Genomic DNA, 69,795 nt, shown 5'->3' on the forward strand with positions numbered 1-69,795 from the left:
TCCAAGCCTTTGATCTTTTAAAAAAATCATTCTATTGGGGGCTCGTACAACTCTGATCACAATCCATCCATCCACCCATTGTGTCAAGCACATTTGTGTACGTTTGTTGCCCTCATCATTCTCAAAACATTTGCTTTCTACTTGAACCCTTGATATCAACTTCTCATTTCCCCCCCCTTTCTTCCCCCCCTCATGAACTCTTGATAATTCATAAATTATTATTATTTTGTCATGTCTTACACTGTCTGATGTCTCCCTTCACCCATGTTTCTGTTGTCCGTCCCCCAGGGAGGGGTGTTATATGTAGATTCTTGTAATCGGTTCCCCCTTTCTACCCCACCTTCCCTTTACCCTCCCTGGATCACCCCTCTCACCACTGGTCCTGAAGGGTTCATTTGTCCTGGATTCCCTGTGTTTCCAGTTCCTATCTTTATCAGTGTACATTCTCTGGTCTAGCGGGATTTGTAAGGTAGAATTGGGATCATTATAGTGTGTGTGTGTGGGGGGGGCAGGAAGCATTTAAGACCTAGAAGAAAGCTGTATGTTTCATCGTTGCTACCCTGCATCCTGAGTGGCTCATCTCCTTCCTTAGACCCTTCTGTAAGGGGATATCCAGTTGCCTACAGATGGTCTGTCGGTGCCCACTCTGCACTGCCCCTCATTCTCAATGATACGATTTTTTATTCTGATGATGCCTGATACCTGATCTCTTCGACACCTCATGATCACACAAGCTGGTGTGCTTCTTCCATGTGCGCTTTGTTACTTCTGAGCTAGATAGCCGCTTGTTTACCTTCAAGCCTTTAAGACCCCAGATGCTATATCTTTTGATAGCCGGGCACCATCAGCTTTCTTCACCACATTTGCTTATGCACCCATTTGTCCTCAGTGATCGTATTGGGAAGGTGAGCATCATGGAATGCCAGGTTAATAGAACAAAGTGTTCTTGCATTGAGGAGTAATTGAGTGGAGGCCCAATGTCCACCTGTGACCTTAATACTAAACCTGTAAATATATACACATAGATCTATTTCCCTATCCTTATATATAAATATATTTCATATGTATATGCCTGTATTTAGACCTCTATAAATGCCCTTTGCCTCCTACTTATTTCCTTTTACTTTCCTCTTGTCCCACTATCATGACCAGCCTTCATTTAGGTTTCAGTAATTCCTCTCGGTTACATTGCCCTTAATCAAGCCCTACCGGGCCTCTTACAGCCTCCTCGTCACTGATTTTGGATCACTTGTTGTTCCCTTGTCCCTGGGTTTGTTAACACCACTTCCTTTCTCCCACCTCCCCGTCTCCCATGCCCCCCAGAAACCACTGGTCCCATTGTTTTCTCCTCCAGATTATTTATCCAGCCTATTTTATCTAGATAGACCTGCAGAGATAATAATATGCACACACACAAAAAAAACATGACAGAGAAAAACAAAACAACAACAACAAAAAGTAATGACCCCAAAAAGAGAGAGAGAAAGGCCTGTAAATAGTTCAAGGTCTGCTTGTTGACCTTTAGGAGTGATTTCTGGTCGAGTCCGATGGGGTGCCACGCCCTGGCCCCAGTGTATTTTTCGTACTCCCCAGGGACTTCCTTGCTCTGATGCCTTTACTGCTCTGTTGCACACCCTGAATGTTTTGCCTCGGTGTGGTGGGGTCAGATCAGGTGCAATTCCCACATTGTGTCTCCAGTGTTGTCCCTCATAGGGCTATGAGTCAGTGAGGGATGTCATGTCTCATAGTGGGGCCGATCATATGGTCCTCTCTGTGCATTGGCTGCTCTGAGCAGGGATATCATCCTCAAGGCTTGGTGGGCCAGGGTGTGCTCCACTCTCTCTTCCTCCCCCTTCACTTGTGCCCATGTGCTTGGATCAGACCTGTCCCTCGCCCCCAGCTGCAGCTTCAGTGCTGTCCTCTGAAGTGAATTCTTCTGTGGGGAGGGGCGGCTATCCATGTAGTTGGGGTTGAGGCCAGCCCCTTAGACCTCTCCACTGGTTGCCAACTGCATGCCGGTAAGACTTCAGTCTTTAAGAGTAGCCAGGCTCATCTTTCTCTTACAGGAGTGGCTGGTGGGCTCGAACCTCAACCTTCAGATCAGCAGCTCAGTGTGTAAGTGACTATGCCACTAGGGCTCCCTGACTAGCCAACAGTGCATTTAAGTTGCCTTCTGCCACTGAGACCTTGTCTTACTGGTGCTGAGCCTGCAAGGCCTGGGGCTCACTGAATGCCACTTCCCCACTTGTCTTTCTCCTGCCCTCTCAGTTCACAGTTTAATTGCCTGCGGGGAGTCTGTTAGAGCACAGAGGTGGGAATGGAAAGATCTGGGTCGCTGCCTTGTGCTTCACACAACTCTGGTATGAGTTCATTTAATGATCCAGGAAATGACTGGATGTATTGTGAGGGTTGGTTAGTAACTGGAGTTGTATGCAAATCAGGCTCATTTATAACTCCGGGGCTGTCTGCATATTAAAAGTTTGAGGTACATCCTGGTGCTTCTTTGAGACACATAAGGAGATATTATTGTCATTGAAATACAAAAACAAAGCCTCCCTGTCATGGAGTCGATTCCAATTCATAGTGACCCTATAAGGCAGAGAACTGCCCTTGTGGGTTCTAAGACTCTATGTCTTTATGGGAGTAGAAAGTCTTATTCTTCTCTCTTATAATTAGCAGTACTAGATTATCATATTAAAGATGTTGAAATTGGGGGGTGGGGTGGGGAGAGAGGGGAAAAACGAGGACCTGATACCAAGGGCTCAAGTGGAAAGCAAATGTTTGAGAATGATGGCAACAAATGCACAGATGTGATTGACACCATGGGTGGATGTATGGATTGTGATAAGAGTTGTATGAGCCCCCGATAAAATGATTTTAAAAAGAAAAAAAGATGCTGTAATGTATATAGAAGTGTTTCTCTGATATTTTTTATGCACAGAAAGGTACCCTATATACTATATTTGGACAAATATTTGACTGTTGATGAGCCACACCTAAGTGTTACATACAAATTCCACTTAAAGACAGATTTAGGAGCAGATCTTTGGAATCTGGGAACTATCTGGAACACTGAATTTAACCTGGATTCTTTTCTTTCTTTTTGTTCTGATGATGCCTGATACCTGATCCCTTCGACACCTAGTGATTGCACAGGCTGGTGTGCTTCTTCCATGTGGGCTTTGTTGCTTCTGAGCTAGAAGGCCGCTTGTTTACCTCAAGTCTTTAAGACCCAAGACACTATATCTTTTGATAGCCAGGCACCATCAGCTTTCTTCACCACATTTGCTTTTACACCTATTTCTCTTCAGTGATGGTATCATGGAGGTGAACACACAATAATATGCATTTTTGTTCTTTGATGTCTGATAATTGATCCCTTTGGTACCTTGTGATCACACAGGCTGGTGTGCTTCTTCCATGTGGGCTTTGTTGCTTCTGAGCTAGATGGTCGCTTGTTTACCTTCAAGCCTTTAAGACCCCGATGCTATATCTTTTGATACTCGGGCACCATCAGCTTTCTTCACCACATTTGCTTATTCACCTGCTTTGTCTTCAGCGGTTGTGTCGGGAAGGTGAGCATCATAGAATGCCAATTTAATAGAAGAAAGTATTCTTGCATTGAGGGAGTACTTGAGTGGAGCTCCAATGTCCTTTTGCTACCTTAATACTAAACCTAGAAATATATGCACATAGATCTATTTCCCCATCCTTATATATAAATATATTTTCGTATGTATATGCCTTTATCTAGACCTCTATAAATTCCCTTTGCCTCCCAGCTCTTTCCTCTATTTCCCTTTACTTTCCTCCTGTCCTACTATCGTGCTCAGTCCCCACCAGGGTTTCAGCAATTCCTCTTGGTTACATTACCTTTGACCAAACCCTATCTAACCTGGATTTTTTTCAATTTTAATCCAAAGCTGCTGTAAAATGGAATATTTTTTTTTTCTTTTTTGAAGGGAGGGGCCCAGAAAGACAAAAATGCCTACAGTCTCCAAAAGTCTTTATGCAGACATTGAGAAGGATTCTGAGTCCCAGTTTAGATTCAGGAGGGAAACAGCACTGGGCTAGATGTTCTGAGTCTTCTTCAGGGGTGCAGAGGTCAAGCACCATCTGGATGAGAATGTTGTGAGTTCCAATCCCAGGACAGTGAGGAAGACCTGAAGCAGTCACTGATGATGATCAAGGATTGCAGCCTTCAATATTAACGCTCACGCAATTAAAAAATTTCTCACAACTAGGTCAGTAAGTAAATATCACGATAAACAAGAAACAGATTGAAGTTGTCAAGGGTTTCGTCTACTTGGCTCCACAAACAACGCTCATGAAAGAAACCATCAAATGATCAAAGCGTGCCCTTGGATCAATCAGCCGCCCCAGACCTCGTTAGCGTGTTGGAAAGCAAGGATGGTACTTTGAGAACTGAGGTACCCCTGCCCCAAAGCCATGGTATTTTCACTTGTGTCATATGCATGCGAAAGTTGGAAGAATCGATGCATTTGCCTTATGGTGCTGACAACGAATCTTGAAAGTACCATGGACTGCCAAAAGAACCAGCTAATCTGTCTTGGCAGAAGTACAGTGGCAATGCTCCTGAGAGGCAAAGATGGTGAGCCTTGGGCCACGGTATCAGGAGAGATCAGTCCCTGGAAAAGGACATAAGGACATCGTGCTTGGTAAAGTGGAGGGGACAGCGAAAAAGAGGATCTTTCTTTCTTTCTTTCTTTTTAAAAGAGGATCTTTTATGAGCTGGATTGACACAGTGGCCCCAGCAATGGGCTGGAACGTTAAGAACCTTTGGGAGGATGGTGCCTGACCGGCAGTGTTCTGAGACTCGTGGTGAGCGGGGAACAGACTCAATGGCACCTCCCAAGGACCGCCATGCCATTCCAGGTCCACCAGCTGAAGAACTTGTGTTTCCTAACACACAAAACAGAATGCAGGTGCCTTGTGAGCCAAGGAACGAAATGATGGTGCATTAACACTTTCAGGCACGGTTACGAAGAACTTTATGTCTACGAACCCTTCCGTCGGGAGAAAGACTGGGTTTTCTACTCGGTTAAGAGTTCCCGTCTCAGACACTCACAGGGGCAGCTCTACTCGGTCTTATAGGGTTGCTTTGAGTCATTGTCACCTCGGTGGCAGTGGCAGTGAGTTTTGTGCTTGGGTTTAGATCCTACCGAAATCAACTGGCTAGATAATATATTTTTTATCAGCGCAATTGGGAATGCAAACCCGAATCGGAATCTCTTCCTAGGAAGTACAAAATTCAAACGAGGTTCCCCCCAGGCCTCCGTTTCCCCGGCCTGCAGATCCGGAGTCTGGCCTGGGAAATGCCGCATCCGTCCCCGGCCGCGTCAGGTGGCGCTAGCCAGTCGCCTCTGGTGCGAAGGTCCGTCCACTCTTTGGCTGGGCGGAGGGAACGCGAATGCTCTCCGAATGTGCAAAATGAGGGACACCGGCCAGATGGAGGCCGACCCTGCGGGGCCCCCCACTTCCCGGGAGTCCGGGGGGGCGGGGGCAGGGGCCTGGAGGCGTGGAGTCCGGGGCGGAGCCTCAGCAGGGGTTGGGCCAGTCCGGCAGGACCGACGTGGCGCAGTGGCCCGGCGGCTGGCCTCCATCCGCGATTTGTCTCCAGCGGGACACGGAGCTCGGCCCGATGCGCCTTCCACCGCTATTGCTCCTTCTCGTGGCCTCCGCGAGCCTCGTCGCCGCCGCCGCCACCGCCACCTTTCAGCCGGACTGGAACCGTCTGCGCGGCCTGGCCCGGGCCCGGGTAGAGGTGAGAACGCTGGCTCCGAGCTGCCCGGACCACCGCCCACAACCCTGCGGCCCTTTAGCCCTGGGAGCCCCGCCTGCCCCAACCCCAGGACAGTAGTACCCCAGCACAGTACCCAGGACTACCTGGACCCCATCGCCCCATCGCCCCTGACTTGGACCATCGCTCGGTCCCCCTGGCTTCAGGACACTCCAGCACCCCGGCTTTGCGGCCTGGAGCCCCACTATCTCACTAACCCCATATCCGATCCGACCGCCAGCCCCAAGACACCAAGACTCAACAGTCAGATTGTGAAAAAGATTCCCTTGCTGGGCCCACTGCCTAACCTCAGCCTTTCCACCCCTTTCCGGAATCCCTCCCCCACTTCTGTTCTGAGACTTGGGGCCCTGGAGGGTCTCCCTCTTCTGGCCAAGAGGAGGCAAGCCTGGGTGGGGCGCCTCCCCTTCCGCGCTGCAGCCAGAAAGGGGGTGGGGACTTCATTGCCAGCTTTTACCCGGCAGCGACCCTCCCCTTTCTGGAGGAGCCCGGCTTCCTCTGTGACTTGAACCATCCCAGGCCCTCAGGGCCCTAGCTTTGTTGTCTGACAAGGGGTGAGGGTGTGGGAGAATTGGAGTGGGTGGGCCCCTGGGGTCTGATTCTGTTGCGGGGGCGGGGAGTGTAGGGAGGGACCTTCCCACCTCCCACGTTGAGGGAAGGAAGCAGATGGTGTGTAGGCGGCCAGGATAGGCCAACTCTGTGGGGTAGGGACCAGATGGCCGGTGTCACTAAGAAGGCCCCTTGGGGCAGCTCTGAGCTGTTCCTCTCTGCTCTGCTCCTACCCTGTGCCAAAGGCCTGGCCCAAGCTCCCTACTGCCCAAGGGGAAGGGCAAGCTTCCTGAGAAGACTCCAGTGAGTCAGTAGTCTGTAGGGAATGCAGCCAAGGCCCCTTTGGGCCTCTGGTCTTGGTCCTCTTTTCCCCTGGATGGCCTCAGGCCTCAGTTTACCATCTGCCACACTATGCCCCATGGACCCTCAAATGATCCCCGGTTTCTTCAACCCTGGGAATGTCTGCTCTAAGGGTAATTCAGCCCAGTTTGGGGATGAGGACACGATAGCCTGGAGATGCGGTTGGAGCCATGTGGCAACTCCTGACCTGGTCCATTTTGTCCCCTTCAGACCTGCGGAGGATGACAGCTGAACCGAATGAAGGAGGTGAGTTTGGAGGGAGGTTATGTCTGAGCTCTGAACTTCGCGCGGGGTGGTCAACACGGCCCCTGTGGTCAGAAGTGGGGAGACCGGTGGGGCGGGCGCCAGGACCTGCCCCTGTGTGTCTGCGGGGCCTCACTGGGCTTCAGTTCCTCATGCATCCTTGGAGGCGGCTGGGGTCATGCCGTCTGATGCTCTGCTTTCTCAACAGGTGAAAGCCTTTGTCACCGAGGACATTCCATTGTAGTATCCTGCCTCACTCGCCCGGGAGCACAGAGAGTGGGAGCCGGGCTGGAGGAATCTCTTCTCCTTTGATTTCAGGAGGCTGGATGGCAGACAGTTTTCATCTGTCAGTGGGATTGATTCACAGCGACTGCCAAAGGAATCGGTGGGGTGGCCAGGCAAGGGAGACCGACTCGTGATGTCTGCCACAGGCGCAGAAATGGAGACCAAGGGAACAAACTCCCCGCCAGAGTCAGTTCTGACTCCCCGTGACCCTAGAAGGGCAGGGTAGAACTGCTCCTGTGGGAATGGAAACTGTAATTTCCTTATGTGTCAATGGTGACTGAGCAGAGTAGGCACTCGTCCAAGGTGGCTTTTGGGTTTACATCAGCAAAACACCAGGAGCTTCCACCGCCCCTGCCCAGCCAAGTGGACCCCTTGTGATGCCGGCGATTCCGACGCGTAGCACAGCCTCTAGGGTTTCCCAGACTACCCGTTTGTACTGAGGAAGCTGAATGCCTCATTTATTTTCTGGGGGAGCTGCTGGGGGTGTGGGGGGGGTGGAGTTCCAATTGCAGCCGAGTTTACCCAGGGCACCTCCTCTGCCCACCACTATCCACCTTAACACCCCCTCCAGCCACAACCTGGTGATGAAACACCTCCCAGGGGCCGACCCTGAACTGGTCCTGCTGGACCAACGCTATGAGGAGCTAGAGGTAGGTGCCAGGGAGCTGGTGGGGGCGTGGCGAGGGGCGTGGCCGGCGCACTGACCCGCCCCTCCGTTGCAGCGCATCCCTCTCAGCGACATGACCCGCGAGCAGATTAACGCGCTGGTGCAGGAGCTCGGTTTCTACCGCAAAGCGGCGCCCGACGCGCCCGTGCCCCCCGAGTACCTGCAGGCGCCCGCGAGGCCGGCAGAGAGCGACAGTGACCGCGCCGACCTGTAGGTCCGGAGTCGCGGCGGAGCTGGGACGTGCCTGCCCACGCCCTGGGGACAGAATGAAGCCCTCAGTGTCCCGGGAGCATCTTCCTCGCTGAGGGCCGACGCCCCGTTCCCGGGGCCGGCAGGGGTGATGATGGGGTACCTTAACTCCATTAAATTCCCTTCCGCCTAAATCTCCAGTCCTGTTTTTTTTTTTTTTTTTGCTGCGTATGGGTCAGATGGGAGGTCCCGAGGCACCCTTGGGATACCTCCCCATCCTGTTAGGGCCTGGGCAACGGAAGTGGGTACATGGAGGACACGTTGCCTACTCGCCCCCTACTCAATTGCCCACACCCCCACCCCCTCCAAAAGAGAGGCAGAGCTGATCCAGGGTCTTCGTAAACCAATAATTTATCAAAACGCTGCGTGAATTGGCGGGCAGGGGTGTCACCACAGACGGGGCAGCAGTGGGCAGGCGCGCGCAGGGCTGGGGCTGTGCCCGGAAAGTGGGGGCAGCGATCGGCCACTGGCTGGAGGCCTAGACGTTCTTGCCGCGCAGGCGCAGCTCGTGGCGCCTCAGGTGGTTGTAGAGCGACTGTACATAGGTGAAGACGCACTTGGGGTCGGGCTTCTTGCCCATGATCATCATGTCCTCCACTTCCACCAGGGGCACGCAGTCCACCAGCATCCTGCAGGAAGGGGGCGCGGTGGGAGGATGGGGTCAGTGAGGGCCCTCTGTCATAGCGATCCTCCACCCTCTGTCACTGCTCTTGATTGCTTGTCTGCAAGCCGCTCCTGACTTATCCGTGGGGCGCAATAAAGTCTCCCCAGAAGGTGGGAAGCCCCAGCCAGTGGCGGCAGAAATTAGGTTCGAGGGGCAACAACTCCATGCAGAGGTGGGTCTAGCCTGTAAACTCCCTGGTGGAGGTTCAGGTTCTAAATCCCCCCTTGCCTCCCCTCCCCAGCTTTCCCTCCCTGGCACATGCCAGCCTGCAGAGGCCCCTCTCTTGTGGCAGTCATTGCACTGGTAGATCTTCCTCTGGGGCCAGGGCAGCTCCAGTGATGCGCTGCCCACCTGCTCCCTCCTTTGAACCAGAGTCCCAGGAACCCAAAGCTCTGCCCCTGCAGCTTCCTTGTTCCATGAGATGGAGGACAGGGACAGGGAGAGCATACGTGTCTGGGGAGAGCTGTTCTGTCTCGCTTAACACCACCCTGGAGTAGAACAGGGGTGGCCGATGAGGGTACCAACCAATGTGGACCAGACCATCTACACTTCATTTTGTGTGTGGTGTGGTCCATTCTCCAGAGTGCTGGCTGAGCATTGAAGATCAAGAATCTGAGTCACAGAGCTTAGCTTTGCTTCCAGGAAGCCCTCCAGCTCAGTAGGTGCAGGGCTGGGCTGAATGAGACCCCATCCTGGAGCCCTCTCCCCAGTCTGTGGATGGCAGCTGCTGAGAAACAGAGCCACCGAGCTCGGAGGCCAGGGTTTGCATCCGGGCTGCAGTGTCCTGTCCTCTCCCAGAGCAAGAACATGTCTGTTTTCTGCCTTGCTTCCGGCTGCATCTGCCCCACTGGGCTCAAGGTTGTTGCCCTTGGAAAGGCTGGAGGGGCAGGCACCGTGCCTATTTCAAGGATAGTCCTGGCCTCGGCACCTCTTCTCACCTTTGTCTTCCTGATTGAGCCTGGCATTGTGGCTAGACTAGGGCCTACCCCTAGCTTATCTGGATACCTCCATGAATAATTCCGTGAAACAGAAGATCTCTGTTCCAGGCCAGCTCTCTCTCTGTCAGTGCTAGATATGCCTTGTTCTGACTCAGTTTCCCCATCTTTTTAACACTACACTTGTTTCCAGCCTCGCTTGAGCCTTTGGGAGCCTGCCCTCAGGACTGAGGAAAGGGTTCGAGGTTCTGCCGCTGATGGGCTGGGTGTCCAGGCTAGTCTGCTTCTCAGCTGCACCGTGGTTGCGACAGCCTTTGCCCGTCCTCTCCCGCTGTGACTCTCTCTCCCCCCACATGATCCCTGCTGCCCTCTCCTAACCTGGAGCTCCCTACCATCCCGGGTGTCTTCCCTGGAGACCTTATAAAGCCATTGTTTACACTGGGACTCAGGGCTCAGGGCTCAGGCTGCCCCAGCGACAGGCCAAACACCAGGCAACTCGCAACAGCACAGCTGAGTCACACTTTCCAACTGGATCAGCGCCTGGCTGGGCCCCTCTCCCTCCAAGCTGTCCTGCTGGGCTGCGACTCTGAAGTCCATATATGACCTGGCGACAACACCAGGCCCATCCTCCTCTCACCTGCGTCGCTCCTCTGAGCGACAAGTGGTCTGCACCAGTGGCCTGGCACGGAATGGCTCCCAGCCCCAAGGGGCGTCTGCGTGCATCCCTAGGTCTCCCTGGCTCAAGCTGCCTGGAGCAACCCCCTTGCTTCCTTTGGGCTTTTTTCTCCTTTACAAAAGGGATGATCGGAAAGCAAGGCTAAAAAGAGTGGGGCGACTACAGCCCCAGTTTCTGGACCCAGCGCAGTCCTAAAATGCCACCGCCACCCGGCTCTCAGCTCTGTGCTGTAAAGTGGCAGTTGGTTGTTCAGGATCTACGTGAGGGGACCGGGGAGAAAAGGCCACATCGGACGTGGGGATCCAGGGCCACCTCCGCCTCTCCGGCCACAAATTTTATCTTGCTGAGTCAGCCCTGCTTCTCAGCTGCCCTGTGAGTGTGACCACACTGCCGCCTCCCTTGACCCCTTCCTGCCCTGAATGGACACTGCTCAGCCAGGCCCTTGGACCTCATCCCTTATCCAGGTCTCATCCAAGAATTGTTCTAGGACGCCGACGTGATGACGTCTCCTCTCTGTGTGGAAACCTTTTATGGCCCCCGCGACTCTCCGAAGGATGTCCAGACTCTGGCCTCTTCTCCTGCCCTCATCCCCAGACTCCCTCCACTCTCCTCCACTTCCTGGGTCCTCTCCCTCCGCCCTCTCCTTCCTGGAGCCGGAACTCGCTCACGCTCAGGTCAGGGGGTCCTTTTTGGAGAGCGCCATCTGGGCCAGTAGGCTGAGACAGGGGTCTCCGCTGGACTCCCATCAGGAGAACGGACTCACCTGCCAGGTCCGGAGCGATGGGGACACAGGGTTCCCTCTTCCCACCCTTCACCTCTGTAGCCCCTCCCTATGCTCCACCGAGCAGATGCTGGCCTAACTGGGCAGAGGGAGCGAGGGAGTGTTTCTCACCGTGGAGCCCCGAACGGGAGTTAGGACTTTTTGGTTTTTACCAGCCCCTTCTGGACCAGACAGCGGTAGAACTCCTGGATGTACGTGTACACGCACTTCCAGTCAGGCTCTCGAAGCCGCACCATGTCCTCTGTGTCCAGGAGCTGCGGGCAGTCTGCATAGGTCCTGGGGAGGGCGGGGGGCCGGGTGGGGGCGGAGGGGGTGTCCCAGGCAGGAGGAGGGGAAGAGGCAGAGAAGAGAAAGGGGAGGACAGACAGACAGGCACAAACACACACACACACACACACACACACACACGCACACACACACACACACACAGACATGGATTCAGTTACGTTCTTGGTGGTGCAGCTGGCCAGTCCCCCGCATGCCCCCCCATGGTGGACGTGCCGCTCACTACCCGTCACTAATGGTGTGCGATGCAGACAGGGGTGGGGGCCAGACCAGTCATAGGTGCAGAACTCTTGGGGCAAGCAGGAACGCAGGGAGGGAGGTCGGGGGACGATGGTATTGGTGCCAGGGTTGGAGAGGAGGGCTGTGCCCCTGGGAGGGGGGTGAGGGAGGCGTGAGAGGAGGTGGGGGCAGGGACAGAAAGAGGAAGAAACCAGGGGAAGGGGAGGGGGGGCCAGAAAGAGAGAAAGGGAGAAGGAAAGATAGGCAGAGGAAGGTGCGGAAGGTGAGGTGAGCAGACAGGGCACCGATTCCAAAGTGGAGGGCTTGGGGTGTCCTATATAAGCCACTGGCAGCACCTATATAGGCTGGGCGGGCACAATGCCCAGGCCAGGAGCCTCCTTTTGGAATCTCCAGCCAGGATCCCGTGGGAGCAGGAAGCTCAGGTGACAGTCAGAGAGCAGGACAGAGGAAAGGAGAGGGAGGGCGAAGGGGCAGAGGACAGGAGGGAGGACTGGAGGGGCCACCTGGTCAGCCTTAGCACGGGCTGGTGGGCGGGCCTGCGGCTCCTTCAGAATTCCAGCAGGCATCTGGCACCCTCTGTAGTAAGGTGGGCAGGGCAAAGGAGGTCGGGGGCTCCCTGGGGGAGGGGATCTGGGCTGCTCACTGACAGTATGGTGGGCTGGCTTCAGGGGCTTTGGGAGAGGCTGGACCTGGCCCCCCCCACTGAGGCCCAGCACCAGACGCACAGCTGAAACTAGCAGGGCTGGGACCCACACTTACTCCGCGGATGAGAAGGCCACCTCGAAGTTCTGGCGCCGGTTCTGCGGGCTGAGCTGCCCGTAGTCAAAGGCCTCGGGGAAGAAGTTGTGCACGAGGGCGCAGAAGGCCATGCCATCGCTCCAGCTCGAGGAGAAGTTCTGGATGTCCACGTGCTTAGCGGGGCAGGGGTGGTGGTGGTCAGGGCTGGACTGACACCCAATGCCCCCTCCTCCCGGGCACTGCAGCCTGCCCAAGGCTGCACATCGGGGCAGCATTGGAACCTGAGCGGTCTGCCGGCTATTGGGGCCGGAGCAGCCAAGACCCGGCAGCACCTCTGTGCTCCGTTCTGTTCCCTTACATAGGTCAAGTCCTCTACCACCAGCCCTCCTCCAGAGCCATGGCGAGGTGTCTCAAGGTGGAGCCTGGCCCTGTGCTGTGCCCACCACCCATGGTTGGCACTACCACTTCGCCCATACTGGGTGCTGGAGCATGCCCCGTGCCCTCTCCGAACCCCGCGCTCCTCATCCCTGCAGAGGACTTCCCGTCTTCTCTGCCTTGTGGTGACCGCTGGGGGCTGGCCTCTCGGGCTCACCTCATACCCACGTGTCTTGGCTCGGCACCAGTCCAGCAACATCTGCTTGATGCTGTTGGCGTTGGGGACCCCAAAGCTGGTGGCGCGCTGGACGGACGGACGAGGGGCACCAGGGCTGCTGCAAGGTTTCCGGGAGCAGAGTCAGTACAGTCCACTCTGCGGACCCTGGAGACCAGCCTCCGTGACTGCAGACCACGCCCACCCAGTCCACGGACCCCTCCCTCACACGTGCCTGCATCGGTGGTGATGGTGGCGGCCCTGCCCCCAATTGTGCTCACCCTGAGCCTCCCTCCTTCTCCAGCTTCTCAATCATGGCCTTGCGCGCCTGGGAGGCTGACGTTTTGGGCAAACTCTGCGCCTTCATCAGCTCCTTTTTCTTCTCTGCCTGGCGTTTTTCAAGCGCCGCCAGGCTCCCGGGTCTTGGGCTGGTCTCATCCTCGCGGTCGAAGATACTAAGGGTGAAGGGTGCGATGGTTAGGCAGGCAAAGAAGTGGGGGTCTAACTGTGCACCAAGCTCTCCTAGCCTGAGGCACCTCAATGAGCAGCCACTGGGGCCTCATCACACCCATTTCACAGAGAGGTACACGGAGGCTCGGACGACTAGGGAGCAGGCGCTACATCTTCACCGTCTGGCCAGAGCTTCCTGGTATCCACCAACCAGGCCCCAGGTTCCCTTTATTCCTTAAGACCCTGAGACAGTTCACTGTATATGTGGTCAAGTTCCGGGGGTGGGAAGTTCGGATCTGAAACACCTCAAAGAATTCTGGCAATGACCAGCACAATTGAGTAATGAATGTCCTTATTGCTAGTACTCTGGGGTGGACTCCGACTCACAGGGGCCTCATGTGACAAGGCAGGAATGAGCCGTAGGGTTTGCTGGACGGCAGCCCTGGTAGAGCTGCGGGCTAGGCATCGGGCTGCGCATAGAAAGGCTGGCAGTTCACTAGCCGCTCGGCGGGAGAAAGGAGAGGCCGTCTGCTTCCCGAGAGACTTACAGCCTTGGAAACCCTAAGAGCAGTTTGCCGTGGTCCTGTAGGGTCACTGTGAGTCAGAGTCGCCTTGAGGGCGGCAGGCTCAATGTGGGGTTTGGCATCTCTGCGGGTGCAGATCGCCAGGTCTGCCATGGTTCGGGCAGTTGAGCGCTCACCCTCCGTGTTGCCCGGGCCAGGCGAGCTCAGGTCTGGGTGTCATTTCAAACCTTGTGTTCAGTACGGGCAGGGAAACCGAAGCCCCTGGCAAGAGGTTGCCTAAGCTTTCAGAGGACCCAGGGGCAGAGCTGGTACTTGAACTCAGGACTCTCTAATTTAGCTTCCCTGGACCCCCGTTTTGTGCCCCTGCCCTCTGCCCCCACCCCACCCATGATTGTCAGCCTGGATTTGGAGCCCCCTGCAACTTGGGGTAGAGCCCTCCCTTATGGGGCCAAGGGGCAAGGTGCTCTGTGCACTGGGCCGTGGTCTGTAGCCAGCGGGAGGTCTGTGCCGCTGGGTACCTCAGGGTGGGAAATGACCACCTCTAAGGGGGTCAGTGTTTCTGCTCCACCCTCTGAGCCATAAGACTCTGAGCAGGGCCTCGCCTGGCACCGAGGGATGGAGATGACCAAGTGAGCAGGAGTCGTCTGGGTACCAGTCACTCCATCTAGGCCTCTGTGGAATGGGGGCAGAGTGGGGGCGGGGAGGGCAGGCACCTCTGCTCACCTGCCCATCCTCTTGGAGGAGGAGGAGGAGGAGAAGGTCTTCGTTTGCACCATGGTGCTGCCACTGCCATCTGCAGAGAGGAGGCAGGGGAGCGGGTGAGGTCCTGGGCTGCGCATGTGCAGGCTGGTTGGGGGGTGGGGGGGGATAAGTGGTCGCCGTGGGAAAAGAGAAAGTGATGGCTGGAGAGAGAGGCAGATGGATGGACGGAGACGAGCGAGTGCCGGCAGAAGAGAGACAGCAGACGAAGGCTCAGAGTGAGCTTGGGAGGGCCCCGAGGAGGCAGGCAGACAGGTGGACGGGCAGCGCAGGGCAACGTCAGGCGGCCTTACTCTCGGAGCGCCTCACAAAACTCGACTCCACCGTGGTGGTGCGGGCCATCCGGGTGCCATCATCTGGAGGGGCGGAGGTGAGAAGGAGTGGGTGAGAAGCAGTATGTGTGTGTGTGTGTGGGAAAAGGGGGGGGGTAACTCCCCACCAGCCCTGAGCCTCGCATCCAGGCTGGGGTTCTTACTGGAGTGGATGAGCCGCTCCGTCTTGGTGACGGTGCTGACAGCTGAGCCATCGGCGGCCCGCTGACTGTGTCGGGTGGTCGTCTCGGTGGCTGTGTTGCCTCGGCTCTCCCCGGGCCGGGCCCGGGCCTCCTGGAGCCGCTGTTCCCGCTCCTTGTCCCTCTGGTCTGTGCCGGGAAGGCCCAGGCGTGTCCAGAAGGGCCGCCCGATGCCATACAGCGCACACGCACAGGCACACGGGTACATGAATGGGTCAGAGGGCAGCTGGTTAGGAACACCAAGGACATAAGGGATATGGGCCCTTCTGGGATGATGGGGGGTGGGGGTGGTTAGGGGAGTAGGGGCTAGGGAATGATGATGGAGGTGGTAGAAACCAGGGAATCGGCGGAGCTGGACTCAAGGGCGTAGGGTTTGCATCTGCGACGGGACTTTGTGGGAATGAGTAGCAGAGTCAAGAGGAGGCCAAAGAAGTGGGGGCGCTAGGTGAGGGCTGGAGCTCAGGGGGGCACCCAGGGGGAGAAGAGCAGCAGGAGGAAGGGATAGCTACGTCCAGGGAGGGAGAGAGGAATCGGAGATGCCTGGGAAGCAATCCAACCAGGATAAAAACTGCTGGGAGAGAAACTGAAGGAAGTAGCTGGGCTGACAGACAGACAGTAGGGTGCGGATAGTGGTCACTAGGATCCCGAGGAAGCAGCTGGGGTCAGAGAACAGAAACAAGAGAGTTGGAGAGCTCAGAGTGTCTGAAGAAACAAAGGAAGAAAGGTATCTAGACTGCAGCAGCAGGAAGAGTGGAATCCAGAGAGGGAGGTTCTGGGGGAAGCAGCGGGGTCCCTGGTCGCAGCGGCTGGTTGGGGACAGAGGTGAGGGTGGCCAGCTCTGGGCCTGGACTCAGGGAAGATGTAGTTGAGCACGCGGAAAGCAACTGGATCCAAAGACAGAGTGGTTGCAGGAGGCGGGGAGGAACTGGGTTTAGGGAGAAGCGAAGTGGGGGTTAGGGGCAGTAATGGGCAGTTCCGGAACAATGGGCGCAGCAGGAAAGAAACAGTTGGGAAAGGGAGCAACTGGCTCCCCGGCGAAGGCGTAGCTATGTACTGGGTCCATCGAGAATGGAGACCAGCGCGGGGGGTGGGGGGCAATGGGGAGTTGGCAGCAATGAGGACAAGAAGAAAAGCTCCAGAAACAGTTTATGGGGATGACTGCTCAACTCTTCTGAGTAAGAGTGAAGGGTTAAATTGTGTGACGTGTGAAGGATAAACCCCAAGCCAAACTGGCTGCCATTAAGCCAATGCCGACCTACGGTGACCCTAAAGGACAGGGTAGCACTGGTCCCAGGGGTTTCTGAGACTGTTACTCTTTATGGGAGTAGAAAGCCCTGTTCTTTCTCCCATGGAGTGGCTGGTGGTTTCGAACTGTTGACCTTGTGGACGGCAGCCCGATGCGTAACCACTAAGTATATGCTGCTAACACTATTGGAAAAAAAACGAAAAGTAGAGTTGGGCAGCTGCTGAGCTGGAGTAGCCCTGAGTGGACCCAGGGGGTTGGAGGGCAGCTGGGGTACGGAGTGGCTGGGTCTAGGGTGGCACAGCTGGTATCCTACCTCTTTTCCTCTGTCGGAGCTCGCGCAGGGCAGCCCGGATGAGCTTGCGCTCCTCAAAGTCCGTGGTCTGATCCAGCTGCCAACAGAGCTCTCGTCAGCGCTCCCTGGATCCTTGTGGGTCCCTGCCCCTGCCAAACCCTCAGCCCACCTGGTCGGCCCATACCATCTTATCCAGGACCCCCTCGTCCTCGATGCCTGCCAGTTCCTCAGCACTCAGGGGACTCCGCTGCTCTGGAGCTTTGTGCCCCTGGGTCTGCTCAGTGCCATTGGCTGCTTCCACGGCGACAGGAGGGGACTCTGCTGGCTCTGGCTCCATCTGTGGGGTGGGAGTGGGTGTGGGCTTGCAGTAGGAGTATGGGTGAATTTAACCAGTCCAGGGGACCAGGTGCTGGGGCTGCTGGCACAGCCTTGGAGATACCACTCTCCTGCCAAACTGTACTGCCGGCAAAGCTGCTTAAAGAACAAACCAGACTGTCTCAGAAGAAGTATGGCTAGCAGGCTCCTCAGAGGCCAGGATCACGAGGCCTTGTCTGGCATACCTGGGGCAGGCCACGAGAGGAGCCCAGGCCCCAGAGAAGGCCATCATGCTTGGTCAAGCAGAGGGGCAACGGAAAGAGAGGAAGGTCCTCAGATGGCCACGGCGGCTGCAACCGTGGGCTCAGGCACAGAAACGGGAGTGTGGAGGAAGCAGGGCCGGGCAGGGTTTATTGTGCATCTGGTTGCTAAGGGCCGGGCCGGGCTCGAGGGCACCTAACAACCACGGGAAGCCAGCCTGTCTGCTCAGGGACAGCGCATGGGCAGCAGACCCAAGGAGGGGACACCGACAACCTTGTTGTGGGGCTTTGCCCAGACCGAGAATCATGTGGGTGAGCAGCAGCTACAATGGGGAACCCCTTGGCTGTGCAGCGGTGAAGCACTTGCTGAAACTGAGGAGGACCGTCTTCACTGGGGAATGACTCACGGTTGCTCCCAACCGCACCGCGGAGCAGCCTGGTGCACGGAGAAGCAACAGAGAGCAGGTTGAAGTTGTCAAGGATTTCAGTTTAGTTAGTTGGGTCTACAACCAACGCCCATGGAAACCTGGTTACAAAATAAAGCCATACCTCACCCTGGGGGTGGGGATGGGGTGGGGTGGGGTGGGGAATCTACTTCACAAGAATTCTTCAACATCTTAAAGAGCCAGAAAGTCACTTTGAGGACTAAGGTGCGCCTGACCCAAGCCATCGTATTTTCAATTGCTTCGAATGCATTGGAAAGCTGGGCACGGAGGACCCAAGGAAACCGGGTGCTGTGGAAGTGGGGAAGGTGACTGAATGCATCGGGGAGTGCCAGGAGAAGGAACAGAGCGGTCTTGGAAAAAGCACGGCTGAGATGTTCCATAGAAGTGAAGATGGTGACGCTTGGTTTCTTGTACTTTCGGTCCCTGCAGAGGGATGTCATGCTGGGTAAAGCAGAGGGTCAGCGAGAAAGAGGGAGGTGGCTCAACCAGCTGATTGACAGGCGGCCGTGACAATGGGCTGGGGCAGCAGTGATTGTGAGGACCAGGCAGGACCAGGCAGTGCTGCGCAAGGGGTCACGATGAGTCAGAAGTGCCTGGAGGACACCTGACCAGAGCACTGAACAGAAGGGCCAGCTGAATGACTCGGCCAGGGTCTCTCTGTAAGCATCAAGTAACCCAAGGTCGGAGCTGCGGATGGCCTGACTCCGGAGCCGGACTTCTTCCCATGGTTTCATCCCCCACCCCCACCCCTCCCAAGCAGGCTCTCTCCTGCCCTGCCAGTTCTGGAGTCTGGGTCCTCCTGGGCCACTGCCCAGCCAGCACATGTTCCCTATTCCCAGCCCTGCCACCTCCAAGTGGGCTGGAACAGGGCCCGCAGGCTCCTGACCAGGTGTCTGATGAGGGCTGTCCTAGAGCCAGCTTCTCTCAGAAGGAGCCCCATTGGGAACCTCCAGCCCCAGCCTTGCCCCTGACCCCACCCAGGGCACGCCTCAGCCAGCCCCTGGTAGACAAGCCCTTGGCCAAACGCTCAAAGGCCTGCCCCGCCTGGCAGGACCTCTCCTCCACCCCCCCCCGCCCACCTTCTGTAACGGGAGCCGGCATGGCAGCTGTCTGAGAGGCTTGGCCTGACTGAGAGGGGTGGTGGTGAGTGGGGTGGGGCTGGGGGCTGGGCCGAGGCCAGGGTGTCCAGGGCAGCCACCTGTGTGCACAAGGGCCAGGAGCTCCACTCTCTAGCCCTGGTCCCGAACCAAACCCCCTTGCATCCAACCCCCCTGTACAGATAAGTAAACTGAGGCTCAGCAAAGATGCTAGCACACAGAGTCACTCAGGAGAGGCGTATCCTGGCCCCAGAACACCCTTCCCGAGTCTGCAGGGACTTACGAGGCCACCGCCAGAGGGGCTGGCAGAGGAGCGGCGGCGGCAGGAGCTGAAGGCAGGCGGGTGGGCCACAGGCGTCCCGGCATCCTCGGCCGCCTGGAAGAGGGCCTCGGGGTTGGCGGCTGCCAGGAACAGCTCACTGGGCTCCAGCTCAGGGGTGAGGTCGGGCACCAGTGGCACCCCCAGCCTCAGGCTCAGCACTTCCACCTGCCTGACCAGCGCATCCAGCCGCCGGCCCAGTGCTGCCGTCTCTGCCCGCAGGTCTTCGGCTGCCCGAGCCACTGGCTCCACAGCGGTGGCAGCTGCCTCAGCTGCCTGGGCCACTGCTGCCCGGCCTGCCTGAGCCACTGCCTGCAGCTCCTCCAGCGCCCGGCCCAACCGTTCCTCCAGGGCTGCAGCCAGCTCAGGCGCGGGCCCCGGGACCCCCGGCATGGTGGCGGTGGAGGATCGTCTGGGGGTGATGGTAGGGACAGTGGCAGGGGTTGCTGCCTCTAGCTGGCAGGGTAGGAGCCTTTGCAGCTGGCCGGAGGGCGAAGGCAAGGGCAGTGCAGCCTGCTCCGCCCCTGCTGGCCTCCCAGTCAAACGCCCACCAGCCAACCAGCTGGGGCTTCTGCCCAAATAGAAACCTATTCTCGGCTCCCTGTGGAGGGGCAGCGGGGGAGGGGTGGCCAGCCTAAGTGGGCGGGAGGCCAGGCCTGGCCCTGCAGAGACCATAGACCTGTGGCACGGAGAGGCTTCAACGGGCTCATAGGGACGGGGCCAACCTGTGCCAGCATGGGCATAAGCTGCAAGGACCAGGTCTGCCACATTCCTATGCCCCGGTGCCCCACGCTGTGGAAAGCACAGACTGCGGGGAGTGGGGGAGGGGGGCGGAAGAGAGGTGCTGAAGGCAGGTCTTAGAGCAATCAATCCGCTGTCCAAGATCAATGTCCTCTGACCTGCCGGTGGTACGCACAGCCACTAGAGACTCGGAGCAAGGGTCTTAATGGCATGCCTTCTTGGCTCCCAGAGAGGGAAACCGAGACAAGTTGGTGTCAGACCCAGGGCTTACGGTGACACTTCCCCGTTCTCTTGGCGAAGGCAGTTGGGGCCTGCTCTTTAGGGCAAAGGGTGCCTTCTGGCTCCCAGCCTCTGCCTGTCCCCCCTGAGAAAGCCCAAACCTTGAGCCATCTCACCACGGCCAAAGTCCTATTCTGTACCCGACGATGCAGTGCCGAGGGCAACAGAAGGTACTTACTAACCAGGTTGCCGCTGGGATCCCTCCCTGGCTGAGCTCCTGACCGGCTGATCCGGGGCTCGGGGATGAATAATGGAAAGGTGCTTCATATTCCTTTCCCGTGGCACCTGCTAAGCTGCTGCCTCACCTGACTGGCACCTCCCTGCCTGGCTGTACCCCTCCTCCCCCACCACCCGGTGCTTCTGATGCCACAGGGAGGTTGATGCAGATGCTAATCTCCCATCTCCTGCAGCGACGGGTTGATCTCAGGTGAGCAGGTGAGCTGCTCTGAGCCTCAGGCTGATGGTCATGGTAGCTAGGGGCAGGGGCCAGCGAGGGCAAGCGCCTACTGCTCCCAGAGCCTGAGTTTTCCTATCTGTTTGGTAGGAAGGACCCAATCGATTCTGGAGTACAGACCAGACATCAGGGCAGACAATTACAGAATGAGCTCCTGACACTGCCCAGAGGCTCATCCATTTGAGGTTATGGCCTGTGGGCTTGAGGGGCGCCAGGGACGCCTGCCAGCCCTGCATCCCCGAGCAGTGTGGGCAAGTGGATCGGTAGAGAAGCTAGACTTTAGTGGTTCTCAACCTGTGGGTCGTGACCCCTTTGGGGGGTCGAACGACCCTTTCGCAGGCGTCACCCGATTCATAACAGTAGCAAAAGGACCGTGACGAGGTAGCAATGAGAATACTTTTACGGTTGGGAGGAACTGTATGAAAGGGTCGAAGCGTGAGAAAGGTTGAGAACTACTGGGCTAGAGAGTGGAGAGGACTCACCTTAAGTCTGCAGCCTTCTCGGCCACCAGGGGAGGCATGGCTGAAGCTGGTGACATGAGTGATGCTGCCCAGCTGCGCCAGGGTCCCAGGGCCTCGGACATGGGTGACCGTGCTGGTGCCCCCGCTGCTGCTGCTGAGGAGGGAGGGTGTTGCTCGCAGTCTCACCTCTGGGGGAGAGAGGGTGCTGTCAGGAGCATACCAGGGCCAGCTCACGTTGATGTTGCCCTCGGCCCAGAGCACCCCTGGAGACACTCTGAACTCCTGCCATAGCCCCTGGCTCTTCTGCAGGGTGGGGCGGCTGCAGCCACCCTTCCCGCCCTGGCCAGCAGTGGGAAGGCCTACCTGCCCTCTGACCGCTGGTGGGCAGCAGCACCCTGCCTGTGGTGGCCTGGCCACGGCCATCCTTGATCTCGATGGTGAATGTGGTCTTCATGCTGCCCCCTGGCTCAGCAGTGCCGGTGGCCGGAGTCAGTGGGGCGCTGGGCTCCTCTGAGCGGTTGGCAGGCCCCCCTGCTCTGTTTTCAAGGGGCCTGGCAGCCAGGCTCCGCCCCCTGGGGCCCTCCTCCTGGGAGCAGCTCCGGAGCAAGGTCGGGGGCTGGGCAACTCCTGGCCGCTCCTTGATGAGCGGGGAGGAGGTGTCTCTGGCCCCCCTTGAAGAGGAGTTGCTGGAGGAGGAGGCAGGGGTGGTGCTCATGAGGGAGGGGCCCACGATCCTTGCGGGGCTCTGGGTGCTGAGAGCTGCCCGGGGTGGCCCATCCTGGAGCCCGGCAGCCATGGGAGAATCGGATGTGAACTTGCGGACGCGGTCCCGAACCGAGCCAGCCCGCTGGAATGGGGAAGGTCCGCTGGCTAGGGGGATGAGCTCTAGAAAGGACAGGTGGGCTGTCAGTGGTTGGGTGGGACAGGGACTGGTCAGGGTGTGGGGGAGGGGAGTGGGACCAGGCAGTACCTCGGTTCTGGACTGGCTGGCGGGGGCTGAGCACGGACAGGGAGCGTTGGCAGAGACGGGGTCCAGCTAGGTCTGGCAGGTTGGGGAGAGGGTAATGGCCATGTGAGGGAAGAAAAAGGGGAGTAAAGGGAGAGTTCACCTGGGGGAACGCTATGTCCTCACTCCTCACCTCCCTAGCTTCTTGACCCTCCCTACATCCCCCACAGCCTTGCAAGCCTCTCCAGGCTCTTGCCCTCACACTCCCTAGCCTCCCCACCCAGCTACATCTCTTGTAGGCACAAAATTCCTCCCCACACTGCCCCTGCCCCAGGGTGATATGGACACTCTCTGAGGCCAGGGTGAGAGTTGGGCTGAAGGGAGAGTACCCAGAGCCTCCCTCCAGAGGGATATGGGGGACACCCCCCTGGGCAGTGCTGCCCACAGCTCCAGCCTGGAGATGGGTGCACTCCCTTATTGGGGAGAAGAATGTGCCTGAGGCCCGTTGCCTTTCAAGGCGGTGGGGAGGCCTCTGGCCGTGGGGGGTAGGGGGAGCTGGCCAGGGATACCTCAGGGGCAGTGGGGGTGTGAGGAGTGTTGGAGCCTGCCTGGACCTGAGGGGGCTGGAGCTGCCCAGGTGCAAGTGTCCATTCTCCAGGTAGGGACCTGGAAGGCAGGTGCCTGGAGCACACCTGGCAGTACCCTCACCTGCTTTCTTTGCGTCAGAGGAGCTTCTGTTGGGGCCCTGGGCAGCGGGGGGCTCGGAAGGGCCAGGGGGGAGCTGCAGGGAAGACATGACATTGGCAGGGCCTTGCCTCCCAGTCCAAGAAGCCCCCTCCCCTAGTATCCCTGGCCCCTGGCCAGACTCACCTCAGGGGTTATCTGTCTCTCAGAGCTGGGTGAAGCTGGTGGCTCCTGGGGTTCCGGACTGGTGTTCCCAGGTGGGCTAGGGGGCTCAGGGCTGCCCAGAGCCTCAGCAGCAGGACACAGGGCCTCAGCAGGCTCCAGGGCAGGTTCAGGGGAGGCAGCGGTCGGCGAGCTGGGTAAGGTCGGCGAGCTGGGTGTATCCTCGGAGGGGACCCGTAGCAGAAGTGTCACTGTGGTCACATCCTGACTGGTAGTACCCTCAGGGGTGGGGGCTGGCTCTGGGGTCCCCGCCTGCTGCTCCTGCTCTTCTTGCTTTGGCACCTGTGTGGCGTCCAAAGGATGTAACCGAAGCTCCCCAGGCCTTGAGGCCACCAAGGGCCAGGCCAGAAGGCACCCGGGGCAGGGCATGCAAAGTAGGGCTGGGCATGGCTTCCTGGGTGCACCTGCACGGGCATGGCCAATGGTGTGTGACAGGTATCCCTGCGTCCATTTCCCGCGCTCCTGGCATCACCTAACTGAGCGGCTCAGAAAGGACTCTGTCTTGTGGGCCCAAGAATTGGGAAAGGCAGGAAACCTGCTGGGGGCTCCCCGCCTGAATAGAGCCCTGGGGCCAAGACCTCTGGCCTCCGCCTGGTCCAAGAGGAACTCCAGAAAAGATCTTGCCAGGACCAAGGGCCTAGCAGCCTCTGCTGGCCACTTAGGGAATGGCCTGGACCACTCAAGCCTTAGACTGCACAGCACCCTACCCGACAGACACCTTGCTCAGACCAGGCTCTCCCTGGAGATCGGAGAGCTTTCTGTGAACAGGTGCTCTAAAGGTCAGCGAGGGCCTGCCACCCCCCTCAAAACCTCACTGCCATTAAGTCGATTCCAACTCATCACAGCCCTACAGGGGCGGGGTACAACTACCCTGCGAGTTTTGGAGACTGTAATTCTTTACGTGAAGAGAAAGATTCCTCGTTCTCCCAAGGAGCAGCTGGTGGCTTTTAACCGATGATCTTTCTTTTGGCTGGCAGCCCAGTGCCACTAGGGCTCCTTTGGGGGTTGCCACACAGATTCCCCGAGAAGTCAAAGTGGGAACCTGGGTTGTGTACCTGGAAGGTGCGGGCTGCCTCCCAGTGGGGCGAAGCAGGAGGGCACCAGGGACAGATGTGCATTTCAGAGAGCCCTCTGGCTGATGAATGGAGGAGAGAGGCTGGGGTGGGTGGCCGAGGCAGGGGTCAGCAGGGAGCCTGCTACATGACAAGGGTGGTCGCACTGGGCAGGAGCTCAGGCACTGTGCAGACAGCCTGGTGTGGAGGAGAAAGTCTCCGTAGAGACCGAGAGTCTGGAGCAAGCGAGTGTGGTTAGGGGTGGCCCAGGGAGCTGGCAGAGAGAGGTCTGAGATGATAGGGTCCTGGAGGTTCCCAGCACAGGCTGGGGGTCCCTCTCTGTCAAACAGCAACCCAGGAAAGACACACAGGTGCTGGGCTGCTGGCACCCTGGCCTCCCGTGTTCCTTACCTCACACCGGTCCAGCCTGTGTGCTGCCCGCCCCTTGGTGTCCTCTCTGGTGCCCCCACTGGAGCGCCCGCTACACAGCCTCCCAGCTAAGGTGGCAGCTAGAGGGAAGGAGCATGTTTCAGGCAAGTGGCCGGGAGGGTGCTGTGGGCAGCGGGGCTGGGGTGGGGCCAGGACACGTACCCTCAATCTCCTGGGCCCGAACACGGCGGATGGCGGCTCGGATCAGCTTACGCTCCTCATACTCGCCGGCACCCCGCAGCTGTGGGCAAGAAGCCGGCCATGGGCTTGGGACGAGGGAGTCCAGGGGCTTTACCGGCCCCTGATCCCCATGCCTCGCCAGGCCCTGGGCCTCACCAGCACGGTCAACTCCTCCACATCACTGATGGACTCCAGCTGCCCTGCCAGCCGTGCCAGGGCTGCCTGCTGCTCGGCTTCCTGCTGCTTCGAGCTGCAGGGACAGAACGCCTGTAACCATCACTGCCAGGATAGGGCATGGAGGCCAGGGGCAGAGGCTAGGGCCAGGGCAAGGCCCCAGCCTCTTGGCAGAGGGGTGTGTAGCTGTGCACACCTGGCGGAGCACGCAGTGCTGTGCGCACACAGAGGTGGGCAGCAGATGCACGAGCAGGGGCTGAGCCCTGGCACACCACCGCCGCCCACCCGGCGGCACGTCCAGCACCCCACCACTCACTGCAGCCAGTTCTCTTTGTTTTCCTGCCGCTCAGCACGGAAGCGCTTCGATGCCAGGGCCTCCTCCTCACGCTCCAGCTCCTGCCGCTGCAGCTCCCGAATGGCTGAGCGGATGCGTCGTCGCTCTGCCAGGTCCACCGTGACCTCCAGCTGCGGGCAGGCGGGGACGAGGGGCAGGTCATTTGGGCTGCCAGGGGCGGAGGGCTGGGACCAACTGCCCACGGCTTTGCCTGGGGCACAATGGGTGGTCTGTCTCTATGCCCTCTGCCCTACGCCCTTCACATGCCTGCCTGCCCACCAGTCTCCGGGAGACCCAGTTCCCTGTGCCAGGCATTTCGCAGAGAGCTCACAACACTCCCACCTGCTCCGGCCCCCTCAACCTTTCAAATCCCCTCAAATCCCAAGAGCCAGGGAGGGAGCTGGAGGGGTCTCACCCTGTCCCTGGGGAGGGGAGGATGGTGTTGGTATCAGGAGTCCACCCTGCGAACAAGAGAGACCCTCATGGCCTGGTCCCAAAGCACCATTTCTGCATTCCCTTACATTGGACAGATGGGGAAACGGAGGCCTGGCGAGCCCTAGTTGAGGGCTGAAGGTGCAGCTCACCCACTGTCGAGTCCATTTTGACTCAAAGGGACCCTGGATAGGGTTTCCAAGGCTGTAGCGGGAAAGGTAGCCTCTTCTTTCTCCTGCAGAGCGGCTGGTGGGTTTGAATCACCAGACTTGCCTTTGGCCAAGCCAATGCTTATTCAACGGCACCACCTCTGGGCTCTTTTTCTGGCCACTCGTCCAGACCTAAACCCATGCCCATCGCCATTCCAACTCACCTCCCTGCCACTGCGTCAGTTCTGACTCACGGCAACCCTATAAGGCAGAGTAGAACTGCCTAGAGGTTTTCAAGGCTGTAAATCTTCAGGGACACAGAAAGCCTCATCTTTTTCCCACGGAGCAGCCGGAGGATTTGAAGTTCTGACCTTGCAGCTAGGCCACCTGGGCTCCAGCTCACAGTAATCCCAGATAAGGTTTCGGAGGCTATAAATCTCTGAGAACAGACAACTTTTATCTTCACCGCAGGAGCAGCGGATGGGTTTGAACCCCGCCTTGCAGTTGTCAGCCCAATGCTTATAGGGCCGCCCCACCAGGGCTCCAGACCGAGGCATCATCAGAGGGCCTGGGCCCCCAGAACAAAGGATGTAGCTGGTATCTGAGCCACTCACCGGCCCCGCACCCGGGCCCTGGAAAGGGTGTACATGGGAGGACAAGTGTTCTAACCATCTTCTCAGCCCCTCCGCCCCTGGGAAACTGGGCGTGGCTGATCCAACCAAGCTCATGCTCGAAGCGACCCTCCAGGGCGCAGCAGAACTGCCTCTGTGGGTTTTGCAGACTAACTCTTTACAGGAGTAGAAAGCCTGGTGTTTTCCATGGAGCCGCAGGTGGGGCAGCAGCTCGACCTAACCAGGGCCGTAGGAGTCAGAACTCACAGTGGCAGTGTTTGCGTTGTTGTTTTGGTCCAACAGGGTCTGGGAAAAGGCATTTTTCAGCTAATCCTGTTGCTTCCTCCATACCTTCACCTGGCAGGACTGCCCCCCAGCCCCCAGAGAGGAAAGCCTCAGGAAGGTAGTGACAGAGATAAGCCTCCAGTGTGGGTCGGAGAAAAGGTATCCATTCAGTAGCTAGTACTTAGTTCTCTGGATACCCAGCACCCACCGCTAAATTCCTTCCTGTTCAGCAGGGGGCTGGGGAGGGGACAGGAGAGATGGGTTTCGGCTGAAAGCTTGGGTTGGGTTGCCCAGTCTGGGAATGAGGAATAGAGCCCTCCCTGGGTCCTTTCTGGCTGTCTCTGCATCACTGAGGGGCCAAGGGTGGTGGTGGTGGTGGGGTGCTGACAGGCATACCCTGAGATTCAGTCCAGGAGGGATGCTTGGGGGGTGGGGCTGGGACCTGCATGCCTCAGTTTTCTCATTTGCCTGATGGAACCATGAGCCCCCCCCTCGGTGCAGTGGGGGGCAGGGGCAGCGACTCGGGGTCCTTGGCACAGCTGGGGTACAGCAGGCAGCACCACCCAACTTGGTTCCAGACATTCATCAGAAGAGGGCAACTAGGAAGGGCAGGATGTCCAGGGCCAGGGGGAGGGGGAAAGCTAGGGCCGAAGAAGGCAAACCTCACAGAACCACCGCCCCCTCTATTTGACAGATGAGGAAACTGAGGCTTAGGGAGGGAAGTGATATGCCTAGACTCTCCTGACTGGGAAACAGGGAGCCAGGACAAGCACCTGCTTCAAGCGTCAGTGTTTCCTATTGTACACAGGGTCACTATGAGCTGGAACCAATTCAAAGGCAGCTAACCCCCACCCCCACCACCCCGTGGGCTGAAGACCCCTTTGCCACTGTTGGAACCTGGGACCCAAGGGGCTACTGTAAGGATAACAGAGGGGGGGGAGACTGGGCTCAGGAGATTGGCCCGGGAGTAGGAGGCTCATCTATCCCTCAGTCCCAGCCTTGCTCAGAATCAGAGCCTCCTGGGGTGCAGAGGGGGCCGCCTGGCCTAGCTCTTCCAGGGCTGAGGGTAAACTGAGGGCCAGAAGCCCAATGACTAGCCCTTTGCCTCCTGGGCCCCTCTGCCTCTGAAGAAGACTGATACGGGAACCTAGCCACCTCTAGGACCCCCTGGAAGGCTCTGTGTCCTCTAGGAATGTTGAAGCTCCTAGCTGATCCCCAGCTCAGTGGATGGGGTGAGGCAGGGGCGAGGGCGGCGGTGGACAATCGCTTTCCACAGACCAAGCTCTCACGTGACTCTTCCTTGTGGGCCTGGAGGCAAAGGTCCACCCAGTGTCCCCCGCGGCGTCCCTCCACCCACCCTCTGGGCCTCACCGCCGTGTGTGCAGAGGGGGGGCCGGGGAGCACAAAGCGCTATTGTCCACCGGGGGCGGGGGCGGGGGCGGGGGGGAGGGGAAGGGGAAGGAAAGGGACGGGCGGTTTCCGAAGCGGCTCAGTGCAATTCTCCCGGGAGGCAGGAAGGTGCTTCCGCCCTCCGGGGAGCCGGGCCTCCGCTAGGACGCGCCGAGTCCCGGGGGTGGGCGTCCCGCAGGCTCCCGGCTCCGCGCCCGCACCGGGAGGGGTGCCGGCGCGGGCTTGCCCTCCGCCGGGCGTCCCCGGACCAGCCGCCGGGGGGCGCCGCCGGCCCGCGGGTCCCCGCACGTCCGCTCCCCGGGCGCCGCCCAGCTGCGCCGCCGCCCGCTCGGGGCGCGGAGGCCCGGAGACCGCGCTGCAGAGGAGCGGGGCGCGGCGCGGCGCGCGGGCTCCGAGCGCCCCCAGCCCAGTCTTGCAGCCGGGGCGGGAGCCGGAGCCGGAAGCGGCGGCCGGAACGGGCCCGACGGGGCGGCGGCGCCGGCGGAACCGGCCCAGGCTTCCCTAATAAGGCTCGGTCCCGTGGGGAGCAGCCCGGCTCGGGACGCCCTGGTCCCTGCCGCGGGGGCCCGGCCGGGGCTCGCGGCCGCTCAGGGGCGCAGTCAATGGCGGGCGCCCGGCAGGTGGGCGGTCTGGAGACTGGCGGGGTGGGGGGCACCGGCGACACCAGCGCCCAAACCCTGAGCCCCAGCCTGGTTCCTGTTTGTTGGGGTGAGTCGGTCAGGCGTTTCGCTGCTAAACCCTCTGCCTTAATTCCCCCCACTACCCCGGGAACGCCTGACTCCCCGAGGGGAGTCTCCTTCACCTCCACCTCCTGCCATCAGGAGGTGCGAGCAGCAGCTGGGCAGGGCATAGCCCTTTCTGCCAAACTAACCAAATTCACTACCATCGATAGATTCTGACTCATAGAGACCCTATAGGACAGGGTAAAACTGCCCTTGTACCGCTGTGGGTTTCCAAGACTGTACATCTTCATGGGAGGAGAAAGCCTCCCTTTTTCTCCAGCAGAAGGGCTGGTGGTTTTGAACTGCCAACATTGCCATAGCAACCCAACACATTACCCACTATGCCACCAGACCGCCTTGTCCTAGGAAGGTAAATATTTCATTTCTCCCTGAACCAGGGACTGGGACTGGGACTGGAGCCGGGGCCGGGTGGGTTTGCCTGTTAAGTGTGTGTCCAGGCGCACGCTTGCTCTCTCTGGATCAGCTGCCACCAGGCCTTGCTGACCTTGTAGGGCCTTGTAGACAGGGCATCCACTGTGACCAGCCACAAGGGACCAGGCTGGGGCTCCATGCTTGGGAGAGTGTCCACCCACGGAGGCACTGGGTTTCCTGAACTATAGCAGGGAAAACAGACCTGCTGCCCACCCTTTTGTTTGGTCCACCCAGAGAGGAAGAAGCTAGGGAAAGGGTGGACCCATCCTTCCTCCTCTGAAGAACCTGGACTCAGCCCTCCAAAGCTCCACACTCATTGTCATCGGAGTGGATCCTGACTTTAAAGGACAGGGTGCAACTGCCCCTCGGGGTTTCTGAGACCGACTCTATGGGAGTAAAGAGCCTCGTCTCTCTCCCAAGGAGTGGCTGGTGGTTTTGTAAAACCCACCAAGACACCAAGGTTTCTAGAGCCTCACTATTGTGCCCAAACCCATTATATAGGTAAATAAACTGAGGACCAGCGTGGGGGAAATTACAAGCTTGAGGTCACAGAGCTCTGAAGGGTCCCCAAGGCTTATCTCTAGCTCCCTGTCCCTCCCCCAGCATGGCTCTGTTCTGGCTAGCTTGGGAGCTGCACAAGCCCAGCTGGCCTAGTCACAGCACATCCTGCCACTGTATTTATGACCTAGGCTTTATTGCTCAAAGCGTAATGCTCCTGGGGCTGGATCCTGCTGCAGTCTCTTCCTAGTGCTGCCCTAGAGCAGGTGGTTTCCCTGCCCTGTGCTCCGCTCGCCATTCTCCCTGGCTTTCTCATTGTATGGATCACTGCTCAGAGACAACTCCAGCCTCCCGATGTGTGCTACACATGGGCTCATGTGGGATCCCAGGCACAGGCTGGTCCCTAGCAGTTACTGTTTAAACAGGTAGTGGCTGCAGGGGGCCAGGAGGCGCCGGGGCTCAGCACCTGGCACAGGCAGGCACATACCATGGGGGCCTCTGCATCACCCAAGCAGAACCGACTCCCTTCCCCCTTTCCTAGCCCTGTCACCTCCTCCTATCAACTGAGGTCACCTGAACAGGTTTTGCCTCGCTGGCTTGGCATGACTTTCCCCACAGTGGGCAAGACGGCCACTTACCAGCTTCCGAAGGGCTCCCTCATCCAGCCCAGCCAATGCATCGTCCGCCATGTCTCACTGGCTCTTGTCTCCGTCTGTCCCTTCTGGTGAGACCACCAGTGCCTGCAGCAGGTGTGGCCGACTTAGTGGGTTCTGTAGAGACAGGCATGGGTCAGGCCTACTGGGGCCTCGAGACGTCACACACATTTGTGTCCCATGCCTCAGTTTCCCTTTCTGACCTATGGGCACCCACATTCATTGCCATCTCATCTTTGCTACCATGGTATGGCTTCTGGCTGGCTGTTGCTTTCTGCCCTAGTGTGATTTTCCAGAAAACCCACCAAACCAATAGTGTGGGGAGGCGGTGGGGGGGGGCAGCTTTTCTTGACACCAGTCTGTGTGGCCCGACAGGCCCTTCACCCAAAGCATCAAATAAGGCCAAGGACTGAGAAGTTGGGGCACTAGAAGACCCACCCAAGCCAAGCTCACCAGCAGGGGGTGCCTGCCAATCTTTACCGTTTTCTTGTCCCACCACCCATTCTTTGGGCCTTCCCCCCACCCTCCACCCATCCTGAAAGCAGAGTCCATTCCCAATTCTCTGCTGCAGCTGCCACTCCCATGTCCCCAGGTGGCCTAAGCCATTTCTAATTCTTGGCACAAGCCCTCTGCTCACAATCCCCCTCCCCCGTGCCCACCCACCCCCACTCCGCCCTGTAAGCATGCCCCAGCCATCCTGCCCATAAAGCCAGGTGTCCAGGCACCTGGCACCTGACAGTTCACTCATTTAGAATCCAATCCAAGCTGACTTGTCTAATCCCCAGACTTCAGACAAGCAGAGCAAGAGGCTTAGAGAGAGTCAGGGATTTGTAACAGTGAAGAGAGAAAAAACACTCAGCCGCGAAATGCTTTAATTGAAACCTTGGACACTTCTGGTTTCTGAAGGCCCCATGCCAAAGAGCACCCAGGGCCCAGGACACCCCCTTGTGCCTGCCTCATCCCTACCCTCAAAATGGACCCCTGGATCCTGGCCAGTTCCCAGCACGTTTCTCTCCTCCTTCCCACAGCCTTCATGTCTTTCCAGAATTGGGGCGAGGGGGGGGGGCATAAGCTAGTACACTGCTCATATCTGGTGACGGAAATATCCCCGGGATGGCCCCCATTCTTGTTGACTCATCCCTCAGTCACCCCCATTGAGAAGGATCACTTGGCAAGTCATTCCATTGGGTGAATGGGACTCCTGACCCACACAGCTCCACGGACTCTGCCTGCTCAAGTCACTGATTAATCCTTCAACTTCCATCAGGTATCGGCCACCTTGTCTCCTGGGGTCCTTGTCTCTTATCTACCCACTTGATCGGGGAGGGGGCGGGCAAGCTTGTTGCTCAGTGGTCCTGGAAACCTGAATCTTTCACATCTTCTGAAGGGCAGGCACCTCCAAATGGTGTATCTAGGGGACTGTAGTAAGTCTCTTCTTAATCAGAGATTCCCAGGGCTGCCCCCTTCCTGTTCCGTGGCTCCCTGTCCCTGCCTCTGGAGTCCTTGGACACCTTAGGGGTCTGTGGGAACTTGGTCAAGGCATCTGTCCCAGACGTGCGCCCGGAGGAATTGCGGAGTCTCGTGGGCGTCCTCCCCCGCGGTCTCAGAACTTTATCCCGTGGCTTAGAGCCCAGGGAGCTCCCAGGTCTGGGAGTCCCAGAAGACCTGTCCAGAAATCCAGGTTCCACCCCCTGACTCGTCGGGGGTCCCGTTGCTGCCCCGAGGCCCTCACACCCACCTCTCTGTCCGGCGCGGTCTTGGTTGAGTTAGCTCGCTTGGGATCGGACAAATGCACGCGGGCGGCGGACAGGCGGGAGCCCAGGCCCGCTCAGCAACGTCCCCGGGACTCTGCGAGCGCCGCCCGTCCAGCCGCGTTAGCCGCCTCACCGGCTCCGCCCCGCGCCGCCACTCCGGCCAATCCTGGGGAGGGTCCCGCCCACTCCCCCGCTCTATTGGAGGAATTCAATTTGATGCCCCCGCCCCCGAATGAAGGTCCCGCCCCCTTGCGGGTCGTTGGGGAAGGTTCTGTCTCGGGACCGCTGCTGCTGTGCTCCCGGCGCGTTCAGTGCGCCCAGAACTGGGGGCACAGGGTTTGTCTCGAAGTTGAGGGCGGGACCCGGACCCGGGACGGGCGACCCGGGGTGGTCCGAGCCGCGGAGCCTTCAGGACAACCCTCCCATGCCCTCGCCTTTGTTCCAGAGACCACGTCCCCTCCCTCCCTCGGCTCCGCCCCTCTCACGTCAGCGCCGGTGTTCGAACGCCGCAGGCCGCTGGCCGGACACCTGGTCCAGGGCCACCTCCGAGCAGGGACAGGGTATGGCAGCATCTCGACCGGGTGCTGGCGTGCCAGGGCCATCGAGGTGCAGGAGGACTGGCCACACAGCGCCCTCTCCAGCGCACACACCTTTGCACAGATACTGTGTTCGCGCGGAGGGCATCTCTCTTCCCAGCCCTTCAGGGTTTGCTGCTTGGAGCATATGGACTCTGGAGAGAAGAAGAAGAAGAAACTATCCCCCAGAGAGAGCGGACCTGCCCCCGATCCCCGACTCTCTGCCCCACAGGGGAGAGCTACTCCGTCTCCCGTTCTCTAGGGCATGGGGTCGCCTGTAGTATCCATGGAGACAAGATGCGGTGCTCTGGGAGGATGGCGTCTGGAGTCCTGTCTATCAAATAAAAACAACAAAAATATCAACTCATTTAATTTGTATTTGCCCTGGTGGCCTCGTGCGTTATGAAGTGGGTTGGAAACTGAAAGGTCAGCAGTTCGAAGCCACCACCCACCCTGCTGAAGACAGACGAAAAGATTTAACCCTCAGAACCCCACCAGAGACAATCCTTCCCTATGCTATTGGGTCACTATGAGCTGGAATCGACTTGGAGGCTGTGAGGTTGTTTTTGTTTTTAATGTACCAGAAGAAGGGTTGTGGTACAGCGGTTAAACACATGGTGCCCAACCAAAGGCCATTCAAACTTCACTGTTCCGCAGGAGAAAGATGTAGCAGTCTGCTTATGGAAAGACCATGGACTTGGAAACTCAGGTGGCAGTCCGATTCTCTCCTACAGGGTCTCTTAAAGTCAGACGCTACTGGAAGGCAGTGAGTTTTATGTACCAGAATTATAATCATAACAACCACATAGATGCTTGGTGGAGCTGTCCAGTAAGTGCTGACCTGCTAAAGGCAAGGTTGCCAGTTCAAACCCACCAGCTGGCTCTCTACTCACAGACTCAGAAACCCAATCTATTCAGGACACTATGAGTCAAAATCAACTCCATGGCAGTAGTCCTGGTTTTGGTTTGACCAAAGGACGGAAACCAGAATTGTCCCATTTTCCCGATAAGGGCAACAGCTGACAGTGCAGCTGCGATTCAGCCTTCTGAGTCCTGTGCATTTAACCCGTGCCTTTAACTGCCCCACCATGATGTGGCGGTGTCCATGTGTCTCCACTCCGCTGTCCAGATCCTCCGTGAGTCCCTGTCTAGAAAGAAGCTCAGGGTCCACTCTGAGCCAGACCCTATTCCACGTCTCTCCTCATTTCATACTCCATCCACCCTGACAAAAAAAAAAAAAAAATCAAACTCACTGCCATTGACTCATTGCTGATCCATAGTGACCCACTGTGGGTTTCGAAGGCTGTAACTGTTGACGGCAGTAGAAAACTCAGTCTTTCTCCCTTGGTGTTGCTGCTGGTTTTGAACCGCTGATCATGCGGATTACAGACCAACTCATAATCACTACACCCTGGGGGCTCCTAGTCCACACCTGGCAAATGGTCCTGTTTTACACAAGGGAAAACCAGGGTGGGTGTGGAGAGGGATGTACTGCCAAGGTCATGGGAGAGGCGGGGTGAGGCAGTCCAATTTGGAGGCTATAACTCGAGGCCCCTTTTCTCTGGGCAAGCCCAGTTGGGGCCTCTCCTCCTCTCTCATGCTCCAGCACAAGGGCCTGTGCTCTTCAAAAGTTTGTCTTCAAAATCTCCATCCTGCTTCAAACCTTGAGGATTCCTTGGGCGGGTCTCAGTCGGGCTGCCTCAGGTTCTCAGGGCCTGCCCGAGTAGATCCTGTTGGCCCCAAGGGAGTGGCTTGTCTGCTACGTGCTTCCTGATTTGCACAGGTTGGGTGTAATCACACAAGTGAATTTCTGCATGCTGGGACTTAATGTCCTGAGAGGATACCGCCGTCTCATCCCTCCTCCAAACCCTTGTGGGGAGGCCATTTTCCCAGGCCTACTAGCCTACTTCATTCCTTCCTTCCTGGCAAGAGGCGGGGCCAGCAGTGGTGGTGGTGGTAGCAGCTAAGGTAGTAGTGGTGCAGAGATCAAAGGGCAGCCTGGTGCTGGGGAGGTGACAGCCAGCTGACAGAGTCAACATCCTGTGAGGAGGGCCTGGTTGAGACTGCTTTAGTGAGAGCAGACCACTGCACAAGATAGGTATGACCCAGACTGGACAGGGGTGACGCAGAGGCCCTGAAACTTGAGTGGACTTCTGCCAGATGTTGAAGCCCCTTCCCTCCACCTTGCTGCCTCTTTGGTGGGGGAAACCTGAACAGCTGCTCAGAGGAGAAGTTCCTTGGAGAGCGATGAAGAGACGAAATTCATCCCACAGAGCAGACAGGGGGAGGCCTGGAAGGGCAGTGGAGGCAGGGGAACAGTGCAAACGAAACGCGGGAGGCTTCAAATGTGAAAAGGAGAGGGCTGCTGTGGGCAGGACCGGAAATGGAGAGGAAGTGGGCAGTGTCATCTCTGAAGGACGCCAAATGCCAGGTGAGCAGTAGGCACTGTGGAGACCTGGGCCTCAGCTTGCCCACCTGTGAAATTAGGAGATTAGCCTGGCCCGCTTCTGGCCTTTCCAGGGAAAGGTGCTGCCAGGTCCCTCCAGGCCCAACCTTGGACGAGCAGAGCCACAAGACTCAGAACAATGTGAGTTCAAGAGTGAACAGTTCACCCAACACGTGGTACCGATCCGATCCGTATGTTACCTCCCCGTTGCCAGAGACCTGTAGTGAAAAGCCCAGATCTGTGGTTGGGAGACTAGAAGGAAGGGGGTGGGATGGTCTTAGTCCTGGCTCACCCCCACCTCAGGTCAGCCTTGGTCCTCCCAGAACCCCGATTTCCTCATCTGCACAGTGCCGGAGTTGTACTCAAGCCCTGAGGCTCCCTCACCCCCCCACCCCCAACCCCCAGTGAACAACATGAAATCCCAAGACTTCCATGAGTCATGTGTCCGCAAGTAGCTCTGGGGTCCTTGTGTCCTTAGGACTTGTTACCAGGGTCTCCTAGCTGAGTAGGAAGAGGGGGCGTGTAAGATGGAATTGTGGCTCCCCCACCCAAAAAGGAGATGTGTTGAACTCCTAGTGCCTGGTGACACAATGGTGGCGCACTCGGCTGCTCCCTGAAAGGCCGGTGGCTGGAACCAACCAGCTGCTCTGTGGTCAGGAAGACCTGGTGCTCTTCACGAAGATTCATCCAATCAAACCCAGTGCTGCCCAGTCCACTCCCCTGCATAGCCACTGGCCAGAAGAGGGTGGGACAGTCCCACCCCCACCCCCGGCCTCCAAGGCTGTAATCTGTACAGAAGCAGACTGCCATATCTTTCTCCCATGGGGCAGCTGGTGGGTTTGAGTTGCTGACCTTTAGGCCCTTTGCCACTGCACCACCATGAAGGTGACAGCTTAGCCATCCCCGTGGAACCGCGGCACTTGTCATAGAGGAACACGCGGAGCCAGACACGATACAACAACAACATTCCTGTGGATGCAATTGCATTTGGGAAGAAGGTGTGTCTTCCAAACCTACTCATGTGGCATTTTCTTTTTTTTGAGGTATTTTCAAAAGAGCCGATTAGGCAGCGGGGTCAAGACAGACCATGTGGAGTTTGTCAAGGAATCCAGGAATGCCAGGTCTACAGAGACGGAGATCTTCCAGAGACAGCAGAGAAAGGGCTTTCTCCTAGACTTGGCACCCGGAATTCCTCCTTCTAGCCTCCTAAACTGTGAAGAAATCAACTTCTGTCACTTAAAATCCCCCTTTTGTGGTGTTGCAGTTACAGCCGCACTAGACCGCTAAGACCAAGGTCAAGGAAGATGTACATAGATGCTTCACTGCGGATCTTTTAAAGACCCAACCAACCCCTCACTAGTTGTGTGGGGATGCTTCCTGTCTTGTGGGGGGGAAGGGAGGGGGAGAAAGTGTGTGAGGAAGAGGGGGTGGGGCGGGGACTCACACCCTGGGGCTGGCCAGACTGAGAGGACCGGAAAAGGCAAATTGGAAAAGGAAACAGCAGAAGCGCAGGAAGGGAAGCCAGCCTGAGGAGCAGTCAAGATCCTTATAGGAGAACTGGTTCTTGGTAGAGTTTCTGGCTCCAGAAGCTTCAACTTCTCCAGGTTGTGTGAGGCAACAATTCCCAGCAGGACTGGAGGCCCCCCAGGGCATGACCTGTGGCCTCCTGAGTGGGGATGGCCACCTGTTTGCCAAACCAGTTTGGCAAGGCTGCCTTCTCCATGATGTCATCCAGGCACTGTGCGCTCTGGCCTTGGAGGAGGAGAAGGGAGCCTGCCTCCAGGTGTTGAGAGACAGAATCAGAGTGTGAGTCTCTCCCGTGTAGGTCCTCAGCGGCCCTGGGACCCTCACTGGCACTAGTGAACCCCAGGAAACCAGCCCCATAGACCAGTGAGAGGATTCTAGGTGGGTCAACCTGGACCTCTTTCCACTCGTCAAAAGCATGGTGCTCTAGGCTTATGTCAGGTCATTGTCAGTACGACTCAGTGGGTTGGCCGTGGCTACAGGTCATCCTTGTAGTAGGTGTGTTGTCATTATCACCACGAGGCTTGCTCAGCCCTGTGAGGTAGGACCACCAGCCTACGGATGAAGAAACAGACTCAGAGATGGCCAAGGCACATCAACACCCCGCATGGGATTCAAACCCAGAACCCTTGACCTTTTATCATTTATTATGTGTTTTAAATTGACACGCAGACCGCATCCGACTCACGGGGATCTTGTGTGTGACTACGTAGAACTGCCCCCATAGGGTTTTCTTGGCTGTGGCATAGAGGGCTGCTAACTACAAGGTCAGTAGTTCAAAGCCACTAGCCGCTCCATAGGAGAAAGATGAGACTTTTTGCTCTCCTAATGACTTACAGCCTCAGAAATCTACCCAGGCAGTTCTGCTCTGCGCATGGGGCCACTGTGAGTCAGAGTTGACTTGAGGGCAGTGAGTTTGGGTTAAGCTTCAGTCTCTGTCTGAAGCAGCTCGTAGGCCCTCTCTTCAGTGGGGCTGTTGGGTGGGGTCCAATGGCCAACTTTGAAGTGAGTGGCAGATCAAAATCTGCTTGTATACCAAAGCCTGCACATTCTGAAAATGTAAGCAAGAATGTCAAAACCATCTTATTGGGAGCTAATACAGATATTAAGTCCCCTTGACAGGCCCCTCCCACCCCATCCCCTACGATACCCCCCAGGAACCCTTGTTCTCCCTGTTGTCTCGATAGGCTGGCTCATCAATCCCAGATTTCAGATGCCAAAAACCAGAAAAACACATCACAAGGTTCAAGAGGGCTACCCACAATGACAGAGGCGGGAATCGAGTGACAAGGTTTTAACCTTTCAAGGCAGGTCCATCATGAAACGTGAAGTTTTGGACACGTGGCAAGACGATGAAATGATCTCCACAGTCAGGAGAGTCAATATCTCCATCATGCCTAAACTTTTCGCTTGCCTCTCTGTTCCTTCAGTCCCTTCCCACCCAAACCCCGACCTCGCGGAGCTGCTTTCTGTCCCTGTAGATTAGTATGCATTTCCTAGAATTGTAAGGACAGGGGATCCGATATTTTCAGTTATCAACAATGCATTCCTTTTTATGACGGGGGAGGACACCGTTATATGACTGCACTTTATACATTGCCATTTATTTTGTCGTTCTTTCAGTTTGGAGTTATTACAAATAAAGCTAGACTGCATATTCAAATGACAGCCTTTATGTGCACATGTGGGATCGTTTCTTTTGGGTACATTTCTAGCAGTAGAATGGGTGAGTCAGGTGGTTGGTGTTCAGCCCTTGCTCTTAGCCACCGTGCCCTGCTGTCCATCCTATCTAGAGCTACAAGGCCCATGGGGGACCGTGTCCTATTGCCAAATGTTCCCGTCTCTCTACTTGAGAGAGAACCATGGCATCTTCTCCCTGCCAGCCAGTCAATATTCACTCCTAGTGACCTGCGATCTACATGGTCAGCAGTTTGGAACCACCTGCAGCTTGTCAGGAGAGAGACCGGCCTTTCTACTCCTGTGGACAGTTACAATGCCAGAAACGCACAGGGCGTCGCTATGAGTTGGCATCTTGGAGTCTTGGAATCTTACCTCGTGGTCCAAATTGGTATGCCAAGTCCCAGCGTGGGCAAGGGACAGGCAGAAAGAAAGATCCACTCTACACCCTCTAGTGTCGCAGGGCCCTGCTCCCCATCAGTGGCTGGCAGGACCCAGCAGCAAGTCACACTGATAATTGGGCAGGAGGGAGTACATCCTATGGGCCCTTCACTTCTTCAATCCCCACCCAGCCAGTCAGCACAGGACTCGGCTTACAAATAAGGAAGCTGAGCCTCAGAAAGGTCAAGGCACTGCTCTGAGTTTATACAGCAGGCTGGCAGGAGGGCTGGGGTTCGAACCCTCATGTGTGGGATCTTCCTGCAGGCAGACCCATCGCAGGCATGCTGACCTGCGCAGAGGAGGCTGGAGAGTCCGAAACTGCACGCTGGGAAGGCGATTGGTGTCAAAATTTCCATGCAGGCCTGGCCTCCCTGGGGCTGTGGAGAGGAGCTAAGGCTGTGGAAATGCTCCGGAGCTCTCCCAGAGGAGCGGCCTTGCGGCAGCGGCGGCAACGGGAGGGAGCGCTCAGCACCGACCTCTTCCTAGCCAAGTGTAGACGTGGCGGCTGGACCAGCTGCAGGCGAAGGAGGGCAGGCGGGTGGGGCCCGAAGTCTGATCCAGCCTCCCGGCCTTGTTCCCAGCTGTCCCACCCGCCAGGCCTGGCCCTGCCGGCCTCTTTCTCCCCATCTGGATTTGAGATGAAGGAGCTGGACCTAATAATAGCTGAATGGCAGCAGAGGCAGTGCCAGGGGCCGCAGCAGCTAGTCAGTGGGGGCTGGAGTCCCAGAGGGTCTCTTGCTGGCCTGGGCTAGGCTTCTGAACCTTAAAAATACTAGCAAACGCTGATCAAGTGCCTATTACACCCCAGGCACCATGGTGAGGCTTAACACGGGGTAATTTATGTGTCCCTTGCTCTCACCGGAATCAGCCTTATTTGAGGGGTGGGGGAAACTGAGGCGCAGGACATGGGACATGAATCCAGTGTCCCTCCTGGCTGAGGGCGTGGCATTGTCCCATGCAGTCGCCACCGCGTATGGAAGCAGATGCTCTTTCATGCAGAGGAGGAAAATGAGGCACAGCGAGAGAGATGCCTTGCACAGCGAGAGAGATACCTTGCCATGGTCACGCAGCGATGGGAGGGGGAGACCAGACAGACTTGGGTGTAGGGCTGACATCCCTGCTCCTTAGCTGTGTGGCTTCTGCCTGTCGTGTCACCTGTCTGAGGCTCTGTTTTCCACTCTGTGAAAAGGGGTGGGCGTGGGGCTGCCTGAGCCGATCATCTTGTGGGTGATTGACATCGCTGGTAGGCATTCGGAGTGAATTCTCACCAGGTGGGGACACCTCTTACCTTGTTTTGTAGAAGAGATGAAGACTCAGTGCCTCTGAGATCCAGGGACTTGCCCAGGAACAATAGTGGGTCAGGATTTGAATCTAAGGCTGCATTTCCAGATCCTGAGCTCTTGGCTTTCTCTTGCACACTGTAGCCTGGTACTGAGACACAGCGTGGGTGTGAGATGCTCCTGGTTGATAGAGCCTCGCAGGTCTCTGGGGCCACCTGCAGTGAAAAGACAGAGGGGGCAGCCCTGGGCTTTGCAGTCACAGCCTCTTTGGGTCAGGAGTCCCAAGATGTCCCTTAAATCTCGACTTGTCCATTCACTAGTCGCTGTGACTATGGGGGAAGGCATTTCATCTCCCCAGACACCAGTGGGGGCATTAAGGCCTTCTTTATAGGGTAGCTGTGCTAGAATCCCGGTCTTCCATGTGACAAACCCGGGTTCCGTTCCCAGTCAAGCCCTCGCAAGCCTAGTTATCACCTGTCTGTCCCTGGAGGTTTGCACGTTGCTCTGATGTGGAGCAGATTTCAGCAGAGCTTGCAGACTAAGATGGACGAGGCAGAAAGACCTGGCAATCTGCTTCTGAAACTTAGCCAGCGAGAACCCCGTTCTTCATGGGTCCCTCTCAGTGAGCACGGCTCAACCTGCTGGTAGCTAGCAGTAGTAACTACATTCCATAGCATGCACAGCTGGCAGTTAGAAACACCTCTTTTTGTTTGCAAACATTCCTTTAAGGAATTGCTTCCCTCTGTGCAAGTCCTTAGTACTAGTTAGTCTGCTAACCACAAGGTCAGCAGTTGGAAATGACCAGCCGCTGTGGGAGAATGGGAGAAAGATGAGATTTTCTACTCATGTAAAGAGTTATAGTCTGTGGTAGTCACCTAATCTTGTGTCAATTTAAGGATTAAGAGTGTTGGGGTGGAGTTTCAGTTGTCAATTTGGAGATAGCCAATGAGACTTCTGTGTGGGCATGGCCTTCTCCTGAGAATTCTGGAAATCTGGTACTTCCTCCTTGGAGGCTGGGAGCGAGGGGCGGGAAACACTTCTCTCTCTCTGCCACTCCCTGGGAGACATTTGCAGAAGACAAGCCACATGGACGCAACCCGACCTCGGAAGCCGGAGAAGCCACAGAGAGACCCCAGCCAGCGCTGAGATGCTTACAACGCCACTGGACCCAAAGACTTTCTACCCACTGGCTTGTGATCGTTCTGCCTTTGGCTTCATTGCATGTGTTTCATGAGTCTGAAGAGGACTTTATGGATTGGTATCGGACATATGGGCTAATATCAGATTTATGGCCTTGGACTGGACTGGGTTGGGATGTTTTCTTAATGTACAATTACTCTTGTATATAAACCTCTCCCTTATACACATATGTGTGTCTATGAATTTGTTTCTCTAGTCTACCCGGGCTAACACATAGTCTCTCTATGAATCGTCATGCAGCTAAATCTGAACTATCCTGCAGGAATGTGAGAAACCACTGGAATAGGGACTGCCTGTTCTACTTAGGCCCCAGCTTATCACAGATGAAAGAGTAAACCCAGCTAGACTTGAAGAACTTTCAAGCTGAGCCTGGAAATTCAACCAAGCAAGCAACCAACCAGAAATTGAAACTCACTGCCATCAAGTTAATTCCAACTCATAATGACTCTATAGGACAGAGTAGAACTGCCCGTGTGGTCCTGGGACTGTAAATCTTTACTAAAGGAGAAAGACTAATTATTTTCCTTGCAGAGTGGTTGATGGTTTCAAACTGCTGACCTTGTGGTTAGCAGCCCAACTTGTAACTCAATAAGCTCCCAGAACTCCTTAGCTGAGCCCAGCCCAGCTCAAATATCCAATGCATGAACGCACAGTTAAAATAAGTGTTTTAAGGTGCTAAGGGTTGTGGTAGTTTGTTATGCAGCATTGTTGTGGCATTTGATGACTGATACACAGTTTTAGCCAGTGTAACAAATGCTAGCTCCTATAACAAGCTAAAAACCTTGTGACTTAAACCAGTCTGGGTATATTTCTCACTCATGCAAGGTCTGATATAGAAGAGGCTCTCCCAAACAGCTGTGTTAGGGAGGTAAAGGGTGGGGGGGACTCAGGGCAGATTTGGTTACACATTCTAACTGTGTCACTTCCTTACTCTGTAAGGGCAAGTTACTCAACCTCTCTGAGCCTCGGTGTCCTCATGTATACAAGGAAGAGGTATAATTGCATGGTGTTGGGATGGGCCCTCCATGATGCTATTTCTGATCTGACCAGACCACAGGTGACAAATTTAGCTAGAGGGCTTTCTCATGTTTTGTGCAAAGCTTGTCTCTTCCGGCTACCTCTTGTGATGGAAATCACTTTACTTATCCGCTTAGGAAGAGAAGAGGCTTGCCCCAGGTGAATATAAAGCAACAACAACATCAACCAGCAACCAGCTTTTGAGTCAGTTCCAACTCATGGCAGTCATCTGTGGGTCATTGTAGAACTGTGCTCAGTCGACTTTTCAATGACTGAGTTGTTGGAAGTAGGTCGCCAGGCCTTTCTTCTTTGGGACCTCAGTCGCTTAAGAAACCTTCATAAACACAAAGCCCCAAACACCCACTATTTTCCCGCTAACCGAGGTCTGGAATGCCCACATGACTCCTGTCTCTCCACTTGGATCTGTAAAATGCATCTTCTAAAAAAAGGAAAATGAGCTGATTCCAGGAACCCAAGTGGAAGACGAATTTTGAGAATGACGAGGGCAATGAATGTATAAGGGTGCTTTACTTAATTGATTTATGTATGGATTGGGATAAGAGTTGTATGAGCCCCAATAAAATGATTTATTAAAAAAATGCATCTTCTTCCCACCCACCTCTTGGATTGCCCCACCCCTGAAAGGGGAGCTGGGAGATGGGTTTGGAGCTAATGGGTTCCAGCTGGGGAAAGGCTAGGGCCAGGGTAGACCCTTCCGGGTGTGTGGTCTGGGCCTTCTGCACATTTTCCACCCACCTAGCAGGGCAAGTCCAACATGGGTGAACAGTGGCTTTGCCTCCCCTCCCCTCGTTTTACACATTTCTTAGCCTCTCATCATAGTCAAGCAGCGTCATGAGCCCCTGTGGAGTCTGGAGAGGGAGACCGATCCAGGCGCAGGAAGCAGACGCCAACATGAAGTTCCACTGCAGATTGTGGGGAGCCCTGTAAAGGAAAAGCCCCACGTGGTGGCACATCTAACTGGGGGCCCGAAATTCTTTTTTTTTTTTTTTTCTGTTTTGTGCAAGAGGGATATCTCTGAAGGGGAAGTCCTTAAGCTTAGTTATGGGGGTGAAGAAGAAATTTGATTACAAAAGGAACTGAGTTGGTCCTGGGGTAGGAGATGGTGTTCCAGGCAGGGGAAACAGGCAGTGCAAATGTACTGTGACAGGCACTCCCGACTGCAGGTGGGGAGACAGAAGTGGAGTAAGGTGTGGACGAGAAGGGACAGCAGGGATCAGACTCAGGGCAGGACTGGCAACGTAATTTGTGGGGATGGGTGCAAAATGAAAGCATCTTGTTAAGAAATGATTAAGACTCTTAAGGCAGGGGCAGTGAAGCATTAAAGCTCCTTGTAAGCACCGGGCCCTGTGAGATTGCACAGGCCTCACGCCCAGGAAGCTGGCCCCACCTGCCCAGAGACCGGAGTTAGAAGGAAGAGTGTCCTGAGCCTAGGGAGTCTTCTGAGCTAGTGCGGAGAAGACCCGACTTAGATAAGTCTTAGGTCTGCCCTCAACCTGCATACCTTTTCTCTCTACACACAGAGACAGACGTTGTCTAAAATACTTGGCTCAGCTTGCAGTGTTTCCTTATCAGATCAGCCCAAACTCAGAGCGCTTTCCAAATCTGTCCTCCCTCGATTGAGTTCACCTAATGTCAACACAGGCTGTGTGCAGAATCCCAGAATGACGATGTACCAACCTGAGGTCCCACAGCAATTACGGCAAGGCAAGCCAGGGCAGAACCCTGGTCTCGAGACGCGGCCCCCGCTCCCAGCCCTGGAGGAGGAGGGCGCAGTCCCGCAGGGTGCTTTGTATCTCTTACCTCCCACAAGCAGGGCACTAGTAGGTGCTCCTACGTGCCTGGGACAGTGGGCTCCTCCTGGGGCACATCTCTGCCAGGGCAGGAGTGGCCTCGATTTGTGGACGCAGCGAGTGTGCTAACTCCTCCCTGCCCTCATTCCTACCTGCCGGCATTCACCAAGTCCCACCGCACAGCAGGCCCAGGGCCTGCCTACACATGTGCTGGCTTGGTCGGCTTAGTGTTTAAACTCTTTTAAAATCCACCCGCCACATCTAACATCTTGGGTGTTTCAAGTGACAATCTGTGTTTTTATTTTTCTACAACATTTCAAACCGAGATCACAAACCCCACCCCGAACCTCCTCCCCAGGCTGTCTTAAGGGGCTCTAGTATTTCCCCTACTAATCAACTTTCTAGTCCCCAGCTCCAAAACAGGACCAAGAGGAGGCTTTCTACTCCTGTGCAGAGTTACAGGCTGAGAAACCACAGGGGCAGTTCTACCCTGCCCTATAGGGTCACTATGAGTCTGGCATTGACGAGATGGCAGTGAGGGAGTCCCCAGCTGGAACAAAGGATGTTGAGTTTGGACCTTATAAAGAGAGCCCCTTGTTACTATCAAGGACCAATCAGGGCCCTCGGATCTGGCCAATCAGATGAGCAACTCCTCTTTCTGGAATGGGGCCCGAAGTAAACCCACCTCTAGCCCCACCATCGAGTTAGTGAACCCATGCAGAAGACTAGAACCGCTCCATTGGGTTTCCTAAGCTCTAGTTTTTACAGGAACAAGTTACCAAATGGTTTCTCCTGTAGAGCCAGATAAGTTCAAGTCCCTAACTGTTTTCATGTCATCAAAACAACAACAACAAAAGTCAAACCCACTGCCATCAGGCTGATTATGACTCATCGTGACCCCAGAGAGGATAGAGTCAAACTGCCCCATTGGGCATCCAAAGCTACAACTCTTTATAGACCCAGCTGGCCACCTGCTTCTCACCAGCATCCGTCCACTGTCCACCTTTTGGCCAGATGCTGTAAGAAAAGCATTAAGGTCACCTCTGCCCTCCCCTGACTTCACAGGGGGAAGAAGAGCCAAATTCAACAGCAGCCTAAGGTTGATCAGCCAATGAGACAGAGGTTAGAAATGCCTCTCATTTGGAATTGTCTTTACCAATTCTGACACCATCCCTCCCTTCCAGGGCACTCTGTTTCTCTGATGGGGTTGAAAACTCATTGCGATGACCACACAGAACTCACAGAAAATACTCCTGATTATGGGCTTGAGTAGGAAATTAGCAGGTTACAATTCAGGCTCAGAAATGCTCAGGATACAGTTCTTCCAGTAAAGAGGGCCTGTAGGCATGCCCCTTTCTCATCCTTAGTCTCTCAGCTATGTGGTCCCCTAGCTTCTGCCCTGGCTAGGGCATGTTACAAAGAAGAAGGAGAAGGAGAAGGAGAAGGGGAAGGGGAAGGGGAAGGGGAAAGGGAAGGGGCAGGGGAAGGAAGAGGAGGAGGAGAAGGGGAAGGAAGAGGAGGAGGAGAAGGAGAAGGAGGAGGAAAATGAGGAAGAGGAGGAGCAGGAGGAGATGACAACAACCCACTGCCTTCCAGTCAATTCCAACTCATAGTGACTATATGGTGTTTTCAAGGCTGTAAATCTTTATGGGAGGAGATAGCCTCATCTTTCGCCCATGGAGTGGCTGACAGATTTGAACCACCAACCTTGTGTTTAGCAGTCCATTGCTTACCTGACAAAGCCACCAGGCCCTAGTGCTGCCAATGGATGCCCAAATGGTATACCACTCCTCTATAAGACTCAGCCCAAAGGTGTTGGGCTCTAGCTTCATAGGTGAAGAAACCTAGCTGCCCTGATGAAGCGGCTGGATACAGTCCACTCTGCAAGTAAACCTCCTGGCTGAAGTCACTCAGCTTTCCCTGCTTGGCAGGCCGAGAAGCCCACCACTCTATCTCATGCTCTGGCTCGAATCCTTGGTTCCATTGCCTCTGCTGAGACAGCTCCTCTGACGCTCTTCTGGTGGCACCGCTCCGTCTACTGGCTCCAGGAGGTTTAGTGCACAGGAACCTCGGGTCCAGAAGAACTTCCACTCCTGGCTCTTTTTTCTTGATGGCAGCGATGCCCTCTGTTTCTGTCTCCGAGATGGCTCATTTTATACAGAGTAGGCTGATGGCAAAACCGACCAACCCCCTTATTAGACTTCTGTACACCTTATTTGCATGGGCCCCCTCAGTTACTAAGGCGGAGTTGCAAAAAGACTATGGGGATGCCATGAAGGCTCTATGTTGCCCCAAGTCTTAGGCCCAGCTTCAATCTGACTTCTGAATCACTGTGAGCTGAATCGCTATGATGCCTGCTACTCACACGGCTCACCCTGATTCCTCCCTCCCGGCCTTTGCCCTTGCCTGGCTGCCCCCTAACTAGCATACAGGTTTCAACTCACAAGCCAGCACCACTGTAGAAAGCACTTCTCTCTCTACTCTGTACTCGGATACCCTGATACTCTGTATTCCATTTTCCGCTTTAAAAAGACTCTAATTCATAGCCTTTATCTGAAATTATTTATTGATTGCCGTTTTTCTCCCACTGAATGGTATCTCGGAAGAAGTGCAGCTAGAATGCTCTTTAGACGTGAGTGTGGCGAGGCTGCGTGTCCTGTACCTGGGGCATGCCGTAAGGGAGGTTCAGGCCCTGGAGAAGGACATCCTGCTCGGTAAAGAAGAGGGTTGCCACAAAAGGGGAAGAACATCAATGAGATGGATTGACACAGTGACTGTAACCAGGGGCTCAAACAGGGCAACGCTTGTGAGGATGGCACAGCACTGGGCAGGGTTTTGTTAGGGTCAACAACAACAAAAACAACAACAACAACAGCTGACTATAAGCTCCATGCAGGCAAGAGCAAACCCCCACTACTTAGAATAGGGTCTGACACCCCCTCCTCCCGCCCCCCGCAAAACACACACACACACACACACACTCACACACACACACACACACACACACTCACACACACACACACAAAATAAGAGGCTCACACATATCTGTGGGACTTTGGAACCGTGAGATTCATTCACAAAGACATTTTCCTGGAGGATGCATGTAATCCACGTGTGGGTGGGAACCAGTAGTGGGTCAGCCGGTTTGCAATTAGAGAGCAATTAGTCACTGGCTAATTGATCTATAAAACAGCTGAGGGGCTGGGAAGAGACTAAAAGATGAAATTTCAGAAAGCAGCCTCAGGTGCCCTTCTGGGAAAATTCTGAGAGAGGACACATGAGCAATCCACGATAACGTTGGAAAATTCTGTGTCCAGTGAAAGGTAGTTAAATGTTCAGCAGCCTCCCGCCCCCCCCACCCCCCCCAAAAAAGGTCCTGGATTCCTCTAAGATGCAGATATGTCTAAGCAGGTTTTGATGGCGGAGACCGGAAGCTGGAGTATAGGATTAAGGAGTCACCCTTTCCAACTTTTGAGGACCCGTGGGTGTTAGAAAGGATCCCTTTGCAAATATCAGCGACTTCTCCGGATTCCCTTGAGTTAAAAGGCAGCTTCGTTAGGTTCTTGAAAGTAGACTTGAGATTATGACGATATCATAATAGGAAGCTGGGGCCCTCAGCTCATTGTTGTTGTTGTTTTTCCCCACTCAAAATTGTTTTCTGGATGCATCCCTTCTTCTGGTGAATCTGTTGATTCATAGACCTTGTAATGGCAGACTGGTCTGTAGCCCACCAGTGTTGGCATCTCCTAGGAGCTGGTTGGAAACAGTCTCACCCTAACCCTACTGAATTAGGATCTATATTTTATCAACATTCCCAAGAGTCTCATCTATTACAGGTTGTGTTGTTGCTGCCAGTTATCATCAAGGTTTCAAGACTGTGATTTAAAAAGATATCATTTTATTGGGGACTCTTACAGCTCTTATAACATTCCATGCATCAATTGTATCAAGCATATCTGTCCATACATTGCCATCATTTTTTCCTAAACATTTACTTTCTGTTTGAGTCCCTGGCATCAGTTCCTTGACCATGAACTTTTGGAACCACACCACCAGGCTTGACTTCCTGGGTGCTTCTGGCTAAGTTTGAACTGCCAACCTCTTGGTTAGTAGTTGAATGCCTAGCCATCCTTGCCTCCCATGGTCTAAAATCTAAAAGTTGGATTTCAAGTTTCCCTGGCTGTAGGATCAACTCTCACAGGTGAGGGAGGTTTCTTAAACCCGAAGGGTCCAGGCTTTCCATGAGAGCTACCACCTTGGTGGTCTCCAAGGGCTGGGTCTTCCCCGGACTCTAAAGCAGAGGGCACACAAGAAATCTGCTAACTGCCCCTTGGTGTTGCCACCAATTTCTGTTCAGTTGTTTGTTAGATGGGAGTCCAACCTATAGACAGGCCTGAGAAATCCAGATCCACAAGCAACTTCCCAAGGAGGAATCTAGTCAAGACCCTCAGGGTAATGCCCACTGCTCTATTGGGTTTCTACCCATTTGTTGTTAGGTGCCACTGAGTCAGTTTTGACCCCTAGAAGCCCTATGCCCAACAGAAGGAGACACCGTACAGTCCCGCTCCATCTTCACGATTGTTCCCGTGCCTGAGCCCGTTGTAGCCACTGTGTCACTCCATCCCCTTGAGTGCCTTCCTCTTTTTTTCTGCCCCTCCACTTTACCCAGCACGATGTCCTTCTCCAGGGTCTGGTCTCTCCTGACATGTCCAAAGTATGTCAGATGAAGTCTTGCCATCTTTGTCTCTAAGGAGCGTTCTGGCCGTACCTTTTCCAAGACAGATTGGTGTGTCCTTTTAGCCGTCCATGACACTGTCAAAGTTCTTCTCCAGCACCACACTTGAAATGCATCGATTCTTCTTTGGGCTTCCTCATTCAGTGCCCAACTTTCACATATATAGGAGGCAATGGAACATACCATGACTTGGGTCAGGTATGTTTCAGTCCTCAAAGCAACATCCTTGTTTTTCAATACTTTAAAGAGGTCTTGTGCCGCAGATTGACCTAATGAAACACATCTTTTGATCCTGACTGCTGCTTCCATGAGTATCGATTGTGGAGTCAAGCAATACAAAATCATTTGCGTCAATCTTTTCTCGATGATGTCTACTTGTTATTCAAAAAGTCTGCTTGTTATTGCCATTCAACTGCCTCAGACTCATGTCCAACCCCTACTCTTATTGAGCTCGTGTATAACAGAGTGCAATGTTACCCCGCTCCCTGCCATCTTCCTGATCTTAGTGTATTTGAGTCCAGACAGGCAATGGTCAGATACATAGACCTATGATTGACTAATTTTGGGCTTTCTGGCTCTATTTTACAGGACTCATTTGCCTGACCGACCTTGCTCTCCTGGACTGATATCAGAGCTTGAACCTGGGTCCTGCCTCCTCTATGCCACACAGGCACTTCCTAAAAAGCTGCCCACAGGCTGTAGGATGGACAGGAACACCCGCTATTTACTCAGCCTTGTGGGAGTTACAAAGTGCCATCACTCTCAATCTGGTTTGATCTTCATGACAATCTTGAACAAAGAACCAAAAAGAAGTGGCAGAATGTAAAAGAGGCTTGAGTTCAACTCCAGGAGGGATGGAGTCAAATAGATTTCATGGAAGTTGCTACTGAACTTGGACCTTGAAACTCATGTTTTCAAATTAAAATGGACATTGGGTTAGGGGGTGGGATTATGATTAAGTTATGATTTCCCTATGTTATCATGGTTTTTCCTTTCAGTGTGCCTTATAGATCTCAAAGTCAGAGACAGTCTATCAGGGTTTGTTTAATCCTCTATAAGGCTCAAGAGTTTCCCTTTTTAGGGTAAAATGTTACTGTGAGAAGGTATTCCCTATATCTCCTACTTATTTCTCCCATGGGAGGAAGGATCTCCCACCCACTACCCACTGGTTCCAGGCATCGCTAAGTACCTTGAGGCAGTTTTCAAAATTGTAGTCAGGATTCAGAAGAAAATGGCCAGTCTCGACAGGACTTGCCTTGAGTTTCCAACCCTTACTAAAGAACATCACAGGTAAGACTTGTCAAATAGGATGAGGAATGAGACCGGTAATGACAGATGGGAACCAATGGATGGAGGTGAGGACAGAGCGGAACCCCTCAGTAGGAGAATTCACAATCTTAGTTAGTTTTAGTTTTATGGAACATGTTATTGAGCATAGCCCTCCTTTATTCTCAACAGTCTTGGATGGTAAGATATAATTATATTCATTTTAGAGATCCATAGGCCCAATGAAGTCCTGGGAGTTACACAGAGCCAAAGCACACCCCTCAGGCCCAAGATCTTTCTGTTGTATCATACAGGGCTTGACACATAGTGTACAGTTGATATTTGCTGAAAAAAGTAGGAGATATGCATTTGATAACAGCACTTTAAGAAGGAACTATGGATGACGAGAAACATGGTATTTGCATAATCTCAACTATCTCCCCAAAGTTGCTTACTAATTACAAAGAAGCCCTTGGCATGGAGAACTGTGTCAGACACCTCCTTAGCCAGGAGATTATTGTTGACATCACCAGTTATAAATCCGGGACAAAATGTAGCCCGTATGATTCACTCAGAGGGCATGGCATCACTTCTGTGAAGTTCTTGTCAAAAATGCACATCTTCCACCCAATCACGAGGACGTGTCAGGCAAGCCCAGATGCAATAAGATGACCAGTGCTCTTCGAGTCTCAAGCTCATAAGAGAGAGCAATTGGTATGAATGGGGAAGATATAAGACATTACAACCAAATGCGATGTGGGGTCTGGGACTAGTGTCAAAGGAAAACTAGAAAACAATCAGATAATGGTCTTGACTAGTCGTTAGAGAATTGTGTCTGTGCCAATTTCCTGGTTCTGAGAATTGAACAAAGGCTACCTGAGGTTTTTGGTTTTTTTCCTGAGGTGTTATTATTAAGGACAGCCAAGGGATATAAACTATATTTTGCAATCTTTCTGTACATTTAAAATTATTTCAAAATATAGGGCTTAAAGACTATAGTTTTTGGATTGTGAATTATATAAATGTCTTTTTTTAAAAAATAACTACAAAAGTCTTGCAAAAGAAGATTTCTATATTGAAAGAAGTGACACCAGGAATATCATGATAGAATTTTGCAATAACAAACGGAGAAACTGGATGAAAATATAAACTGCCCAGTTCTCTACGCTCATAATCAAAGAGTTTGGAAGTCTGACTCTGGCGGGGTGGGGGGCAGGGGAGGCTCTCCCAGTTCTGAGACAGAGAAATAAAACCTAATATGCATTCTCCAGACAGAAAGAGTGCTCCCCACAACTGCCCTCCTTTGAGTTGCTAAGTAAAGCTCTCATTAGGGCACCTGGCATTTCACTACCAGCTGTAGATACCTATCTCTAAAAGTAGACAAAGCCTCTTGAGTTCTTATCATGCTAGGAGTCAGCTTTTACTTTGTATCTTAGCTGCCTGATACTTAATAATGAAGTATCCACCCTTTCCTTGGAAGCTAAGAGGAAACCAGATGCACACGTAATTCTCCAGGAACAAGCTCTTCACATACACCCTCTACATATTGATAAATTACTGTTAGTCCAGGTTGACTAGAGAGACAAATTCATAGACACTCATGTGTCTAAGAAAGAGCTTTATATAAACGAGCAATTGGATATTGAGAAAACATCCCAGTCCAGGCCAGATCAAGTCCATATGTCTGATATTAACCCATATGTCCAATACCAATCTGTAAATTCCTCTTCACACTCACGAAACACATGAGATGACGCCAAATGCAGGAAGATCACAGGCCAGTGGGTGGAAAGTCTTGTGGATCCAGTGACAATGGAAGCATCTCAATGCTGACAGGGGTTTCCATGTGGCTTCTCCAGCTCCAGGGCTCTAGTGTAGCTCCATGTGACTTGTCAGCAGGAAGATGAAGCAGAGAGTCTGTGTATATCTGCCCTCCAGTGAGCTATTTATCTCTGTGTAGCTTCCCAATGAGGTCATCAAGCTGTGACCTGATTGACAGGCTAGACTTCACCTCTTCCCCAGTTGACACCAGATTATGTAACTACCACAGTCACTTCCTACAGACACCTAGTTCCTCACACATACTGTTAAGAATATGCTTGTCTCTATAGCACCCACTGTCTGCTGTGTAATATTCTCCTAAAGTGATTGTCACCCTGTGGACTCCATTTGTGTCTTGCTTGCAGACACTTCCTTTGAGATGTCCCCCAAAGGAGTCAGGATCTCTCAGGTTCGCGCTTTGCCCAATGGACCATGTATGTGCCTGAGGGAGGTTTGCATGCCTCCCTGCTTACTAGATACTGCTTAATAAACTGGCCCTGTCTCTTCTGCTCCTGACATCTGTACAGGCCCCGGTTGCTCCACCGTCGATTGCCCTATTCTTCCATCATCTCACAAGTCGCTCCTCATGACCCGTTCGGTTGTGGGGCTGGATCCTACAAGCAACCTGTTCATTGGAAATACCTCTTTCCCCCACATACATGGCAACTAAGAACATGGACCTTGAAGATGGAATACACAATCGTCAAATTGACCCCATCTGTGGACAGAGACCACAGAGAAGCAGAAGTCCGAGCAAGGCCAGGGGCTGACTGCTCATCTGAACATAGAAGAAAAGAAAAACATGCCCACACGGAATACGTCCCGCCTGAAGTTAGATAACACACGCTAGCATACACGCAGAAGGCAAAAGGTTATTTAATAGACAGGAAAGAAGAATGACCCAACTGGATCTCAAAAGAGACTCCGAAACTTGCTTTAGACCGTAGAGTAGTTAAAGCAATGGGGAGAAACGATTCGGCCAAAGAGCTAAACAGAAAATGTCAAAGAACAGGCGGAGAGGACAAAGTAAAGCAATATAACGAAATGCGCCACGGCCTGGAGTTAGAGAACCAAAAAAAGGAAGGAAGAACACGCCCAGCATCTCTCAAACTCAACAGACTGACGAAAGAAAGGAAGCCTCAAGCTGAAGTGCTGCACGATTCTATGAGCAGAGTACAGAGTGCTGCCGGGTAGCCATCAGGCCAAATACCCCGCATCACTGCCCCCCCGAATCGATCAATGCTCGCTCGTTTCAGAAGGTAGAGTGCGATCTAGATGTGAAAGGATGGAAGGAAAAGGTCGGAGCGGCACCAAAGGCATTACTGAAAAACAAGTCTCCAGGAACGGAGAGAATATTCATTGAGACATTTCAACAAGCTGATGCAGCACTGGAAGCAAGACATTTGGGGGCCTGGGAGAGGTTCCGCTTTGAGCCCATTCCGAAGAAAGGTGACCCAACAGAATGTGGAACTGATTGGAGATAATTTCAACATGGTTACGGCAGAACATTGGCAGGGAGCCTCCAGAAGTTCAAATCGGATTCAGAAGAGGATGTGGTGCAAGTGCAACCATTGTTGATGTCACGTGGGGCCTGGCTGAAAGCAGAGAATACCAGAAAGAGGCTTGCTTGCGTTTTATTGGCTATGCAGAGGCATTCAGCTTTGTGGATCATAACAGACGATGGAAAACATTGTGCAGAATTCCATAATACTTCACCGGGGCTCGTGTGAAACATGGATATTGACCAAAGACTTCAAACTTCACGTCTCTTTCTGCCGCTGCCCCTCCAAGCACTATTGGATGAGCCGGATCGGATGGGCCAAGTGGCAGAGCAGCCTTTTCTTGATGAACAGCCTTCTCTTGTTCTAGGTCTCACTCAAGACTAGCAGTTTTGTGAGTCACCAGATAACTAGGATGTAGGAACACGCTCAGATGAGCGGGATGTTGCCTTTAAAATCCAGAGAAGCCCGCCAGCCCTTGTATCTCCATTTTCGTCGTTGTTGTTAGTTACCATTGAATTGGCCCTGACTCACAAAGACCCGATGCACCACATAACGGAACACCGCCCAGTTCTGCGCCAGCCTCACAATTGTTCAAATGGCTCAACCCACTGAGGCAGCCGCCGTGTCAAAGCATCTCCTGGAGGGCCTTCCTCTTTTTCTCTGCCCCTCCGCTTTACCAACCACGATGCCCTTCTCCAGGGACTGCTCTCTCCTAATATCACATCCTTCCCTCTAAGGTGAGTTCTGGCTGTATTTCTTTCAAGGCAGATCCGCTTGTTCTCTTGGCAGGCCCTGGGGGTCTCAAAATTCTCGACCCAGACCATAATGCAGTCTTCCAAATTCAGCGTTCAACTGTCACATGCATAGGAGGCGGCTAAAATGGCCTGGGCCAGGTGCGCCTTAGTGTTCAAAGTAACAAGCTTGCTTGTCAACGCTTCAGAGAGGTCTTGGGCAGCAGATTGATTTCATGCAATAAAATCTTTGATCTCTTGACTCTTGCTCCCGTGAACATTGATGGTGGAACCAAGCAAGACGAAATCCTGGACTTCAATCTCCTCTCCACTTAAGCATGATGTTACCTACTGATTCCATTGTGAGGATTCCGGTTTTCTTTGCATGGAGTTGTGACCCACACCGAAGGCTGCATTTCTTGATGTTCACCAGCGAGTGCTTCAAGTCCTCCTCGCTCTCAGCAGGCCAGGTGTGTCATCTGCACACCGCAGGTTGTTAATCAGCCTGCCTTCAAAGCTGATACCATGGTCTTCTTCAGATGTTCCAGCGTTTCTGATTATTTGTTTCACATACAGATTGTCACGTTACGGCAAGAGGATACAACCTTGACACATACACCTTTCCTGATGGAAAACCAGGCAGTTCTGTTTGCGCAACTGCCGCTTCATCCATAGACAAGCTCCACGGGAGCACAAGGACGTGTTCTGGAATTCCCATTCTTCTCAAGGGTTTCCATAGTTTGTTAGGATACACCCAGCGAAACGCCTTAGCACAGTCAATGAAACGCAAGTAAACATCTCTCTGGTATTCTCTGTTTTCAGCCAAGAGCCATCTGCCAGCCTCAATGATATCCTTTAATCCACAGCCTCTCCTGAATCTGGCTGGAGCCTCCAGCTAGCAGCTCCTTGTCCATGTATAGCTGTAGGTATTAGATGATCTTCAGCAAACTTTTACTTCCGTGTGATAACAATGAGAATTCCTGACTACATCACTGTGAGAACAACAATTACTCTGTATGCTTGGTTCAGTCTGTGGGGTCACCTTTCCATACCACGGACACAAATATGGTTCTCTTCCAGTCTGTGGGCCAAGACGCTGGCATCCAAATTTCTTGGCAAACGTGAATGAGCGCTTCCAGTGCTTCGTCAGCTTGTTGAAACATTTCCATTTGTATTTCATCCATTCCTGGAGCCTTGTCTTTGGCTCCTGCTTTCAGGGCAGCTTGGACATCTTCCTGCAGTACAATCGGTTCTTGCTCATATGCTACCTCTTGAAATAGTTGAATGTTGAAAACAGTCCTTTTTGTACTCTGTGCTTCACCTTCGTTTCCTTCACACCTTCTTTTGAGGCTTCCTGCATCATTCAATATTTTTCCCAGAGAATCTTTCAGTACGGCAACTCCAGGTTTGGAGTTTTTTCTTTAGTTCATTCGGTTTCAGATACGCTGAGCATGCTCTTCGTTTGGGTTTTCTAACTGTAAGTCTTTGCACATTTCATTTTAATTTTCCCCTTTGTCTCCTCAAGCTGTCCTTTGAAAATTTCTATTCTGCCCTTAGCTTTCTTTCTTTTTCTTTTTCGTTTGCATTAGCTGCTCTATGATGAAGAGCAACTCTCAGTCTATTCTGACATCCATTTTGATCTTTTTTCCTTTCCTGTCTTTTTAGGGACACCATCTTCATGCATGATGTTCTCGATGCCATTCCATAGCTCACCAGGTTTTCTGTCACTAGTGTTTTTAATGCATCGAATCTGTTCATGAGATGTCCTCCAAATTCTGCAACTTCTACCTGAACGTAATTAGGAGCAATTGAAGGTCTGTCCCACAGTCAGCTCCTGGCCTAGTTTTAGCTTCTGATATTGAGTTTCTCCATCGTCTCTTCCCACAGATGTAGTCAATTTGACTCCCGTGTTTCCATCTTGAGAAGCCCATATGTATAGCTTTCTTTTGTGTTGTTGAAAAAAAGCATCTTCAATGAAGAAGCCATTGGTCTTGCAAAATTCTATCGTGCAATTTCTAGCTTTGTTCCTAATTCTTGCATTGTAATTACCATGAATTATCAGTGCACTATCTGATCCACTTCAGACAGAAGACATTGGTAGACTTCTTCAATTTCTGCATTACTAGCTTTAGTGATTGGTGCAGAAATTTGATTAATAGTGTATGTGGGTAGGCATGATCCTATCACAGACAGCATTGTTTTTCAAGATAGACCTTGAAATGTCCTTTTTGCTGATGAATGCAAGGCCATTCCTGGCACAGTAAACCATATGATAGTCTGATTGGCCAATATCAGTCCATTACCAGCTCACTAACACCTAGAATATTGATCTCTGTGTTCCATTTCATTGTGAACAACTTCCAATTTTTCCAGATTCATACTTTGTATATTTCAAGTTCCAATTATTATTTTTTATTAATGAATCTTTTTATTGGGGCTCATACAATTCTTATCACAATCCATACATACATCAATTGAGCAAAGCACCCTTATATAGTCGTTGCCCTCATCATTCTCAAAATTCGCCTTCCACTTGGGTTCCTGGAATCAGCTCTGTTTCCTTTTCTTTCCCCCTCCCCCTCCTGCTTGCTCCTCCCTTCCCCCTGGTCCCTTAATAGTTTATAAATAATTATTTTATCTTATCTTACACTGCCCGGTGTCTCCCCTCACCCACCTCCCCATTGCCCATCTCCCAGAAAGGAGGTTACACATAGATCTCCAAGATCGGTTCTCCCTTTCTACAGAAACCCCCTTCCCTCCCGGTGTTGCCACTCCCACCGCTGGTTCAAGTTCCAATTATTAATTGATGTTTTCAGCGGTTTCTTCTCTTTTTCCCCCAACAGTTTTATTGGCATGTAACTCGCATATCATACACTTCAACAATTCTAATCACATCAAGAACAGGTGGACAATCATCACCATAATCATTTTCTGCATTCTTGTACTCATCGTTAGTAGCTCCCTTTCCCCTCCAACCTCCCCTACCACAAACCCCACGGAACCATTAATCCTGTTACCGTCACTATAGATTTATTAATCCTGGATTTTGTATACAGAAAAACAGTAACAAACAAACAATCAAAAGAACCTAACAAGTAAATCAGATGAAAAACTTCAATGGAAAAGAAAGCAAGCAATATTATTAAAAACTAGAACAAAGTTAAGGAAGATCAAATCATAGGGTGCTAAATTTTAACCTAATTGCATCTGCAACAATTCACTTTTCAATGCATTCTGCATGCTCGCCAGGTTATTCACCCACCTGGTCCATGGTCAGAGGAGATTCTCCAGGGCCTTAATCCACATGTCTTTTCCTTTCACTTAAAAACAACAAAACAAACTGAAACAGCTTTAACATGGGTCTAAAGGGAGATCAAAGGATAAGATTTCGACCTAACTATATCTGAACTTAAACTACAATCAACTTTATAGTCCTCTCTCGGGCTACTCACATCCCTCAACTGTGGTCAGCGAGGCTTCACCAGAGGCAAACGCCACGCGTGGACCCTGCAGATGGATTTTTGGCTTCCACTGTCACCCAGAACCTTTTGCAAAATGGGTGTTCACAATTGAAGCTTTGATGCCTGTGTTAGACCAGGTGGATGAGAGAAACAAATCCAGAGACACTAATACGTGTGTAAGAGAGCTTGAAAAAAAAAAAAAAAGAGAGAGCTTGATATCAAAGAGTAATTGTATATTGAGAAAACAGCCCTGCCCAGTTCAGATCAAATCCATAAGTCCGATATTAGCCCATATGTCCGATACTAGTTCATAAATTCCTCTTTAGACTCACGCAGCACATGCAATGCTGGCCAATGTAGGAAGATGACAGGCCTATGGGTGAAAAGTCTTGTGGATCCAGTGGTGGTGGAAATATCTGCAGAGTTCTGGCTGCCATCAGTGTGGCTCCATGTGGCTTGTCAACAGGAAGGCGAGCAGAGAGAGAGTGTGGTCCACCTGCCAGGAGAAAAAGAGGAAGTTCCCAGAATCTTCCTGTTTAGGCCACGCCCACAAGAAGGCGCCACCTGGTTGAAAGGTTGAACTCCATCCCCTCATTCCTTTATCAAGTTGACATGAAATTGTGCAACTACCACAATGCTTTTTAATGTTTGGATTATATTATTTATAATCCTTGGATCACTCAGGTTGGTGTGCTTCTTCCATATGGACTTAGTTGACACCTCACTTAGACAGATGCTTCATTGAAAACAAGCCTTTAAGACCCCAGCTACGATTATTTCTGATAGCCAGGCACCAGCTAGTTTCTTCACCACATTTTGCTATGGCAACCATATCTTCAGTGATCTCTTCATGAGGATGAGCATTAAGCAGGGCTATGTCATAAAAATAAATTTCTCTTTGATTGTGGCTCGAATTAAGTGCAGGTTCATGATGCATTCACACATTTATGGTCCATGTATGTCTCTAGTTCACCTTAGAGTCATCGTTGTCACTTTATGTTAGAGAACATTATCAACCATCCCCCGGGGCATCAGTTACACTGCCATAAAGGCAATTCAGACTTCTAGCAACCCTGCAGAGCAGGGTGGAACTGCTACTGTGAGTCTCCAAGCTGGCAAATATTCACATGAGTAGAAAGCCTCATTCTTTTCCTGGGGAGCTTGCTGGTGGTTTCAAACGGCTGATCTTGTGGTTAGCGGCTCAATGTATAACCACTTCCTTCTCATGTCATTAGTTTAGCCATTAGCATTGCTTTTAAAACAATGTTGCACTACCTATCTATGAAGCCGCAAAGTCCACATGGAAGAAGCACACCAGCCTGTGTGACCATGAGGTGTCAATGGGATCAGGTATCAGGCATCAAAGACCCAGAACAAAAAATCATATCAATGTGAATAAGGGGGAATGCAGAGGGGAGACTCAAAGCCCATTTGTAGACAGTTGGACATCCCCTCACAGAAGGGTGACAAAGAAGAGATGGGCCAGTCAGGGTGCAGTATAGCACTAAAGAAACATACAACTGTCCTCTAGTTCAGCGGTTCTCAACCTGTGGGCCTTGACCCCTTTGGGGGTTGAATGATCCTTTCACTGGGGTCGCCCAATTCATAACAGTAGCAAAATTACAATTACGAAGTAGCAACAGAAATCATTTTATGGTTTGGGAGGTCACCACAACATGAGGAACTGTATTAAAGGGTCACAGCATTGGGAAGGTCGAGAACCACTGCTCTAGTTCTTTAATGCTTCCTCCCATCCCCCAACCCTCCCCTCACTGTCATGATCCCAACTCTACCTTATAAATCCGGCCAGATCAGAGCATGTACACAGGTACAGATAAGAGCTGGAAACAGGGAATCCAGGACAGATAACCCCCTCAGGACTAATAATGAGAGTAGTGATATCAGAAGGGTAAGGGTAAGGTGGGAGAGAAAGGGAGAAACAATCACAATGATCTACATATAACCCTCTCCCAGGGGAATGGACAACAAAAAAGTGGGTGAAGAGAGGCATTAGTCAGTATAAGACATGAAAAAATGTATAAATTATCAAGAGTTCATGAGGAAGGGAGGGGAAAAAATGAAGAGCTGATACCAAGGGCTCAAGTAGAAAGCAAATGTTTTGAGAATGATGATGGCAACAAATGTACAAATGTTCTTGACACAATGGATGGATGTATGGATTGTGATAAGAGCTGTATAAACCCCCAATAAAATGATTAAAAAAAAACCACTGTTGAGAAAAGGAGATTATGTGAGTATTGTCCAGGTAAGAACTGCAATACATGAATTGATTATTTATACATATTATACTCTTAAGTGATTGGACACTATTTACATAACAACAAGCATTGGTGATAGGGCAAATCTTCCAATATTCATTCACAGCAGCAGAGCCACCAGATTAATAGACGTCATAATGAAGCAAGGAGGGCATAAAATAGCAAGTATATGGTAGTTCTGGGCCACCATCCTTGGGCACCCTTAAGGCAAGAGATTCAAATCAAAGCCCAATGTCGATGCCAATTCTATGCCCCTGAGTCAGTAGTCACCTGCGTCTTCTCACACTAGGGAGTTTCAGCATTAAGTCCAAGGGCCCCAGGTGAGGTTGAGGTAAATCTCAGTTCACTTAGCAGGATTTCCATAGCAGGTCCTTCTGGTGTGGCCTATAGAGGATGCTGTGCACCTTGAAAGAACAGATTCTAAAGTCCCCATAGTCAATAACACATGGACTGAATCACCAAGGGTTACGGAGAAACGGTGTCAAAATGGTCCAACGAGGAACTTCCAATGAGGTATATTTTCTCCTTGGCTTCTACATACGTATTGTTAAGTGTTTTTTTCTCTCATTGGGAAATTTCTACTCCCCATTTTTTCTACCAGCAGAGATGTAATTGCCTTCTCTGAGACATGCATGTCCCCCTTCCCTCATCTTGACTACAATTTCCACTACGTTTTCCGTCTCACTCGAGGGGATTGTCTGTTGGATTACAATAACCTCAGCACAGTTTTGTATGGCGGCAACTGTACAATCTCCTCCTCCCCAGGTCTCGCTCCATCAGCAAAGGAAGGTCCCAAAGCTTTACTCCCGCATGCTTCTCCCATTCACATCACTACGATCAACTCTACTTTGAGAAGGCAGCTTTTCCTCAGTCATATTTCGAGGGTCTTTTGACCCGAAGGGCTCATCTTCTGGCACCATTTCTGGCAATTTTCTTCTTCTATTCATCCGGTTTCAGTGAATGATCGTGTTTTAATGCTATCCTTTTTGTAGTCTGTAAGCTCTATTGAAACCTAGTCACTTTGGCAACTGCTGGTATTTGAAATACCAGTGACACAGCCTTCAGAATCACAGCAACACACAAGCTGTGGATGTGGGACAAACTGACAGCAAGTGGGGGATGATAGTTGTAGGGAGTCAGATGCAATAACTTATCCTTCACATTTCAAATATCTTGACATGCCCCATACTACTGGGTCACTAGAGATTTTACCAAGAGGACACCTGAATTTTTGTCAAATTGATTTTCCAACCTCTGGCGTACAAGGCACACCTGCCTGAAGCTAGACTTTTTTAAGGCCTCATATGCATATGAGAACTGAATAAGAATAATAAAGACCAAAGAAGAATCGGTACCTTTGAATTGTAATTTTGGTGAAGAATAGAATATCTGTATGGATTGCCAGAAGAATGCACAAATCTCTTTTGGAAGCAGCACATTCAGAATGTTCCTCATCAAAACTTCACTTAGCATACTTTGGAGATGTTATTGGATGGGACCAGTCCCTTGAGAAGGGCATTGAGGTAGTTTATTGTGCCATCCTGGCTGATAAACACATATGGGATTAATTGAAGGGTGGAGGGATGAATGGCTCGGTGAGCCTCACCTTTCTAGTTCTCGGGTCTCTTGCTTTGTGATGGTCAGACCAGGGTGCAGCTGTCTCAGCCAGTTCCCTGCTTCAGCTGGGAAGGCTCACTTCCTGCAAGACATCCCCAAGGAGAAGCCACATGGACCTACCCTGATGCAGCCCTGGGTGCTAGAGCAGCCGTGTGGAGACCCCTGCCAGCGCTGAGATGCTTACACACTCACTGACTCGGCTTTCCTCCTGCAGTTGGCATTGTTGTCTGCTTTGTGAGATGGAGGAGGACTTTGTGGACTGGTGTTGGACAAATGGGTTAATATTGGACTTGTGGGCTTGGGTAGCACTGGGTTGGGCTGTTTTCTTGATGCACACTTAACCTTTATATAAAACTTTGTCTTATACATGAGTTTCTGTGGATTTGTTTCTCTAAAGTACCCAGATGAATACAGGCATTATGCTTGTTAAAGTTGCTGTGATTAGGCGCTGTTGAGTTCATTCTGACTCATAATGACCCTATCCACAACAGAGCAAGACTGCCCAGCACTGCACCATCCCCACAATTTGTCTTCTGCTTGAGCCCGTTGTGACAGCCACTGTCAACCCATCTTGCTGAGGGCCTTCCCCTTTTCCGCTTCCCTTCGACTTCACCAAGCACGATGTCCTTCCCCAGGGGCTAGTCTCTCCTGAGAACATGTCTAAAGTATGTGAGACCAAGTCTCACCATCCTCCTCTCCAAGGAGCACTCTGACTGTGCTTCTTCCAAGACAGATTTGTTTAAAATTTGGTAGTCCCTGGGGCTTTCCTTTTTTAAACAGTGCAATTGGCACTTTGTCTTGGTTAACAGTTTTATTGGCCCATCATCCATCCACATGTCACACAATTCAATAATTCCATCATAGCAAGGAGAGGTGTACAATCATCACCACAGTCAATTCCAGAACCTTCTCTTCTTTCTTGTCCTCATTGCTATTCATGTAATCATTTTTCAATTGTCACAAAATATGCACAACAAAGCATTCTCTAATTCAACAATTTTTTTGAGTGTGCGAGAGAGTGAGACTGAGAGAGTGAGTGAGTGAGTGAGACTGAGAGAGTGAGTGAATGAGTGAGAGAGTGAGTGAGTGAATGAGTGAGAGAGTGAGTGAGTAAATGAGTGAGAGAGTGAGTGAGAGAGTGAGTGAGAGGGTGAGAGAGAGAGTAAATGAGTGAGTGAGAGACTGAGAGAGTGATTGGGTGAGTGAGAGTGAGTCTAATTCAACAATGTTGACGTGTATAATTCAGTGCTATTGATTAGACTCTTTGTGTTGTACAACCATTATTGATATCCTTTTCCAAATCATTCCACCACCATCAACATCAACTCAATGCCCCCTAGGTAAAAACTCTTCTTCTTCACACATGGTAACCATTGTTCAAATTTGGTTTATTTCTTTTCTTAAAGTAGTTTTCTTGATTTTATATTTATATAGAATGCACTTCCATAGTTAAATTTCCTTTTAAAGAGCGTTGTATATACACACCATCACAGTCAGTTCTAATGCTCCCTCCCTGTCTCCATGGTACATTCAAGATTCTTGGCCAGCACCATAATTCAAATAAATGGATTCTTCCTTGGTCTTTCTTATTCAATGTCCAACTTTCTCATGCAGATGAGGTGATTGAAAACACCAGGGCTTGGGTCAATTTTGTTTTAGGCCTCAAAGTAACACCCTTGCTTTTCAACACTTCAAAGAGGTCTTGTGTAGCATATTTATTAATAAGCATCATTGAATCTCTTGACTGTTGCTTCCATAGCACTAATTATGGGTCTACGCAAGATGACATCCTTGGCAGCTATAATCTTTTGTCTATCATAATGTTACCTGTTGGATCAGTTGTGAGGATTTTGGTCCCGTTTACATGGAGTTGTAATCCATACGGAAGGCTGCGATCCATGATCTCCATCAGCAAGTGCTTCAAGTCCTCCTCACTTTCAGCAAGCAAGGTGGTGTCATCTGCTGAAGTGCAGGGTTAGCAAAAGAGAGGGAGAAACTGAATGACATTGATTGACACAGTGGCTACCAGACTGGGCTCAAACCACAATGGCTGTGAGCATGGCACGGGGCCGGGCAGGGTTTTGTTGGGTTGTGCTGTACACATAGTTGCTATGATTTGGAGCCAACTTGCCAACGCCTAATATTAGCAACAACATGCAAGTGTGTAACCACCATCGAGAGTCACTGATAATTCCTTTTTACTAGGCACAATCAGCACAATATCATCATTTTATTTTTTTATTCTTATTTTTTGATTTAAATCATTTTATTGGGGGCTCGTACAACTCTTATCACCATCCGTATACGCATCCATTGCATTAAACACATTTGTACATTTGTTGGCCCCATCATTCTCAAAATATTTGCTTTCCACTTGGGCTCTTAGAATAAGCTCCTCATTTTTTCCCCTTCCCTCCCTCCTCATTACCCCTCCCTCATGAACTCTTGATAATTTATAAATTATTATTTTATCATATTTTACACTGTCTGACATCTCCCTTCGCCCACTTTTCTGTTGTCCACCCCCCAGGGAGGGGGTTATATGTACATCTTTGTAATCGGTTCTCCCTTTATACCTCACCTTCCCTCTAACCTCCCAGTATCACTATTCTCACCACTGGTCCTGCAGGAATCATCTGTCCTGGATTCCCTGTAAAGTATCTATGATATCTTGTGGAAAGGAAAGGTAATCAAGGTCTTCTGAGACTACAATTTTACATAAGGCTGGAGCAATGGATATCTGAAGTAGGACAGTACAGATATATTGCTGGCCTTGTCAGCTGAAGGTAAACTGATTCTGGTGATTTTCAAAACCAGATTTGAGAAAAAGCCATGAGCCAGACCAGTAGCAGCATACAAGGTACCAGGAGATGCATTTATTTGCTCAAGCAATGGAACCACTACTGGGATAGCAGCTGCAATTGGAGTCACCACCTAGTTATGTTTACAACAGTTCACTGTCATTCTCCAAGATCCATCTAACTTTGGTAAAGGCCAAATAGACGAGTTAAATTGGTATATGGTGGGAATCGCCACGCCTGTATCTTTCAGATTCTTGTGGCTTCATTAATCTCTGCAATCCCTCCAAGAATATGGCAATGCTTTTTGTTGACTATTTCCCTACTCAGGGGTATATTTAATGGCCTTGGCATTTTCCCCTACCAACAATAAGCTTTACTAGATGTGCCAGAAATTCAGTGCAGGGTTCTGCCATTTGCTTAGTATTTTTAGTCCAATGATCCATTCTGGAGCTGGTGACATCACGGCAATATGGATCCACTGTGAGATGATGAGCTAAGACCCCATGGGTAATCTGACCTCCACACCCCTCCTCTGACTGGTGAGCTACAGTGACATTTTGGCTCTCTTGCCATTCGTGTGAATTCAGAGCCAGTGTCCAGTCATCCTCAAAGAGTATAGTTATGTAGAAACAAATCCACCCACCTGCAGACAACTGACCTTCAACCAAGGGCTTAACTATATTAAGTAGGGAAGAGACGATCTCTTCAACAGACAGTGCTGGCAAAATAGTGTTTCCATTTGTAGAAGAATGAAACAGGACCCATACCTCACACCATTAAAAAAATGAACTCAAGATGAATTAAAGACCTAAATGTAAATCCTAAAATGATAAAGATCATCGACATAAAAATGGTGGCAGACTTAAGGACCCTCGTAAAGAACATAAACATATTACCAAATAAAGCAAAACAAACAATACACAGAGCAGAAAACAAAATTGATGACTATAGCCTTCTACAAATAAGACACATGTGCATCAAAAGACTTCATCAAATGAATGAAAAGAGAACCCACAGACTAGGAAAAAGTTTCGACAAGGATACATCAGACAAGGGACTGATCTCCAAAATCTATAGGAAATTGTAGCACCCCAACAAGAAAAAAGATGAATATTCCCATTTAAAAAATGGGCAGAGGACATGCACAGACAGATAGGTCACTAAGAAAGAGATCTAGGTAGCCAACAAACATGAATAAACGTTCACCATCACTAGCCATCCGAGCAAAGCAAATCAAGACTGTGACGAGAGGCCACCTTGCACTGGCATTGACAGTGCAATTTATAAAAGCAGCGCAGAGAACATAACAAATGCTGGAGAGGATGTGGAGATATTGAAACCTTCGTACACTGCTGGAGGGACTGTAAAATTATGTAGCCACTGTGGAAAGTGGCAAGGCGCTTCCTCAAACAACTGAGAATAGAAATGTCACACGACTCAGCAATCCTTTGCTGGGTACATACCCTAAAGAACACAGGGCCGAAGCGCCAACGGATAGATGTGCACGCATGTTCATCAAAGCTCCGTTCATCATGGCCAGGCTATGGAGACAACCTAAGTGCCCATCAGAGAAAGACTGGATAAACACATTTGGTTCATATACACAAAGAAAAACTAGGAATCACGAAAGAACAACGATGAAACTGTGGAGCACCTTATGGTGTGATGAACTTAGAGAACACTATGCTCCGTGAAATGAGTCAATTCCTAAAGCCCACATATTGTATGTGTCTTGTATTCAACACATATTGTAGTCAACCATTGTTGAAAAGGAAAAAGGTGTTCATACCCAAAGAAACCACCTTTGATGGTTACTGGGGTCCAGGTGTGTGTGTGTGTGCGTGTGTGTGTGTAGCAATAGGTAGAGGGTAGATCAGAGTCACCTTGTGTGAAGGGGAAGATAGTAGGCTACAAGAGAGAGTATAGAAATCAAAGAGGGTGCAGGGAAAACTATTGTTGAGAAGTTTAAGGTGTTGAACACAAAACTGACAGTCTGAAATGTAAATAATTCTTACCTAATTACAATATAAATTTTTGTTTTTAAATTTTGCACAAAATAAAAACCACTCAAAAGTATGAACGTAACAGACTTCCTTCCTAGTCTGACTTTCCTTACAATGTTTGCTCCCTCTAAAAAGTGTTGTTTGAGGTGGGACAGTATCCCTATGCATAGGTTGCAAAGCCTCGGTGATTTAGGAAGATGTCCACTTGCATTTGCTAAAAATTCTATATAAGCCCTGACTTCCTAATAACTCCCCCTCCCCTGCCCCCACTACACGACATGGTGCAAACCACCTCCTTGCTTTGAAAGTGCGTTAACAAGATTTCAGGTGTGCTACTCAGAGAACTTGTCAGCAACCATTCACTGATCATAGAATGATTTTAAAGTATGTTTTGTGTGAAGTAAATACATGTGTGAATCCATGTATGTTAGCAATACGTTTTAACTTACCTTTCTACAGAACTTGTATGCACCTTGTCTTTGTCAATGGAGCGCTGCCCCTGGCTCCTCCCACCATGAAGTCTAACTAGCCCCTTTGTAGTAGGTGTGTCAGTTCGGTTAGGACCGTTTCCACTGTTAAAATCTGACTTACTTAAGGTAGCAATCACAGCTGTGTTCAAAGATACTGAGGCTCCCTTCACACATGTGCTCCTTGCTGTGGTGGTAAAAAGTGTGTCCACTGGTGTGATAGTTAGGTTTTATTGTGCCAACCTGGCCAATAGGAACATGTGGGATTAATCAGGTTGCAGTTTGATTGGAGGGCAAAGAGATCAATGGCTCGGCCAGGCCCACCTCCATCTCTTGCTCTTGGGTTCATGATGCTGCTGTGCTCAATTCTCTGCTTCAACCTGTGAGCTGCACCACCCGTGGGCCAGGCCAGCCCGAGGATTGTGTCAATAGAGCTGGAGGCTCCTCCGAGGCCTGCTTCGCCATGCTGCTGGTGCCTACATTGCACATTGCTTGAGCTTGAAGCTGGGGGATCCCGTCGCCTTGCATTGCTTGCGTTCCACATTCCATCTGGGCCTGCTTTGTTAAGCTCCCGAGTTACTGACTGTCGGTGACCCACCCTGCTGCTTGTTCCTGTGGGCAGACTCTGCCTGCCTTGCCCCAGGGAGGACTCTGCTGTCTGCCTCCTTGACCTTGGACCTGGCGGCCCATGTGAGCTGAAGGACTTCCAGTGTATTAACTGTTCCACAGAAGTGAGTTGAACTGAAACCTCTGCACTGCTGTGTGGACTAATTAGCTGTTGTATTCCTTCTCGCTGTATAAATCTATCTATCTATCTATCTATCTATCTATCTATCTATCTATCTATCTATCTATCTATCCATCTATAAAATCATAAGTGTCCTGGTCTCATTTCTCTAAAGAACCTTGCCTAACACAACTGGCCATGGTATGTGTGTGTTTGTGAGTCTACCCTGAAAAATCCACTCTAACGTGCCATTTTCCTTAAGCCTTCTGACACCTCTTTCTACAGTATACCAAAACAGGTCAAGTTCTTCAACTTGATTTAGATGTAACCCATGCTCCCGTGAGCCAACCAAAAAACCCTACAGATTCTTTTCTAACTTCTTGAGATGAAACAATGGACAAAACCTTTGTATCTCATATGACCACATTCATAAACTCATACTGATGCAGATTCGTGTTCCTTGTACTATTATCTCCCACCCTTAATAGCCATTCCCCCGATTTTCCCTACATTTCTGTCTGTGTGCATTAAAAATAATCACACTGTTCCTTGGGAGTGTAGCGTACCTTTTCCTGCATCAGACTTTTTAGTTTACCTTGTAGGGCTCCCTAGGACTAAAGTCCAGTTATAGGTCTTGAAAAATGAGTGGTGGTGTGTCCTGGGTGTGTCCTTGTAAGCCCTATGCCTCAGGGGATGACCCAGGCAAAGGCCCAGCCTCTATCTCAAAGAAAACGTTGGAGGCATTGCTGAGCTAATTGCATCAGAGTGGGCAGGGGTGGTGGTGGTAAAGAGATACAGTTTTCCTGAAGAGGTGCCTTAGCAGACAAAATGAAGTCATCTCTTCAGATGGCAGTAAGGGTCGGTTCTGTTTGCAGAAGTGCTTCCATGGAATTTAGGGGCTCAGTGTCCCTAGCTTCCTGATGCCCTTATTCCCAGTTCCAGGATGCCATTTCTTCCACCCATGTCCTCCCTTTAACTTCAGATGTCATTCGAGCCGAAAATTCAATTGACATTTTAATTCAGCCACTCTTAAGGTAAGATGCTGGGTTTGGCTTTGGGGCAATATCAGCTGTATTACAGAAGAAACCAGGCTTTCAAGTGACAAATTTGAGATCTTTTCTGCGATCCTTGAGGTTTGCCTCGGAAGTCCTACTTTGTCTAGTGAAAGAAGGACAACCAATCAGTTTCCCTATATTTCCTATTCAGAAAAAAAGTGTAGAACATTATCACTAAGGGCCGTTTTCTCACCAGTATTTGATTTCTTGGTGGTGATACGTTGGGCATCAATACAGATAGGCATGGCATGGATTACTGCCGGCAGAAGAATCATCTGAGCTTTTAGGACTAGTACAACTTGAGAATCAGTTTCGAAAACATCCTTATGATGGTTTCTCTAGACCCCACTTTGGCTGGGTCTCTAGAGAAGGAAAACCAGAGAGGAGACAGAGAGAGAGAGAGAGAGAGAGAGAGAGAGAGAGAGAGAGAGAGAGAGAGAGAGAGAGAGAGAGAGAGAGAGAGAGAGAAAGAAGAAGAAGAAGAAGAAGAAGAAGAAGAAGAAGAAGAAGAAGAAGAAGAAGAAGAAGAAGAAGAAGAAGAAGAAGAAGATGGAGGAGGAGGAGGAGGAGAGGGTGGAGGAGGAGGAGCAGAAGGTGGAGGAGGAGGAGGAGGAAGAGAAGGAATAGGAAGAGGAGGATGAGGGAGGGAGAAAGAGGTAAAGAACTCAATGAAATAGCTCACAACATTGTAAACATTGGCAGGTCCCAAGTCTGTGGGCTAGGCATTAGGCTGGAAGCTTCTGGCTCACATAGCTGCAGGGGCTGATGGACCCAAGTTCAGCAGGTCAGATGGCAGGCCATTGGCTCAAGTCTTAAGAACCAGAGGCCAAATGGGGAGCCAGAGGCAGGATCCAGAGAAAGCAAAACTCAGTGAGTTTTGCCAGAATGTCCGTGTATATTATGTGCAGGCTCCATTCCTGAGGAACCTGCCCTTACAACTTATTGGCTGTTCATACAAGGCCACAACATGGAGTTCATTACATTATATGACAAAATAGAGACTTAACTGTCAAACCACTGAGAAGCCTGGCCCAGCCACATTGACACATAACTTTAACCATCACGGACACTGCCCATGAATTTTCTTTTTCCACATAGGAACTGATCTGTCTTTCATGGCTGGTGCTATGAGATATGAAAATTTGAAACTCTTCACAAA

General features: G+C 52.2%; 3 protein-coding genes across 6 annotated transcripts; 2 read left to right on the forward strand and 1 right to left on the reverse strand.

Annotated features, from left to right (window-relative positions):
* Positions 1-5,568: 5,568 nt before the first annotated feature.
* SELENOM (selenoprotein M) lies at positions 5,569-8,305 on the forward strand. The gene is made up of 5 exons (XM_075534625.1): positions 5,569-5,785; positions 6,938-6,973; positions 7,179-7,213; positions 7,827-7,905; positions 7,978-8,305. The coding sequence occupies exons 1-5, from the start codon at positions 5,663-5,665 to the stop codon at positions 8,134-8,136; spliced, it is 432 nt and encodes a 143-aa protein (XP_075390740.1). The 5' UTR covers positions 5,569-5,662; the 3' UTR covers positions 8,137-8,305.
* Positions 8,306-8,504: 199 nt separating this feature from the next.
* Positions 8,505-32,332, reverse strand: SMTN (smoothelin). Of its 4 annotated transcripts, none has more exons than XM_075534623.1 (21): positions 32,185-32,332; positions 30,432-30,563; positions 25,237-25,385; positions 24,903-24,996; positions 24,729-24,807; positions 24,549-24,646; positions 23,050-23,367; positions 22,888-22,960; positions 22,204-22,275; positions 21,597-22,118; positions 21,255-21,421; positions 19,263-19,355; positions 17,046-17,198; positions 16,883-16,958; positions 15,288-15,452; positions 15,106-15,168; positions 14,777-14,846; positions 13,361-13,534; positions 13,083-13,200; positions 12,512-12,663; positions 8,505-8,800 (listed from the first exon to the last, which is right to left on the reverse strand). In XM_075534623.1, exons 2-21 carry the CDS (start codon positions 30,480-30,482, stop codon positions 8,650-8,652), a joined length of 2,838 nt encoding a protein of 945 aa, XP_075390738.1. In that variant the 5' UTR covers positions 30,483-30,563; positions 32,185-32,332; the 3' UTR covers positions 8,505-8,649. The 4 variants fall into 4 exon arrangements, with proteins under 4 accessions (XP_075390738.1, XP_075390736.1, XP_075390735.1 ...); XM_075534622.1 differs by lacking the exon at positions 19,263-19,355 and adding an exon at positions 11,339-11,503 and having other exon boundaries at positions 8,661-8,800; XM_075534621.1 differs by lacking the exon at positions 19,263-19,355 and having other exon boundaries at positions 13,083-13,197.
* On the forward strand, positions 30,340-33,064 carry LOC142429573 (uncharacterized). Its single transcript, XM_075534624.1, has 2 exons — positions 30,340-30,563; positions 32,185-33,064. The coding sequence occupies exons 1-2, from the start codon at positions 30,481-30,483 to the stop codon at positions 33,035-33,037; spliced, it is 936 nt and encodes a 311-aa protein (XP_075390739.1). The 5' UTR covers positions 30,340-30,480; the 3' UTR covers positions 33,038-33,064.
* Positions 33,065-69,795: the final 36,731 nt, after the last annotated feature.

Source organism: Tenrec ecaudatus, chromosome 16, assembly GCF_050624435.1.
Source record: "Tenrec ecaudatus isolate mTenEca1 chromosome 16, mTenEca1.hap1, whole genome shotgun sequence".
NCBI classification, from domain to species: domain Eukaryota; kingdom Metazoa; phylum Chordata; class Mammalia; order Afrosoricida; family Tenrecidae; genus Tenrec; species Tenrec ecaudatus.

Excerpts from the sequence above, each read along its gene's own strand:
- LOC142429573 (XM_075534624.1), top strand. The coding sequence starts at position 30,481 with ATGTCTCACTGGCTCTTGTCTCCGTCTGTCCCTTCTGGTGAGACCACC. Across the intron at positions 30,564-32,184 it reads TGTGGCCGACTTAGTGGGTT|CTCTCTGTCCGGCGCGGTCT; the intron begins CTGTAGAGACAG and ends CCTCACACCCAC.
- SMTN (XM_075534623.1), bottom strand. The coding sequence starts at position 30,482 with ATGGCGGACGATGCATTGGCTGGGCTGGATGAGGGAGCCCTTCGGAAG. Across the intron at positions 13,535-14,776 it reads TCCTCCAAGAGGATGGGCAG|TATCTTCGACCGCGAGGATG; the intron begins GTGAGCAGAGGT and ends CTTCACCCTTAG. Across the intron at positions 8,801-12,511 it reads GTGGCCTTCTCATCCGCGGA|GATGCTGGTGGACTGCGTGC; the intron begins GTAAGTGTGGGT and ends CCCTTCCTGCAG.